At 40.1% G+C, this 72,089-nt stretch overlaps 2 protein-coding genes across 4 annotated transcripts in view; both read left to right on the top strand.

Moving 5' to 3' along the window:
* Positions 1–12,474, top strand: part of ANKUB1 (ankyrin repeat and ubiquitin domain containing 1) — a 30,752-nt gene extending 18,278 nt beyond the window's left edge. For both annotated transcript variants that reach the window (XM_033212342.1, XM_033212343.1), the window contains exons 4-6: positions 3,970–4,084; positions 5,482–6,420; positions 11,968–12,474. In XM_033212342.1, coding sequence (XP_033068233.1) covers positions 3,970–4,084; positions 5,482–6,420; positions 11,968–12,097 — 1,184 coding nt within the window. In that variant the 3' untranslated portion in view covers positions 12,098–12,474. The remainder of the gene's footprint in view (positions 1–3,969; positions 4,085–5,481; positions 6,421–11,967) is intronic.
* An 8,793-nt stretch (positions 12,475–21,267) lies between these two features.
* Positions 21,268–35,682, top strand: COMMD2 (COMM domain containing 2). 2 transcript variants are annotated; one of them, XM_033212345.1, is made up of 5 exons: positions 21,268–21,445; positions 21,536–21,613; positions 22,337–22,419; positions 22,957–23,130; positions 30,044–31,229. In XM_033212345.1, exons 1-5 carry the CDS (start codon positions 21,379–21,381, stop codon positions 30,125–30,127), a joined length of 486 nt encoding a protein of 161 aa, XP_033068236.1. In that variant the 5' UTR covers positions 21,268–21,378; the 3' UTR covers positions 30,128–31,229. The 2 variants fall into 2 exon arrangements, with proteins under 2 accessions (XP_033068236.1, XP_033068235.1); XM_033212344.1 differs by lacking the exon at positions 30,044–31,229 and adding an exon at positions 32,454–35,682 and having other exon boundaries at positions 21,291–21,445.
* Positions 35,683–72,089: the final 36,407 nt, after the last annotated feature.

Below are 72,089 nucleotides of genomic sequence, written 5' to 3' on the forward strand. Positions count from 1 at the left end.
TTGCTACTAGACAGGGAATTAAAATGAAACAAAATACAGGGCCTGATGGAGGTGCCCCATCAATGTTAAGGAGATTCAAATCGTACAGTCTCCTCTGTAGTTTCAGAATCAGGTCTCATTTAGCAGTAGGCAGGAGGGCTAGAGAGAGCTGAGACTCTGAGGGTAGGCAACAATCTGGAGAACAGGTAAGCCAGGAAAATCCCATCTATAGACATCTAGCAGTGGAAGGTTAGCCTCAAATAAGTCCTTCTGGTGGAAGTCCTGGAAAAGGCAAGTCAGTCTGCAGCTGTCAGTTGGTAAGGCCAAGGAAGGCAGAGGGTGACCCTCTCAGGGAGATCCAGCAGGGACCTGGTGAGTGAACCATAGCACCAAGGTAGTGAATGAATGAATGAATGAATGACACAAGAGGCAGGAAACTAGATAAGGTGATGTTGACATCAGAGGCTCTGATAACATGTGATAGAAATCTAACCCCAGAGATTAGGTTTAGAGTAAGAAATTCAGAAATGGAACCTTAGTCTTAAAACCCAAAAGGTGGGGTAGAATATTGGGATTCACGACATAGGGCACAAAGTGGGGACTTGCTCAGGAGGAACAGAAGTGACAAGAATATCTGACCAGGATGAACAGGAACACTGACTTCCTACCAACCCTCTGAGTTACTGGCCTACATCTTTTTATTTTAGTTTTTGTAGAGATGGGGTCTCGCTGTGTTGCTCAGGCTGGTAAACTCCTGGCCTCAAGCAATCCTCCCACCCAAAGTGCTGGGAATACAGGTGTGAGCCACTGCACTGGGCCCCTGGTCGAAATCTTAATAAATTCCCTCCTACAGGAATTGTTCTGTGGACCTGGGGCTGGCTGGTCCTTCAGATGAAGACTGTGTAGCCTCAGCGGTGGAGGACTAAGGAGGCTGGGGTACGGGGCCAGGCTAAAGCTTTCTACTGCTCATTTGGGAGTGATTTTCACAATAAACTAAAAACATAGATCATTTCAGCAGGAGATAAAACAAATGCACTTGGAGCGGTGTTTAAAGTCCTTCGTTTCCAGTCCATGAGAATTAAACATTTTATGAGAAGGTTTAAGTACAGCAAGAAGCTTTAGAGAAAATTAATCTATTGTAGGAACTATGGTCCATATTTTGGAAAATGTTTATCAAGGTATTCCTACAGAATAGCTGTAGGACCACTACTTTATGTCTACAGAATAATTCCAGAATTCTCCAGCAAGGAGAGTAAACTCTCCTAGCTGAGGCCCAAGTGATGAGGATCGAGGCAGGTGAGGGGGATAAGGGTAGTTTAACGCAGGTCAGGCCTATAAGTAAACAAGTATGTAAATAGGAATCAATTCACAAAGAATAGCAAGTCCAAGGTCAAGAAATCCAAACCAGAGTAAGGAGTAACAGAGGAAGAGCCCCATTTCAAGATTGCAGGTTATAACATAGAATGTCCAGTAAGGGAGGGACTGGCAGGGAGATATCCTTTGTTGTGTGTGTGCAGAGAGGAAGCAAGAAGGAAAAGAGAGGGGAAGCAGAAAGGAAATAATCAGAAAGGCAACTGAAAGGGGGAAACTCTCTAGGCATTAGAAAGAATCCTAAAGACAAATTCCAGGGAATTCTGAAAATTCCCTGCTGGCTGAGAAGCCTCAGGCAAGTCACCTATCTCTGAACCTCAGCTTCCAAGTCTATAAAAGGGGGCTGCCGAGTGGGTTGGTCTTTTAAGATCTATCTTCACCACTCTGTGATTCTAAGATTACCGGTGTTCTGAAATCTCAGCCAACAAAGATAAGCACAGTTCAGAAACCACCAAGACCAGAAACAGCCTGGTGTGCACAGGGAAGTGCAGGCCAGCCTGCCCGGTTAGGAGGGCAGAGCATGGCCAGAAGAAGTTTGGGAGTCCAGCAGAACTTCATTCAACAAATACTTACTGAGCGTCCACCACAAGCCAGGCACCACTGTGGAAAGCAGGCACTGTGGAAAGCAGGCACAGTGGCAGTGTCCCTACCCTCCTGAAGCTTGGATCTCAGTGGAGGAGGTAAATACCATCAAGCAAACAGAAAAATTTCTCATTTTAAGCAGAGATTAAGAGCTACGAAGTAAAAGAAGGCAGGAAAATGGAATAAATGATGCAGTAAACTGATGGGAGGCTATTTAGATAGCTGGTCAGGAAAGAAGACAACATTGAGCGGAGGCCTGAATAAAGAAGCGGAGGCTGCGGGGAGCATCTCAAACTAGATTTAGGTGAAAGATTATCTAGGTCTGAAATAGGGCAGCGCTGGTTGAGATGGAGGCAAGGAGTTGAGATGTTCTTCAATATTGATCAGGTAAACTTGTCAGGCCTAAGCAACTGTTCAGATGTAGGACATGAAAAAAATGGGAAGGATGTTAGGTGCGGTGGCTCACACCTGTAATCCCAGCACTGTGGGAGGCCAAGGCAGATGGATCATTTGAGGTTAAGAGTTCAAGACAAGCCTGACCAACATGGTGAAACTCCTTGTCTACTAAACATACAAAAAAAATTAGCTGGGCATGGTGGCCTGTAATCCTAGCTACTTGAGAGGCTGAGGCAGGAGAATCACTTGGGCGACAAAGCAAGACTCCGTCTCAAAAAAAAAGGAAGGATGAAGAAAAACTCTCTAATATATGGCTTAGGTAGCAAAATAGATGTACCACTCACTGAGCAAAAAAAAAAAAAAAAAAATGTAGGAGAAAAAGCAGATTGGGTGAAAGATAATGAGTGGTACTCTGGAATGACGGGGTTGTAGTGCAATCCCTCCATTGGTAATATCGCCAGCAGAGGGAGTCTGGAGCTAGAGCAGAGGCTGGGCTGGAGATTGGGACTTGGGAATGAGTGGCACTTGGGTGGTCAATGAAGCCATCATCGCCACTAAGATTGACAATTAATCAGACATCAAGTATTTAGGGAGCACCTACCAGGTGCCAGGCTATATGGCAAGTCCTGAAGGAATTTTCTTCTTAATGGGAGCATGAAAAAAAAAAAAAAAATCTCCAAGCAAATAAAATGATTCCAAGTACTGATGACAGAGGCAATAAAGAAGTTAAAGTCATGAGATACAAAGTAATGAAGGTGAGGAGGTAGTGATGGCAGATCTTGCTTTAGCTATGGTTGAAGTGAAAGATGAATAAAAAGGACACAGTCCTGTGAAAATCTAGATGAAGATCCTTTCAAGCAAAAAATTGTAAGTCATTAGGTCCTGAGATGGGAGTAGACTTGGTGTGAGGACAGGTGAAAGGTCAAGGTGGCCATAATAAATGAATGAGGCAGAGAGAGCTAGGTTGGACCACACAGGGAGAAGGCTGGGTTTAATCCCCAGGGAAACGTGTGTAAATTGAGAAGAGCAGAAGCCCGAGGAAAGATCCCTGGAAAACACCAGCCTGAAGGATAAAGGGAATGTGGTATCACAGGAAGGGTAGACTTCGGAGGAGCCAGTGATAAGTTCTCCAGCAGCAGTGAATTACTTTTATGTTTGTAACAGAGAATAGCTCAAGTTTCATAAAGGATAGAACAAGCAAATTAGCTGGTGAGCATCATTCAACTCCCTCACAGCCTGGAGCCTTCATAAGCTAAAGGCCCCAGAAGACCATTTGTCCTGCCACAGATTCCTTAGTTTCCTCTTCCAATATAACAACTTTGGTTTACTTGCTAATGTATACAGCAGCATTCAATCAATCTCCACAAGGCTGTTTTAAGATAGCTGCAAAAAAATATTTCAGCGCTATATGCAATCATTGAGCAGATGAGAAAATGGTCATGCACAGATACTAAACAGCTTTTCCAAGTCCCAATAATGGCCTATGCTAAAAATAGCACCCCTGTCTCCTTGTTTCAAGGTCATTTTTCATTTTACATCTAGCTTATGCCTCTGTTTGGGGAAAGCTATCATTAGAAGTTTTATGGATTCCCAAACCACACTGCTAGACTGGAACCATAAACCATCTCTCTTGATCCACAGGCACAACACTTCGCCTGGATGTCTGGGATGGATGGAAGGAATTTCTGATGGGTTGTCTCCTTGGACAAAAACTTAAAGTCCAACGCTACTTATCAAAAGAAGGACCAGTACTCAAGTATGAGAAATTAATGTTAAATTAACTTAGCAAGTGCTGTAATTTTTTACTAAACTTCCATCAGACCTTAAGCCTGCAGTTCACTCACTCTACAGCTGGGGTGCTGCTCTATGCCAGTTCCACTTAGCATATCTCAACCAAATATTACTATTACATATTTGCTGGAACAAAACAGCAGGGATGCCATCAGGACTGACAGTCTTGCGATTTAGATAGACTTTCCTCAGGAAATACTAACTATAGTTAACCTTTGAACAATGCAGGGGTTATGGATGCCAACTCCCCACACAGTTGAAAATTCCCATATAACTTTCGACTTCCCCAAAACTTCGCTACTAATAGCCTACAATTGACCAGAAGTCTTACTGATAACATAGTCAATTAACACATGTTGTGTATATGTATTATATACAATATTCTTACAATAAAGTAAGCTACAGAAAAGAAAATATTAAGAAAATCATAAGGAAAAGAAAATATATTTCCTAGTCATTAAGTGGATGTGGATCATTATAAAGGTCTTCAATCTTCAGGTTGAATAAGGCTGGAGGGGAGAAAGAGGAGAAGGGTTTGTCTTGCTGTCTCAGGTGTGGCAGAGGTGGAAGAAAATCCCCAAACTGAACCTCCACAGTTCAAACTCATATTGTTCAAAGGTCAACTGTGATTAAATCGGTGACTTTGATTTGGTTTAGATATGAGACTTTCAGCAATATTTTTCAAGGCTATCAGAACACATACGGACAGTCCACAACTTACGATGGTTCAACTTAGATTGTTCAACTTACAATGGTGTGAAAGTGGTGTTAATTCAGTAGAAACTAAACTTCCAGTGCCCATACAACCATTCTTTTTCATTTTCAGTACAGCATTAAATAAATTACAGGTAATAGTCAACAGTTTATTATAAAATAGGCTTTGTGTTAGATGATTTTGCCCAACTGTATGCTAATTAAGGTGGGGTAGACTAAGATTTGATGTTCAGTAGATTAGGTGTATTAAATGCATTTTAGACTTATGATACTTTCAACATATGATGGTTTTTATCAGGACATAACCCTATCATAAGTCAAAGGGCATCTATATCTTGTAAGTGGTCAGACTTAAAAGCTCCTTGTATTTCCCTATGCTTGATATTTTTCCTGAGGATTTAATGTTTATAAAAAAAGACGACCACTTCAAGGAAACTATTTACATGTGCATAATAGGATAATGTGCATAAGCAGGATCTGTGCAGTTTAACCTGTATATCACCATATGCCTTTTCCAAAAACATTTTAAGGTAAAAGTTAAGAAGAAATAAACATTCAGCTAGAATATTTCATGAGCATTTAGTGTAACTACACTTGTTTGTTTGCTGATTTTCTAAACACCCCTCCCCACTTGTTTCACTCATTTAGGTATCAGAAAAGGGTAGCCCTGTACATTGCTGCTTTTTGTGGGTACATTGAACTCACTGAATGGGCCCTGAAGCAGGGTGCGCGGCCCCACGAGGCAGTCGGTGTTCACCCCTATCGAGCATGGTGCCAAGAAGCCCTTCATGCAGATGTCTCTAAATGCCCCATTCATGTAGCCGCAGAAGCAGGCCAACTGTTGATTCTGAAGGCCTTTGTCAACTGCAGCGTGCTGTGCCTGGAATGCAAAAATGCAGCAGGACAAACTCCCCTGACCATTGTGTTCAAACACAAGCATAAAGACTGTGTATTATATTTGCTCAGTAAAATGTGGTCCACAGTTTCTTTTCCGAAAATTTCAGTCCCAATGAGGATTTATATTAAAATAAAACAATGGATTCTCAGAGCTCAGAGTCACAGTCTTCATAAAAGCCAGTTTTGTGGAGCAAGGGTCTTTGGGGCAAAAGTTGGAGACACTGTGATGGTGGATGGTTTTACCAAACCAAAAATGACCTCCAAGAGCTGGCATAAGGCTGGGAACAGTGACTCACAAAGCATCTTGCTCAAGCTACCATCTCTCAGCAAACAAACTGCAAGTAGCAAACCTGTGAGTCCTTTGGCAATTTCACAGCTGGACACAAGAGAACAAGCCCTCAAATTTCATCCACTGGTGAATGCAAGTACATTCTCTGAATTACAAAAACATCAACAACAAAATCAGAAAAAAATTACTGCCACAGCTAGGAAAAAAGAAAAGCTCATAAAAAACACATATCTTCCCCAAGTCCCCCTCCCTCCAGTTTCAAGAGTGGGATATTCACATCCATCGTTTTTCTATGCAACACCCAGTGCTGACTTTTTACTGAAGTCCTCCTTCTCATCTTTCTCAGAGCACAGTGGGAAGACTCCAAGGGAGAATGCAATCTACTGCTTAGCTGTGGCAAGGTAACATTCTCCCCTTAAACATACAAAGGGCAAACCTTTTATAAGGCAGGTCCAGGATAAGGAATGGTCCATAATGCCCTACTATGCCACTGAAAGTAATACAAGTTGTTCCAATGCATCAATACCCAGCTTCAAGGACCTCATCTTAGCTTCATGACTAGGACAAAATGAACTAATATTATTGGCCAATCCAATCTGTGCAGTACTTTACTCCTCAAACTTTCAGGAGGGAAAGAAATACAGTAGAAAGCATTGTATCAATTCTCAAGGTCCCTTACTGCTGCTGCTGCTGCTTTTATTTTTCCTTTTTGTTTGAGACAAGGTCTCGCTCTGTTGCCCAGGCTGGAGTGCAGTGGTGCTATCACAGCTCACTGCATGCTTGAATTCCTAGGCTCAAGCAATTCTGCCACCTCAGCCTTCCAAGTAGCTGGGACTACAGGCACATGCCACTATATCTGGTTGATTTTTTTTTTCCTGTGGAGACGGGGACTCACCATGTTGCCCAGGTTGGTCTCAAACTCCTGGGCTCAAGCGATCCTCCCACCTTGGCCTCCCAAAGCGCTGGGATTACAGGCATGAAACATTGTGCCTAGCCTGCTAATGCTTCTTCTTTTTCCTCCTCTTCAACTTCTTTCTCTTCCTCTTCTTCTTCTAAAGCTAATAAAAAATTAATTGTAATTAGAGGGGAACGAGAGAAAACTGAAATATGGGAGGGAGACATCAAAAGTGTCATAGAAAACTAGATGGTAACAAAAATGGGAGGAAAGAAAGGAACACATTAATGACAAATTGAATGATTAAAGACTTGAATTGACTTACTAGGCAAGATGCACAGGTGGGGTGAGATCTGTATTGGATAGGGTGCTAGAACTGACATTAATATTTACAGTGAGTTAAAAGGTAATCCGTAGCACATCTAAAGAGATAAGAAAGTGTATCAGAATTAGACGTTTCAGGTACACAACTCCCTGATTAGAGTTTAGATCCCATCCATTACTTATGAGGTATTATTTGATGCAAATATTACAGTTAGAAATATAGATTTATGAGTGACTTTTCCCCTTACTCAACATAATGAGAAGGAAAGAAAAAACAAGGCTAGAAGGCTAGATTGTTTTACTTGCTTTTCTGTACTGGTCTTTAACTCAGCTCAACTTTATTTCAATTAAGTTGTTGCCACCTTGTGGTGAGAGTAATTTGGGCTGTAAAATGCAAAATTCAATATCCAACACAGTGAGGTTGACAATAGAAGAAGACACTTAATAGCTTAGTAGCCTCAATCTTTGTAATTTGTGAGATATCTCTGACTAGAATGACTAGAATGTATCACCAAAAATTCTAGAAATATACTAGAAAAATTATTAATTGAAAAAACTGCATAGTCCATCTTAAAATAAGGCTATAAACAAGAAAGGAAATATTGATTTGTTTTATCAACAGATACATGCTAAAAATGAGTTTATCAGTACGTGTTTACTATAGCCCAGTGCTGTGCCCAGCAGAATGGAAATGTGCATGAAAAAGCATGTGTTTTTAAGCTCTGTGTGTGGAGGGGGTGCCGTTTCTATGAGAAAAGCTGATGGTGTCTTGTGTAGAGTGCTTTCTTGGGGAGGAATTGAGTTATGAAACATATAGTAAAATCCATAAGGACCACTAATCTCACATATATGGCTTGTTGAATTTTTATGTTTTCATATATCCATTTAAGCACTACTCAGATCAGATGCAAACTACTTCCAGCGCCCCCAAAAATTTCCTTCATGCCCCTTGCCAGTCATGATCCTTCCCAGATGTAACTATTATTCTCATCTCTATCACCAAATATTACTTTAGCCTGTTCTTGAACTTCATATAAGGGGCACATATGGCATATACCTTTTATATTTTGCTTTTTTTGTTCAACACATTGCCTGTAAGATTCATCAATATTTTTGCATGTATTGATTGTTCTTATTTCTATGTAGTATTCCATTTGTATACAGTATTCCATATCCTAATTTATTTATCTATTTTCCTATTATAGGCATTTAAATTGTTTCTAATTTAGGGGCTACTTTGAATAAAAATGCACAATTATTCTTGCATATGAGGTTTGGTGGATATTTGCATTCACTTCTCTTGATTCTATACCAAGGAACAGAATTGCTGGGTCATAGGATAAATTTATGTTTAGCTTTAGTAAACATTTCTAAACACTTTTTAAAAGAGACTACCAGTGTGCCTTTTTTTTTTTTTTTTTTTTTGGTAGCTATATTGCATAAGGATTGGAGTTATTAAGGAGTGGCAATTTCAAGGTCAAGAAAGAAATTGCTAGAGAAAACATTTTGTTAAAGAAAGGGTTATTCTGTGAAGGAAAGAGAGAGAGGAAAGAAGGAAAGAGAGAGAGAAAGAGAAAGAAAGAAAGAAAGAAAGAAAAAGAAAGAAAGAAAGAAAGAAAGAAAGAAAGAAAGAAAGAAAAAGAAAGAAAGAAAGAAGAAAGAAGGAAGGAAGGAAGGAAGGAAGGAAGGAAAGAGAGGGAAGAAGAAAGAAGGAAGGAAGGGAGGGAGGGAGGGAGGAAAGGGGAGGGAAGGAGGGAGGAAAGGAAAGGAAGGAAAGGAGGAAGGGATTAGTGCAGAAGGGAGACGCACAGGGAGAGTGGTGGTCAGTCTGACTGCACGCTTACTCTGGCAATGTTACCCCTAGCAAACCCTCTTTCCATTTCTCATTTCCCAATATTTTTCTCTTTCCTGTATTCACACCTTCCACTTCCCATCCATTTCTGCCCCCTTTCCACTGAATCTCTCCCAGGATCTGTTCCACCTTCCTCTGTTGGTGGGCTGTGGAAAGGAAGGAGAGATCTATAATCTCATGCCACTGCAGTCTTCTTGATCGAGTTCAAGTTCCTCATAGAAGTCACAAAAGCACTTACATCTGCCTGAAGTAGACAGTCAAGGCAGGCAGTCAGGTGGTCTGAGCACTCCTCTAAATGACCAGAGCAGCTCTTGTACCACAAAGACGCAAACATGAGGAATGGACGGACACTATCTTGATGGCTACATGCACCATCACCAAGCTAGTGTCATAGCCAAGAAATGGGGAAGAACCTAACGTTCATGATGCTGACCCAGGGATCAGGTGGGTAAAGTGACCATCAGATGTTCCTGTTTTACAGAAAGGGGAGTCTCCCGAACCAGACAAGTCATCTGGCATCATGTGAAAGTACTTGCTGGACCCCATGTCATTCAGGAATTCCTACCTTTAGATTCATAAAACTAAACTTCTCGGGGTTGACCCCAAGATGGCATTGATGCAGTTAGCACAGATCAAGTGCTAATGTGGGTTTGGGTTGGTGAGTGAATGTGACTGGTGTAGACAGTCACTGAGGCCAGAAGGTCACATAGAGTCTCATTCCTCAGCCTAGAAGTCAGTGTAGGCTTTACACAGGTCAAAGAATACCTGTAAGGTGTATTTAGAAAAATAGCCTTCCTTATTGCTTATTGTCCAATTTCATAGAGGTTTATGTGACCTGGGAGTCCAGTTAAGTAAAGATTCAAATGTAGGGGATTGGTCCAGAAAGCTGAGAGTTTGAGTGGACTGAGAATAGATGATAATCTCAAATGCTATGAGCTTTGATGGGCTCTTGTACTCTGGATACAAGTATAGCTCTTTGTTTTTATTCTTTATTTTAAAAGGCATGTGTTATATGTTTTAATCACCTTTTGTATCTCCAGCACATAGAATAGTGCTTGCCATAGAGTAAGTGCTCAATATGCATCTTTTTCTTAAGTTAAACAGTTTTTGAATCAATGCAGAAAAGTCAGGTTTCAAATGCCAGGGAGAGAATCAGGATAGGCCTGAGCCTAGGAAGAACAAGGATATGCATCAGAACAGGGAGAGGACTTCAGATTAACTCTGGTGGGATATGGGGAAAGGCTGAAAGTGCCTGAGTGATTTCCTTAAGACTTAATACCTATTTTTATGGGCAACATGGATGGGTTAACCCTGTTTAGAGGGCACAGAAAGACACAACCATTGAGGTAAAACAAGAAGTTAATCTAGAACAAAGAAGTTGAATCAGGCAGACATGGACCTGGTTTAAATGTTGGAAACACTATGGTATTTTATACAGGGTTACTCCTAATAGATTGAGTGAAAGACTTTTAAAAATACCAGACTTTGCCAGACAACATGGGCAGAGGTGAGGTAAAGGATCCAGGCAGAGCTAGTAACATGGTCAAAGGCACTGTTTTGTGAAAGAGCAAGCAAGAAATTTAGTTTTCAGGAAAGTAGGATTTGCAAAAGGCATTGTAGGCAATAAGGAAAAACTATCTGGAGATACGACTGGCAAAGTAGACTGCTTCTACACTAAGAAGCATCTGTGTGACCAAGTGAAGAGTTTGCTTCTTCTTTCCCCTTCCATAGAGTAGGAGGTAGGTGGGAAGCTCACGGAAGTTCTTTTTCGTGAAGTAAGTCACATAATCAGTTTTTGTTTGTTTTTGAAGACAAATCTGATAGAGATGTATGGAAGACTCATTGGAAAGATGTGGAAAGACTATAGTAAAGTTAGGAAACTGCAATAAGAGAAATAAGAGAAAATAAAGACCTGGACTAGAACAACAGTAGTTAGGGAAAAGAGAAAAGGCCAAATACAAGACATATTTCTGGGGAATAATCTACAAAATTTGGTCACTGACTGGGTGTGGAAATAGAGAAAGAAGGAATTTAGTTTTGTTTCTAGCTTTGGAGAGAGTGAGGATAGCAAAATCGAAGTGTTAGAACAAGGAAACAGAAGTGGGACAAGTTTAGGAAGAAGATAAAAGATATGTTAAATTAGAAGTGTCTATGGGATAAATATTTTTATTTGGTAATTGGAGATATGCAACTTTCAAGAAAGGTCAAGCTTTAGGAGTCATGGATAAAAGAATTGAAATAGTGAGTAAATGAGGACTCCTAGGAGGAGGGTGTAGAAAGAGAGAACCAAGGATAGAATCTTGGAGGACCCCAACATTTAAGGGGATGTAAAACACCTCTGTATTAAATCACATTTGCATCCTACCAAGTAAGAGTAATCGTATTCAAATTTGCAAGTCTTTATTAGTATATAGCCAGAGAATAACCATCATAAAACATTAAGTTCCTTTGCATTTTAGTTAAAGGCTATCAAAATACCTAATATCTTTTCAATTAAAAAATCCTCATGTGTGTTTGTAGGGGTAGAAAGTGGAGAAAGGAGAAGAGGTCAGGGAATATGTGATATATAGGAATATCTAGAGAGGAGAGAGAAAAAGTTTCAACTCAGAGAATTCTACATGATACTGAGTGGTTTTCTGTTTCTGTTTCTAGTTGTGGATTCTAAGTTTTTAGCATTGCCTTGGGAAAATATAATTTCCACTGCATCACAGGGAACTTGTTTTAGAAAGATTACTGTTTCTATTTCACATCTACCTACGTGACAAGACAAACTAGCCCTAGCTACAAAATCAACCTGAAGATTTCCATCCTTTTTCAGCTATGTATGCAGATAAGATCAGACCTTCTTCTCATAAATGATATCTTGTTTTCTTGCAGTGCCTTTAAAGAGAAACGATGGCTTCAGCAGTTACAAATAGCAAGAGTCCTGGCCAAAAAGAGCATTTCTAACTTGACCACCCGAGGAGGTCTGACAGCATATGAAAACTCTCTAGAAATTGTGCTTTGAAAAATCATGACAACCTCGGTTTGGACAAAGACCTGATCAAACAGAATGTCCAGTTCTAATGTTAACATTTATAATAACAGTTCTAATGTTGCCATCTCTAGTAACAGTTATAATGTCACATAACTTTTAATAGGATATTTAACACCATGTTTTCTTGGACTTCATCATGCTAACTGAAAATTTAGTGCTATTGTTGTATAAAGAATATGAGGAAGAATTCAGAAGAAACTGAGAATAGTAGTTATCCACAAAATAGGGAAGCTGAGACAGTGGAAAACAAGGAAGTGAGAATTTTTACATTTTCTTTTTTTGTTTTTCTTTTTTTTCTTTTTTTAAGTGTTTTGGTTTTTTAAGTCATATTAATGTAGAACATATTTTTAAATAAATAAAATTTTTAAATTCTATATAAGGAAAATTCTTAAGAAAGTTAACAAATACCATCCAGGTCTAATGCTGATCTCAGACATCTTTTGAATTCTGCTAAAACATTGCTTCCAATTAATTTTTTAAAATTGAGTTAAAATTTACATGCAGTGAATTGCATGAATCTTAACTTTAAGATTCAATGGGTTTGAAAAATATCCCAGTCAAAACAGAACATTTTTGCTACCCCAGGAAGTTCCTTCAAGCTCCTAAGTCAATCCCAACTTCTTTAGGTAACTGCTATTTTGATTTCTATCTCCATAGATGAGATTTTCAAATCATCGGTATCATGTAGTTGTTCACTTTTGTGTCTGGGTTATTTTGCTCAACTTAATGTTTTAAGATTCATTTACATTACTGCATGTATAAGTAGCACATTCCTTTTTTTTTTTCTTTTTCTTTTTTTTTTTTTTTTGAGACAGAGTTTTACTCTGTTGTCCAGGCTGGAGTGCAGTGGCACGATCTTGGCTCACTGTAACCTCCGCCTCCCAGATTTAAGCAATTCTCTGGCCTCAGCCTACTGAGTAGCTGGGATTACAAGTGTGTGTCACCATGCCCAGCTAATTTTCATATTTTTAGTACAGACGGAGTTTCACCATGTTGGCCAGGCTGGTCTCGAACTCCTAACCTCAACTGATCCACCTCCCTTGCCTCCCAACATGCTGGCATTACAGGCATGAGCCACCATGCCCAGCCATACATTCCTTTTTATTACTAAATAGTGTTCGATTATATGGATGCACCATAATGCATGGTGTATGGACAGTATAGATGTTTGGGTTGCCTCCAGTTTTGACATATTATGAAAAAAGCACTATGAACATTATTGTAAAAAGTATTTTTCTGGACATATGCTTTCATTTCTTTTGGGTAAGTATCTAGGAGTAGAATTGTTGGATAACAGGGTGAATGTACATTTAACATTATGAGAAACTACCTAAGAGTTCTCCAAAGTGGTTTTATGATTTTTAACACTTTGACTAGCAATGTACGAGAGTTCTGGTGGCTTCACACACTTGGTGTCATCAGTGATTTTTACCTTTAGTCATTCTAGGGGGGTTGAAATGGCCTATCATTGTGGTTTAATTTGCATTTTCCTGATGACTATGATGCTGGATGCCTTTTCATGTGCTTATTGGCCATTTGTGTATTTTTTGTGAAGCAGCAATGCAAATTTCTGTCTATTTAAAAAATTGGGTTAGCTTTTAATTATTGGTTTATTGGAGTATTTGTATTTATGACAGAAGTTCTTCATCATATATATATAGATAGATAGATACAGATATATAGTGCATATTTTTCCCAGTTTGTGGGATCACCTTTTCATTTTATTAATAATGTTTTTTGATAAACAAAAATGTTTTTAACTTTGATGAAGTAGAAGTTATCATTTTTTTCTTTTATGATTCATGCTTTTTATTTCCACTATAAGAACTTGGCCTGATGCAGTGACTTACGCCTGCAATCTCAGCAATTTGGAAGGCTGAGGTGAGTGGATCACTTGAGGTCAGGAGTTTAATACCAGCCTGGCCAACATGATGAAAACCTGTCTCTACTAAAAATACAAAAATTAGCCAGGTTAGCTGGGTACAGTGATGCATGTCTGTAATCCCAGCTTCTCAGGAGGCTGAGGCAGGAGAACCGCTTAAACCTGGGAGGCAGAGGTTGCCGTGACCCAAGATCGTGCCCCTACACTCCAGCATGGGTGACAGAGTGAGACTCCATCTCAAAAAAAAGAACTCTGCCTACTCAAAAGTAATGAAGATTTTCTCTTATATTTTCTTCTAGAAGTTCAATAATTTTTAGGCTTTATGTTAGGTTTATAATCTATCTCAAATTATTTGCGTGAGTGATATGTGGTAAGGGTCAGGATTAATTTTTGAAAAGACTTTCCTTTGCCCCACTGAATTACCTTAGCATCTCTGTTGAAAATCAATTGACAGGCCGGGCGCGGTGGCTCAAGCCTGTAATCCCAGCACTTTGGGAGGCCGAGATGGGCGGATCACGAGGTCAGGAGATCGAGACCATCCTGGCGAACACGGTGAAACCCCATCTCTACTAAAAAATACAAAAACTAGCCGGGCGAGGTGGCGGGCGCCTGTAGTCCCAGCTACTCGGGAGGCTGAGGCAGGAGAATGGCATAAACCCGGGAGGTGGAGCTTGCAGTGAGCTGAGATCCGGCCACTGCACTCCAGCCCCGGCGACAGAGCGAGACTCCGTCTCAAAAAAAAAAAAAAAAAAAAAAGAAAATCAATTGACAATACAGATACAGATCTATTTCCAGACTTTCTATTTTGTTCCATTGATCTATTTACTTGTCATTATACTAATACTACACTGTCTTAATTACTACGTCTTAATTAGTCTTGAAATCAGGTAATATGTATCCTCCAACTTTGTTATTGTTTTTCAAGTTTGTTTTGGCTATTTTTAGTCATTTGCATTTCCATATAAATTTTAAAATAAACTTGCCATTCTCTATTTTAAAAGCCTGTTGAGTTAGCACAAGACTTGAGCTAATTCTCACACGTGGACACTCTTGTCCTTCGGTACATGGATGATTTACTTTTTGCCGCCTGTTCAGAAACTTTGTGCCATCAAGCCACCCAAGTGCTCTTAAATTTCCTCACTACCTGTGGCTACAAGGTTTCCAAACCAAAGGCTCAGTTCTGCTCAGAGCAGATTAAATACTTAGGGCTAAAATTATCCAAAGGCACCAGGGCCCTCAGTGAGGAACGTATCCAGCCTATACTGGCTTATCTTCATCCCAAAACCGTAAAGCAACTAAAAGGGTTCCTTGGCATAACAGGTTTCCGCCAAATACGGATTCCCAGGTACGGTGAAATAGCCAGACCATTATACACACTAATTAAGGTAACTCAGAAAGCCAATACCCATCTAGTAAGATGGACACCTGAAGCAGAAGCAGCTTTCCAGGCCCTAAAGAAGGCCCTAACCCAAGCCCCAGTGTTACGCTTGCCAACGGGACAAGACTTTTCTTTATATGTCACAGAAAAAACAGGAATAGCTCTAGGAGTCCTTACACAGGTCCAAGGGATGAGCTTGCAACCCGTGGCATACCTGAGTAAGGAAATTGATACAGTGGCAAACAGTTGGCCTCATTGTTTACGGATAGTGGCGGCAGTAGCAGTCTTAGTATCTGAAGCAGTTAAAATAATACAGGGAAGAGATCTTACTGTGTGGACATCTCATGATGTGAACAGCATACTCACTGCTAAAGGAGGCTTGTGGCTGTCAGACAACAGTTTGCTTAAATATCGGGCTCTATTACTTGAAGGGCCAGTGCTGCAACTGCACACTTGTGCAACTCTTAACCCAGCCACATTTCTTACAAACAATGAAGAAAAGACAGAACATAGCTGTCAACAAGTAATTGCTCAAACCTATGCCACTAGAGGGGACCTTCTAGAGGTTCCCTTGACTGATCCTGACCTCAACTTGTATACTGATGGAAGTTCCTTTGTAGAAAAAGGACTTCAAAAAGCGGGATATGCAGTGGTCAGTGATGATGGAATACTTGAAAGTAATCCCCTCACGCCAGGAACTAGTGCTCAGCTGGCAGAACTCATAGCCCTCACTTGGGCACTAGAATTAGGAGAAGGAAAAAGGGTAAATATATATACAGATTCCAAGTAAGCTTACCTAGTCCTCCATGCCCATGCAGCAATATGGAGAGAAAGGGAATTCCTAACTTCAGAGGAAACACCTATCAAACATCAGGAAGCCATTAGGAAATTATTATTGGCTGTATGGAAACCTAAAGAGGTGGCAGTCTTACACTGCCAGGGTCATCAGAAAGGAAAGGAAAGGGAAACAGAAGGGAACCACCAAGTGGATATTGAAGCCAAAAGAGCCGCAAGGCAGGATCCTCCATTAAAAATGCTTATAGAAGGACCCCTAGTATGGGATAATCCCCTCCAGGAAACCAAGCCCCAGTACTCAGCAGGAGAAATAGAATGGGGAACCTCATGAGGACATGGTTTCCTCCCCCTCAGGATGGCTAGCCACCAAAGAAGGGAAAATACTTTAGCCTGCAGCTAATCAATGGAAATTACTTAAAACCCTTCACCAAACCTTTCCCTTAGGCATTGATAGCACCCATCAGATGGCCAAATCATTATTTACTGGACCAGGCCTCTTCAAAACTATCAAGCAGATAGCCAGGGCCTGTGAAGTGTGCCAAAGAAATAATCCCCTGCACTGCAGGCCATACATTTCAATCCCTGTATCTTTAACTTCCTTGTTAAGTTTGTCTCTTCCAGAATCAAAGTTGTAAAGCTACAAATGGTTCTTCACATGGAGCCCCAGATGCAGTCCATGGCTCAGATCTACCATGGACCCCTGGACCAGCCTGCTAGCCCATGCTCCGATGTTAATGACATCGAAGGCACCCCTCCTGAGGAAATCTCAACTGCACAACCCCTACTACACCCCAATTCAGCAGGAAGCAGAGCGGTCGTCAGCCAACCTCCCCAACAGCACTTGGGTTTTCCTGTTGAGAATGGAGACTGAAAGAGACAGGACTAGCTGGATTTCCTAGGCTGACTAAGAATCCCTAAGCCTAGCTGGGAAGGTGACAGCTTCCACCTTTAAACATGGGGCTTATAACTTAGCTCACACCCAACCAAACAGATAGTAAAGAGTGCTCACTAAAATACTAATTAGGCAAAAACAGGAGGTAAAGAAATAGCCAATCATCTATTGCTTGAGAGCACAGCGGGATGGACAATGATCTGGATATAAACCCAGGCATTTGAGCCAGCAACGGCTACCCTGTTTGGTTCCCTCCCTTTGTATGGGAGCTCTGTTTCACGCTATTAAATCTTGCAACTGCAAAAAAAAAAAAAAAAAAAAAAAAGCCTGTTGGAATTATTCTGATTGGGTACTACAACTGACATTTTAATAATATTAAATCTTATTACCCATGACATATTTCTGTATCAGTGGTATATATCTCCAATTATTTCTTAATTCCTCTCAGCAAAGTTTTGTAATTTTTAGTATATAGGTCTTGTAAATCTTCTGTTAAAGTTTTTTTCTAAATATTTTATATTTTTGAGGCAATTTACTAAGATGATTATAAGATAGATTTTGGTACAACAGTCGGAGGCACCTAAAATCTAAGGCTCATTCTAAAAAAATGCCTTTGAGTTCCCAGTTAGACATTGCAAGGTTGGGGCACAAAGGTTAATACAAACACACACACACATGCATGTGCACACACTCACAAACACACACACTCACACACATAGATGATTCTACAGGGATGTTGTAAGGCAGCATGTGTATAGGTATTAGTTCACTATAGAGAAAACAAGAGATGATAGTGACTGGCAGGAGGCATAGCAGAAATTCTGGGGTGTTGTAACATTCTATTTCTTGTTCTGGAGTAATAGGTGTGTTTAATTTGAGAAAATTCAATAATGAGTATTTTAAAAATCTGTACCCTTTTCTGTTTGCATTTATAATACAATTTTTTAAATGAATTAAATAATTTTTTAAAATCTCAGGAGCTAATTCATGCATTTGGTGCCAGCTTTAGAGTCATGAGAAGGTGGCTGGTGTAAGTGAGGCTTGTCACCACGTTAATATCCTCTTGACAGTGTAGTGAATTGAGCTGTAATTCCTTGCAGGGGGTGATAATATTTTATGTGTCATTAAAACACAGCTAAGGAAATACCCTGTTCAAGGATTCTGGGCTAGAATACTGAAGAAGGAGAAAAAGATGGGAAAATGTAAGAGAAAAGAAAGACACATGAGCTGGAGGGGGATATAAAGATGCAGAGAGAATGTGAGGGGATGATTGATATGAAACTTTGTTCCCTACCAGCATTAGTTGAAAAAAATACTGAGTATTTATTCTTTGTTCACATTCGCCCTGGAAGTAAGATTGCATGAAGCGACATTAAGACTGTATATATTTATAATGTAAATCTAATTGTAGAGCATTAGTATTAACATACACAGGATACGCTGGGACATTTATTCTCAGCCTGATTCTTTCAAATTAGAGTTAACGTGTATTCTCTGTGCTTCCTTGTCATTTTGTTCATTTTTCAAGTATTGCTATTCATCACACTGTATTGGAATTACTTCATTATCTGTCTCCCTCACTTTTCTGACACCTCCTAGAGGGCAAGGACATTGTTTTATTCATCTACGAATTGCCAAAGCATAGCATATCTTTGAACCTTTAAGGAATTGTTCAGTAAATGTTTGTTGAATTAAATGAATGGCTTTTAAGATGATTGTTTGTGAATTTATAGAAGCATAAAATCTGCTCCTATAAAATGTAAATGCTGCTGTTTGCTTAATTCTAATTTATTGTTTCATTTGATCATCAAAATCAATTTTATTAGTTCAGCTGAGTATCATAACAGTCCTGCATGGCACAGAAGGGCAGTATTAAAACACCAATTTTACAGATGAAGAGGCTATGCTTATAAAAACAACCTACTAGAAGTCATACAGGTAGTGTCAGAGCCAGATCTGGAATCTAGAGTTCTGAGTTTTCACTCTGGTAATTTTTTCTAAAAAACTATATCACCTATGGCAACAGAAGTCACTCTATAAATTATTCTGGGGTGTTTTAACTCCCAGGCTGGTTTTTCTTGGATAAAACTTGGTTTCTTTATTTTTGACAGTGTCTCACTCTGTCACCCAGGCTGGAGTGCAGTGACTCCAATTTTGGCTCACTGCAACCTCTGCCTCCTGGGTTCAAGCAATTCTCATGCCTTGGGCTACCAAGTAGCTGGGACCACAGGTACATGCCACCATGCTTGGCTAATTTTTGTATTTTTAGTAGAGATGGGGTTTCACCATGTTGGTCAGGCTAGACTTGAACTTCTGCCCTCAAGTGATCCTCCTGCCTTGACCTTCCAAAGTGCTGGGTTTACAGGCATGAGCCACCACACCTGGCCTAACTTGGTTCCTTGACCACCTACTTTAGACAGCCCATTGTGCCACTCCCTAGTCTCACCTTCACCTCACCTGTCCTCACTTCATTCCCTGAGACTACAGAGAAGAAAGGCCATTTCATATTGGCCTACTATTGTGTCTATTTGCAAATTCATTTCAGCATTCCTATTCCCTATATATGTACAGTTCTTGAATACCTCTTTTGAATCAGTTGAAACCGGTTTTTACTGTAATCTTACTAATTCTCTCATTAATTAACTAGTTCAATACATTTTGTGACATGTGTTCATTGTACACTTGTAGAAGAGTCACGATTTTACCTGTTCTGAAAATTATTCTTTAATAATGGATGTTTTCTCAATAATGTGTGAATAAAGGCAACTTTAGGATATGATGCGATTTTTGCTGATCTGCAATCCATAGTCTAAGCAAAAATTGTGTTCTCTCTGCAAATGCTACTTCAAGACCTAACTAATAAGTTCAAGGACCTGTCTTTCTGTGCCACAGTGGAAGAAACAATTTCAGTCAGATGCGAAGGACAAAGTAGACACAGAGAAGTTAATTGAAAACTTCTTCTAATTTTTAGTCTGCCTGGGAGACTCAGAATATAGAAAGAGTTGTCTCAAGCCTTAGAAAAGACAGATATGAAGAGTCTCTTCCCCTTCCCCTCTCCTCCTCCACACCCTCCATTTTAAAGGGGTTGAGATTTGAAGAATCATATTCCTATCAATTAGCAACTTTATAGTCTCTTATATTTGAACCACAGCAGGTGAGAAGAGAAAGTTGGAAAAGGAACTAAATTATCACAGGCCCTAAACACTTTTTTAAAAACATTGCTCTGGGCCAGGTGTGGTGGCTCACGCCTATAATCCCTGCATTTTGGGAAGCCAAGTCGGCTGGCTGGATGACTTGAGGTCAGGGGTTCAAGACCAGCCTGGCCAACATGGTGAAATCCCATCTCTACTAAAAATACAAAAATTAGCCAGGCATGGTGGTGGGCACCTGTAAGCCCAGCTACTCAGGAGGCTGAGATAGGAGAATCGATTGAAGCTGGAAGTCGGAGGTTGCAGTGAGCTAACATTCCGCCACTGCACTCCAGCCTGGGCGACAGAGCGAGGCTCTATCAAAAAAAAAAAAAAAAAAAGAGAGAGAGAGAGAAAAAAGACATTGCTCTGAATCCTGTAAGCAGCGGTCATTGTCATCATTATCTTTATCCCAATTTATAATCACTCATAAACCTTGTCACAAGCTTTCAGCCCGGTAGGTAGAAGGATGGGCTTTAGAGCAGGTAAGTGAGGGATCCAACCCTCTCCTTCTAGCTCTGTCACAGGCTTTGTCATATAATCTCTGGAGCTTTGTCTCTTTATCTGTAAAAACAAAGCCATGGCTGTTGAGGATATTAACTGAGATACATTTAAGATAACATATACAGAAGCTCTGTGGAAACTATTAGCTTTATAAAAGTGTCAGTTGCTGGACTTGTCTCTCAGTTTCCTTATCTCTAATGGAAATTATAATGGAACCTACCTCATAGGGTTCTCGTGAACTCCAAAGGTATTTAATAAATGTAAGAACACTTCCTGACACAGTTAGTGCTTAACAAATGTGAGCTATTGATATTAATGTATGCTCCACGAGGGGGCGTGTCGGATTTGAAACACCTTTTCATCTCCCACAGAGCCTAGCACCTCGCACCCAGCCGGCGCTCACTACATCTTTGCGGGATGATTTACAAAAGGAAGAACGTTCTGACCTTAGCCTGCTCCGCAGGGGGCGTCCGAGTGTAGCGCGTTAGTTCGTAGGCCGGAACCCAAAGCTCCGGACGCTGCGACGCCGGAGCCTCTAGGCGCCCGGACACCGGCGCCGGAAGAGGGGAAGGCGGGGTCCGCGCAGCCGGGTAAAATCGTAGGACCGTGAAGATGCTGCTGGAGTTGTCCGAGGAGCATAAGGAGCACCTGGCCTTCCTGCCTCAAGTGGACAGCGCGGGTCAGCGGGCGTGGGGGCGGTGTTCTGTGGGCTGGGGAGGAGGTCAAAGGCAGCGCCCGGCACTCAACAGCCTTCTGACTTTCATTGCAGTGGTAGCCGAGTTTGGGCGGATTGCTGTGGAATTCCTGAGGCGCGGCACAAACCCAAAAATCTACGAAGGCGCTGCCAGTAAGAAGGGGAAGGGGACGGCTCCGCAGGCTGCCAGGGCGGTTGCGATCCATTCCCTGTCTCCCGGGAGAGAAAGGGATTATTGCGACTCCTAGGATCTTGTTCCGATTGTAGTAGAAAAAACCAGCAGAGCTCCTCAGTCAGGATGCAAATCCTGCCCGTCTGTGAAGTAGCTGTGAGATTGTTAAAGCTTCTATTAAATCAGTTTTCTCATGGTAAAATGTACATACGTAATACCACCTTACTTTCAGAAATACTGAAAAGTATTTTGTATAAATATACCAAAGTCTGTGGAATAGCTGGGTCAACTGTAAATATGCAAGTATTTGGTTATCATTATTAGTTGTTCAGATATCCGCTTCTGCTAAAAAAAAAGTGTTGTTTTCCCCTGGGTAAAAGGCAGTCTCTGGGATTAAGTCAATCCCTGTCGAGTTCCTCTTCCGCCAAACTTGAAGGAGCTACGCTTTCAAGAGAAGGGCTACGCACCTTGTACTAGTCTCCACAGTACTGCGTTTTGTTAAGAAGGTTACATGGTGGGAAATACCAAAGGCACTTGGCTGGGAGTGGAATGAGAAGGAACATGAACCTCTGGCCAACTTACTATTTTTCATGCACTGTTTGAAAACATGTAGTAATAAGTAGTGTTTATTTTTAAAGACAAATATGAACAAGATAAATACCACAGTAGTAATTTATTTGCTTGTTTTCACTGTTCTTTCTCAGGAAAACTGAATGTGAGTAGTGACACTGTCCAGCATGGTGTGGAAGGATTAACGTATCTCCTCACTGAGAGCTCAAAGCTCATGGTAAGGGTTTCTCTGGACTGTTTTGTATTGCCTGGATTCTTAAGAAAAGTCTGTTGTACTCTACATCATAGTCCTGGCAGGTACCTGTGTATTTTAATAATGTTGTTAATGGTTTATAATCGATTTTTTGAAGACATACCTAAAAAAAATCATATAATATCTACTGATACGAATACCTCTTGCTGGTATAAATAGCTAGTATAGAAGTACCTCTAATTCTGCATGTTGTTAAACCATTTGTGTATCCTAAGAGGAGGGAGACTGTATTAATATTTTGTTTGCATATCAGCAGTATCTGGCTTGATGAAGAATAGGAAGGGAAACTGGGCATCATAACAATTCTTTCCATTTTATACTAAAGTACTTTTATGTATCAGTAACTTGGATTTTGGAATGGTGAGCAGTGGTTATCTTTAAGGAATGCTGTTTCTTTTACTAGACAGAATAAATTAGAGGATATCATATTCTTTTGTGTATTTCAAGTATTTTAGCTAGACAGAGATAAATTTTGATGTTCTTTAAACTCAATTCACTTAGATTTCTGAACTGGATTTCCAAGACTCTGTTTTTGTTCTGGGATTCTCTGAAGAATTAAACAAATTGTTGCTTCAGCTTTATCTGGACAACAGAAAAGAGATCAGAACTATTCTAAGTGAATTGGCACCAAGTCTTCCCAGTTATCATAACCTTGAATGGCGACTAGATGTACAGGTATAGTATTTTTAAAATTAACTTGATGTAGAATATAAGAATTATTTTAGGTTTGTGTCCTGTTTATTGGATTGTTTGCCACTTTAACTAAGATCCGGTTTGAAACTTTGTTTTTTAATGTTCATTTTTAGGCCATTTCACAAATAGTTCATTTCTTTTATTTTCAATGTGTTCAAATCAGTTTAATTTGCAAAATTTGTAAGAAATCGGTTATTTTGGAAAAGGAGATGGTTACGTAGATTTTTTAAATTGGAGCCTAGATGTTTAAAAACTTTTCTGTTTAAATTTAACAGATGTAGAGAAGTGCACAGGTCAATGTACCGCTTAATGAATTATCACGTGGTGCATTTAACTGTGACTTATACCCCAGAAGCATCCTCCTTGCCTCCTAACTAATTACTGCCCCTTCCCTCCTTTCCAAAGGTAACCAGCATCCTGACTTCTAACACAAATTACATTTACCTGCCTTTTAACTTTGTATATATGGAATGACTCAGTAAATATTCTTCTGTACCTGGCTTCTCTCACAATATTATTTTTGTGAGATTCATCTTTCAGTTGATTTTAAGTCACATAAACAAAAGGGTGTATTCAGACCATTGCTTATAGTCCTTTATTAAGCAGAGAGCGATAAGTTAGTAGATGTGTATTGAATGCCATCTATTTGCTGATTAGAGCTGTGCCAAATGCTTTGAGACACAAAAGAAGTGTAAAATACTTTCAACTGGAAAAGATGGTATCACCTTGGTTAGGGATATTAGGTGTTCTCAAAGTAACTAGTAATTAAGGGGGCTTATAAAATAAGGTTCTTGATGGGGAAAAAAGAATATAATTATATAAATGAAGATGACAACTGTTTAAAAAAAAAACGACAACAACAACACGTGTAATTGTGTGTATGTGCTGGTATGATCCAAGAAAGCTTCCAGCAAACGGAAGTGCAATTTCAGAAGGATGAATGAATAGAGAAAATTAGGGTAAATATTCTTAGTAGAGAAGGCAGAATATGTTGTAAAGACCCACATGGATATGGAAATGACATATAAATATGTATTACAGTGCACTTGTTTTCAAATTTGACTTCATATTGGAATAACCTGGGGAGCTTTACAGAAATTCTGATGTTTGTGTGTAATACCCAGAGATTCTGATTTATTGGTATAGAGTTCGGCCTGAGCATCAGGATTTTTTAAAGCTTATTTTCATCCAGGTAATTCTAATGTGCAGTAGTTTGGAAACCACTGTTGTAGTGGCTTCTTCTGATTCAAATAGAGGTAATGTCCAAATAGGTTATAGAAAGTTGGTTAGAGGGGTTTAGATCTGACATAGCAGATGATAGGAAGCCCTTGTAGATATTTGGATAAGAGAGTAACATTAAGGCCATGCGCAGTGGCTCACGCCTGTAATCCCAGGACTTTGAGAGGCCAGGGCAGGCAGATCGCCTGAGGTCAGGAGTTCGAGACCAGCCTGGCCAACATGGTGAAACCCTATCTCTACTAAAAATACAAAAATTAACCCGGTGGGGTGCAACATGCCTGTAGTCCCAGCTACTTGGGAGGCTGAGGCAGGAGAATTGCTTAAACCCAGGAGGTGGAGGTTGCAATGAGCTGAGATTGTGCTGTTGCCCTCTAGCCTGGGCAACAAAAGGAGACTTCATCTCAAAAAACAAAAAGAGAGACAGTAACCTTAAAAAACAATCATGTAGGGAAGTTAATCTAGCACCCTTGGGCAGAGAATGAAGGTGGGAATTCAAAATATGAGGAGCATCAGGCCTTTACACATTATGTTTACTCTATATGAAATGCTTTTTCTGCTTTGCTACTATTTCTTGACTTGACTCTTTCTTATCCTTGTAAGTCTCAGTTTAAATCAGGGCTCAACAAACTATGGCCTGTGGGCCAAATCTGGCTTGCTACCTATTTCTGTAAATAAAGTTTTTTTGGGATACAGTCATGCTCCTTTGTTATGTATTATTTATGGCTGCTTTCAAAGTACAAGGGCAGAGTTGAGTAGATGTGCCAGAAACTGTATGGTCTGCAAAGCCTAAAATATCTGGTTCTTTATAGAAAGGGTTTATAGAAAGGATGGCTGCTGTCAAAGTACAAGGGCAGAGTTCAGTAGTTGTGCCAGAAACTGTATGGTCTGCAAAGCCTAAAATATTATCTGGTTCTTCATAGAAAGGGTTTGTGCTCTAAATGATGTCTCCCTTTGGGAGAAATGCCCCCTGCCACTAGACGCAGTTAAATTTTGGTGGCATTTGTGTTTTCTTTTCATGACACCTGTGCTTCCTCTTTTGGCAAGTCATCTCACTTATATGTACCTGGTTTTTTGTTTTTTTGTTTTTTGTTTGACTAAACTGTAAACACTGGGATAGCAGGGACCATGCATGTCCTATATCTCTTTCTTCAAAGCCTCAACATCTCCTCCATGCTCCACATGCTTAGCTGTTGACCTTGCTTCCAACTTGACTAATAAAAGAGAAGCAAACAGAAAGAACTCCCACATGCACCTGTCACCACATCTTTCAGCCTGTATCAGGACCCATTTGCTCCACTTGTCTTCTCTCCTGTTCCTCTTGATGAAGTGCCCATGCTCTTATCTAGAGGCAGCCTTTTCCTTTGTATACCTCAGTCCATCCGCATTTCCCCCTATGAGGACATAGTTCTAGCAATTATTCCCTCTCTTATCTGCATCATACTTGGTTTGCCTCTCCCTTCTGCACACAGTCAGAAACCCAGTCTTGACTCCATATACTCCTCCTACTGCTGCTCCATTATTTTGCTCCTCTTTATACTAAGACTTTTTTTTTTTTTTTCAGACAGTCTCACTCTGTTGCTCAGGCTGGAGTACAGTGGTGCGATCTTCGCTCACTGCAACCTCTGCCTCCTGGGTTCAAGTGATTCTCCTGCCTCAGTCTCCCAAGTAGTTGGGATTACAGTGGGATTCCAGGTGTGTGCCACCACGCCTGGCTAATTTTTGTATTTTTAGAAGAGACGGGGTTTCACCATGTTGGCCAGGCTGGTCTCAAACTCCTGACCTGAAGTGATCCACCTGCGTCGGCCTCCCCAAGTGCTGGGATTACAGACGTGAGCCACCACGCCCGGCCTACACTAAGACTTCTTGAAAGAGTTGTCTCTGTTTGTATACTCTCTTTTCCTGTCATCTCTTAAACTTTTCCTAATCAGACTTCATAATCTTCACTCTACTCTCATAACTTACTCAAGGTCATTGCTTTTTAGTTTTTATGCCATTCTGTTTATTAACGCATTTGTCACAGTTAGTCACACCTTCCTACTTGAAATACTTTCTTTTTTTTTTTTTTTTTTAGTGAGACAGAGTCTCGCTCTGTCGCCCAGGCTGGAGCGCAGTGGCCAGATCTCAGCTCACTGCAAGCTCCGCCTCCTGGGTTTACGCCGTTCTCCTGCCTCAGCCTCCCGAGTAGCTGGGACTACAGGCGCCCACCACCTCGCCCGGATAGTTTTTTGTATTTTTTTTTTTTTTTTAGTAGAGACGGGGTTTCACCGTGTTAGCCAGGATGGTCTCGATCTCCTGACCTCGTGATCCGCCCGTCTCGACCTCCCAAAGTGCTGGGATTACAGGCTTGAGCCACCGCGCCCGGCCCCTACTTGAAATACTTTCTTTAGTTGCCTTCTGGGAAATAACTTCCTCTGATTCTCATCCAACTTCACAGGCTCCTCTTTCTCAATCTCCTTTGCTGATTCTATCTCATTGCCCTTTAAACATTGGGATGCCCCAAAGGTCAGTTCTGAGTCTTCATACCTTTTCCACTTACATTCTCAAGCTGGCTTCATCCAATTTGAAGTCTTAAATAATCCCCATATTCTTGGGATTCCCAAATGTATATCTTTAGTCTAGAACTGTCCCTAAACTTGAGAGTCATACAGTTGAAGCCTATTTTCATCTCCACTTTGGTAATTTGATAAGCATTCAAATGCAGTGTGTTCCAAACTGAATCCCACCTTCCTTACCCACTGATATGGTTTGGTTCTGTGTCCCCACCCAAATCTCATCTTGAATTGTAATAATCCCTATATGTCAAGGGTGTGACTAGGTGGAGATAATTGAGTCATGGGAGCAGTTTTCCCCATGCTGTTCTTGTGATAGATAGTGAGTTATCACAAGATCTGCTAGTTTTATAAGGGGCTTTCTCCTTCATCTGGCATTCATTCTCTCTCCTGCCGCCCTGTGAAAAGGTGCCTTCTGTCATGATTGAAAGTTTCCTGAGGCCTCCCTAGCCATGTGGAACTGTGAGTCAGTTAAACTTCTTTTCTTTCTTTTTTTTTATGTTTTGAGATGGAGTCTCACTCTGTCGCCCAGGCTGGAGTGCATTGGTGCTATCTCGGCTCACTGCAAGCTCCACCTCCCGGGTTCACACCATTCTCCTGCCTCAGCCGCCCGAGTAGCTGGGATCACAGCCACGTGCCACCACACCCGGCTAATTTTTTTTGTATTTTTAGTAGAGACAGGGTTTCACCCTGTTAGCCGGGATGGTCTCAATCACCTGACCTTGTGATCTGCCCGCCTTGGCCTCCCAAAGTGCTGGGAGTACAGGTATGAGCCACCGCGCCCGGCATTCTTTTTTTCATAAATTACCCAGTCTCGGTTATTTCTTCATAGCAGTGTAAGAAAGGACTAATACACCCCCTCCCTGCTGAAACTGCTCATTCCATAGCCTCTCCCATCTCAGATGGTACATCCATTCTTTGAATCACACAGGCCAAAAATACTTGGGCTTTTCCTTGACTCTTCTCCTTGCCCTTCATCTAGTCCATCTGCAAGTTAGTTTCTTAAAAAGGTATCCACAGTCTGACCACTTCCCTTCTATGGTCTGAAAAAAAAATTAGGAAATTTCACACCAGAATTATAATTTTTAGCAACTTTTGAAAAATTAGAAGTTCAGGCAGCACTAGAACCACACTCCCACTTGGCCTTAATCAGTTCAAGGTAGAGTGAATTTAAGGTGGTGACAGCTTGTTTAAGTTGCAGTCTCTACAGTAGGTGAGGATGTGGGCCTAAATCTTGGATGCCGGATTAGTTGAAATCACATATGAGAATGATTTCTCTGACATCTGAACTGAATCTCATTGGGTGCACATGGCTAATAGAAATAAAAGCCAGCAATTAAGCGTGATTTTAGGAAAACCACTAGCACAACACAATGTCACTGAAAGTAAGAGCAACATTTAAGAATAGCAGAATCATCAGGGGAGTAAGAGTTAAGACAAAAGCCTTAGGATTTGGACAGAAGAAAGATGTACCTGTCTTACTGTATCTTCAAATTTTACACTTGGGATAGAGTGGCTGTCATAGAGAGAGAATATCCCATTGTCATGAGCATCTTAAGGTATGTGCAGATAAACAATTAAAAAGATAATCTGTTATGTCCTATTAATCCATTCTTGCTTCTACACATCTATTCAGTTATCAAACCATTTATTGAATGTCTAGTGCATGTTAGGCCTTGTGGACATAGCAGTTCTTGCCTTTAAGTCCTCACAGTCTTACAGTAAGAGAGAGACCAAAAAATAAAATTTCATTAGAAATGAGCAATTATAATCAAGTGTGATGAGTGCTTGAATAGGCATGAACACAGGATGTGGTATAAGCCAGACTGTAGGCTCCAGGAGGGCAAGTATTGTGTCTTGTTCATTACTGTGTGCCCAGCACAATACCTGGCATATAATAGGCATTTGGTGCTGAATAGAAAGAATGGGTGGCAAGGGCAGTTAAGTGGCTTCTTAAATTATTTATCAGATATTTCTTGTACCCCTAACATGTGCCAGGTGTTGTGGATACAGCAAAGAACAAAACACAGTTCATCCTCTGGGGGACTTCATAAGCAGCAAGTCTTGTGGGGTTCATGGGGGAAATGACTGGATAAGCCTTTATATTTAGGTCCTTTCACAGTAACCCGGTGGAGATATGGGGATGGTCATGTATGTGGCTCAGCGGTAATTTATCTTGTAGATCTTTACCTGTCTCTTGTGTGCGACTGTCCCCTGACTTTTGGGGTACAATAGGCTTTAATAGTTCTTTTTTTGGCTTTATTAATTTGCTTTGAGTGTGTCCATTATGAAGACATTTTTGCAAGTTAAAATTAAGAAATTGAATTTTCTAAAATTAAACTCGAGAGCTCATTTACCCAGTGAAATGAGTTTGAATCATTGTACTATTGGTAGGACTAGTACAGTTTAAGTTTGAGAGTGTACTGAATGAATGTTGCTTCTTATGGAGAAATGCATTTAAGGGCTAAAAAAGCTACTACTCAGAGCTCATTGAGTTCCTCAGCTTATTTGTTGAAACCATTGCATAGAATTTTAACTGGAGTGGATTATTCTGCTCATAGAGAAAGGCAGATCAGATAAGACTAGCTAAATGTCTAGGAAACTAGTAACTGACTTGTCTCATGGAGACTGGTAGTGATGGACAATTACCACCTAATTATTGTGCAGTTACTTATGGGACTCAAATTAATCATCATAGCTTAGTGTCTAGTAGGAACATTTCCCCAGACTTAATAAATTGCCAACACAATTGATGTCCTTGTTAATAGCATTAGTAACTGAATGTACCACCATCTGAGACTGATGCCGGAGGATGTTCCTTTTAGGGCCGGTCCATTTACAACTACTTCAAAGCATTCTTTTCCTGTCCTGCCCACATATTGTTTGCTCTGAGGCTAAACAGAGAACTGAATTCTTTTAGGAACTGTAGCTATATGAAACATAATTTATGTATCCTGTTTCCTACTTGATGTTTTTTGCCAGAATACCCTTTTCAGTGCCTTTGAGATATGGCCCTTCAAAGTAAAGGTTTTTTGATATTTTTTCTAATTTGCATTGAAATAAGACATTTCATTTTAAACTTGCTTTTATTGTTGTTATGTTTACAGGGAGGAGGACAGAATCTCATCCCCAGTAAAAAAAAAAAAAGTCTGTATCAAGTACTTTGTGGGCTACTATTCTTTGTCCTGTAGTACTGTCATTCAACTTCTTTCTGAGAAAAATGTCTTACTAGATGTTTGTTAGAGATGTTATGTAATCTCTTTTCTAGAACTGTTAAAAGAATAGTATAGATATTTGTATAGGTATTTAATTTAGGTATATTGTCTAAAAATTGGAGGATAGTGGCTTTAAGTCTTTCAACAAAAAGTCATGGCTTAATTACACACCAAATACACTCAGTCCCTGTCAGTGCAGTCCCTGTCTGTCAGTGTAAAGGAAAAACAAATATAAACAGAGCATAATTGAATAAGTACTGTTTTCAATTATCATATGTATAATATGCATATGTGTCATAATCTATAATTATCTGTACTACAGAGGTGATCTTAAACTGGTACTTTAGCCTGCAAATACCTATTTTATGTTTGGGGACCAGCTCACCCAAAGGGATTGAGGTATTGTTTGCAAATTACTTGGGGACATTAAATTTCAGCCTTGGATCAGTATCTTGGGTTCTTTTGAAAGCCCAGGTTACCTAGAATTATTTGGAAGAAGTTACTAGTCAAAATATTCTATGTTATGTTACGGAATTAAATTAATCCTGAAATCTCAGGTTTAGATTTGTTATTCACTCGAAAATCTCTTCAAGTTGGAATCTAGTCTTCTTGACATGACTCCCATATTTTTGATAACTTTTTTGCTTTCTCCTATAACAAGATGTTACAGGCTCATCTTGTACAGTTTCTTACCTAGACTTCAAATCAGCTATTGCTTTGGATAATCCTGGTACCTTTTAATGAGAATCTAAAGATTGAAAGGACCTTCAAGTTGGTCATTGTTTGTAGTTTTGGGTTTTCTTCTTTTAAAATATGTCAGTAGTACTTATTTTTTAAATTTGGAATGTGTTATACAAATGAAAGGTTATAGATATCCAGTTTAAAGAATAATGATAAAACAAATACTAGTATACCCACCAACAAGCTTAACAAATAAAACCAGTACTTTTGAAGAACCTGTACCTTCCCCTAATTGTAACCATTTCCCAGCCACCTGGAGGAAATCATTATCCTGAATTTTCTGTCAATCTTTTCTCTTTTTTTTTTTTTTTTTTGAGACGGAGTCTCGCTCTGTTACCCAGGCTAGAGTGCAGTGGCGCGGTCTCGGCTCACCGCAGTCTCTGACTCCTGGGTTCAAGCGATTCTCCGGCCTTAGCCTCCCAAGTAGCTGAGGCTACAGGCGTACGCCACCATACCTGGCTAATTTTTGTATTTTTAGTAGAGACAGGGTTGCACTCTGTTGGCTGGGCTAGTCTCAAACTCCTGACCTTGTGATCCACCCACCTCAGCCTGCCAAAGTGCTGAGATTACAGGTGTGAGCCACCATGCCCTGCCCTGAATCTTTTCTTTATAGTTTTTTTAAAAACATAAATTTTGTCACGAAACTGTGTGTTTTTTAAACTTGCATGTATTCTGTGACTTGCTTTTTCAACATTTTTGTTTCTTCTATGATAACCCATGTTGCTATAGTTCATTTCTTTCCTCGCCATTTAGTAAGCAATTCATTCTGTGATTGTTCTTGGTTTATCCATTCTGTTGTTAATTAATATTTGAGGTATTTCTAATTTTTGGTTCTTGGAAACATAATATCATGAATAAATATATATGTGTAAGAGGTTAAGGTATATGCCTAGGGGTAGAGTTGCTGGTAGTGCACATTGTTTTCCAAAGTAATTTTCTCATCCCTTACCAGCAGTGGATGAGAGTTCCCATAACTGTCCCTTGCAGTGCCTGGTATGGACAGGTTTTTAATTTTTGCTAGTCTGATATTTGTAAAATGGTATTTCGTGTGGTTTTACTGGCTATTATCCTGATGTTTAATAAAGTTGAACACATTTTTCTATGTTTATTCGTTTGTCTTCTGTAAAATGCTTATTTAGATCTTCTGTTTATTTTTATCTTGGGTTTTGAGCTTTTTTTCTTATTGAATGAGAGGAGTTTATCACACATTCTGGATACTATCTTTTTTTGGTTATATGTGTGTTGCAAAATATCTTCTCTTGGTTTATGACTTGTTTTTTTACCATCTTTAGGTATCCTTTGAAGAAAATTATAGTTAAATTTACCAGTTTTGTCTTTATGGTTTGAGCCTTTTATATCATGCTTAAGAAATCTTCTATACCATAAAATTGTGTATATATTCTCATTATTTTCTTTTCAAAGGTTTTAAAGTTTACTTTTCATTTTGAAGTCTGTAATTCATCTGAAACTTAATTTTTGTGTATGGTTTAAGATAATTATAAATATGTAACCAGCACGGTTATTAAATAGTTACTGTGCTCTTATTTCATTTAAAATCAAGCTTGCAAGTAGAAGTCTCAGGCAACAGATTAAACCAGCAGTGACTATAAAGCTACACCTTAATCAAAATGGAGATCACAACACCAGAGTTCTACAGACAGACCCAGCCACCCTGCTCCATTTGGTTCAACAACTGGAACAAGCACTGGAAGAGATGAAGACAAACCACTGTAGGAGAGTTGTTCGCAACATCAAGTAGTTACCAGTTTTAAGGTTTTAATTCATTTGAATCACTTTTGAATTGATGATATACAGCAATTACTTTTCAAAATTAATTTTTTATTAATTCATGATGATAAATACATAGTATTCCTCAGTATCTATTCCAAGATACTGAGGTCATAATCAGAAGCTAAGCTGGGTGCAGTGGCTCATGCCATTAATCCCAGCACTTTGGGAGGCTGAGGTGGGCGAATCATGAGGTCAGGAGATGGAGACCTTCCTGGCTAACATGGTGAAACCCTGTCTCTACTAAAAATACAAAAAATTAGCCAGGTGTGGTGGCATGTGCCTGTCAGAGTCCCAGCTACTCGGGAGGCTGAGGCAGGAGAATCGCTTGAACCTGGGAGGTGGAGGTTGCAGTGAGCCAAGATTGTGCCACTGCACTCCAGCCTGGGTGACAGAGCGAGACTCCATCTCAAAAATAATAATAATAAAGTAAAAATAAAAGTAAAAAATAATCAGAAGCTAAAGTAAAGTTCCTTTCCTGGTGCTAACTGTGGTTATCTTGACACATTAAGATGTATTTTGTATTTTAAGAGTCTCATGCTCTACCAGTGGAACTAGCCAGACGGCCATTATTTTGTATTTTAAATATGTAAATAGGATTGAATCAACTAGAAATGAATCTATATGTTCTGTATATATGCATGACTATCTTGTTTTTGCTACTTCTTTTGACTGCTTAACTTTATTGTTTTCCTCTTTATTGATCAAATTTGAAAATAAAATTCACAATGTAATACTATTACTATGCAGAATTTTCTAAACAGTTCAGTATTTTTGACTTTTAAAAACAGCCCACAATGTTAGTAGCCACAGAATATTGAACATCAGTATGATTTTTAATGCCATATTGTTATAGGCAGTTTATTCATTTTTCTTTGTATGTGAAGATAAGTATTTATCATATTGCCTAAGTTTGAGTGATCGTGGTTAATTAATTGGCTTAAATAGTACTCAAATTTGTGTGGTCATCTATTGTGTTTTATCAAGAACTAATTTTTCCACCATACCCAAAGCATCTAGGAGACACTCTGTCATTTACATTTACAAATCGTGGAAGCAGAGAAATATAATGAATTCTTGATTGTCCTGGAAACAAATTATAGTCACTTTTAATAATTTGAATAAACTATGATGAGGAAAGGAAGACTATGTTTATTACATTATAGGCAACTATCCTTTCTCCCTTACAAACTTGATTTATGTTTTGTTTTATTTTTTAGTAGGGAACCAAAAGCTTTTGGCCTGAAAAACTCAGATGCTGATTTGTCAGGTCAGCCTGAGAGAGTGCAGAGACACAGAGGCCGACTTAGGGAGAAGAATTGTATGGAAGGGTGGAAACGAGGGTTCAGTCTTAACTATGTATCCAAGACCTTATCCTGAGAGTCTTCATGGAATAATCTAGAAAGGGCTGCAGAAGCAATCATACTCTAAACTGCACTCTAGACTTTTTACTTTGCCTCCTAAGAATTAGGGATTTTCATGTCAGAGTGATACCATGTTGCAATCTCTTTAGAGAAGAGAGAGCCTAGCGGGGAATAGGCCAGTGGAAGAAAAGCATACTTGAAATGGCTACCCATTGGTCCCTGCAGGCATCCGGGCCACCCTTTTCCTGTAGGTATATGTTCTGCTATTGTAAAACTATATTATTAGATGTCAGCAAACTATAATCAGAAATAGTTTTTAATTATATTGGCAACTTGATTAATGAAACTCTCATATATACAACCTCACAAACAAAAGGAAACTTTATCTATTACGTGAAATAGTAGCATATGTCATTGGGTTTAAAAGCAACATGCCTGCAAAGCTTGTATGATAAAAAATACTTCTGTGAGGCTTTTTATTTGTCCACATTTGATGGAAGATAAACATGGCTGACCCCAGCCAAGACTGAAACAGCCCTTTGTCTTCTCAGAACAACCTATCTCCAACTCTTTGTCCACTGTTCTTACCCCAATTAAAATAAGAAAACGTGCTGATCCTTAATTTTTATCAACCTCCCTTGGCCTCCTTTCACTGTACTCCATTATTCCTTCTGCGACGTTCTACCTTCACCTTTTGAGACCAGGGTGAGTTGGGAGCAGTTTGCCTACCTTCTTTTAGAATCGGGGGCTTATCTTTTAGTACAAGCCATTGAATGAGCCTCTTCCTTTTTTTTTGCTCAAGCATTCCACATCCTTGTGGGCTCCCCTGTGTTGTTTGTTTTATATACCATTTGATATTTGTTGTAGCTTGTATATGAACATAATTTTCTGTAGAGGTAGTCACTGTTCTACTCTCCAATATGACCCAGGTTTCTTGACTCTGAGTAGTGCGCCTTCTATTACTATCTAAATTTCTATTGAAGCTTTTTGGATTATGAGTATGCTGACTTTTCACGTTTGGCTGGTGCACGTTTAGATTTAAATGTCATATCCTTCATGTCTCAAAGCCAAAATAATAACATCTCATCTCAGAACAGAGCTGTGAGCACATGCCAATATATGTGTCACAAAGTCTACATATGTTACATTCCTTGGAAGTCTCCTTAAATGTTTCACAAAATGTCAAAAAGCTTGTTTTGTTAGAGATTGGTCACATTTAAGACAGTCAACGGGAAAGGTGGTGAAGATGCTATAAGAAGATGCTGTATCTTGAGAACTGAAAAATGAGAATCTGACATGGTTTGAAAAACCATGAAGGGTGTGTATAAAGGATGCATGTGTAGGAGCCCTTAAAATTCATAACAGTATGTGTCCTTTTAGCGTTTTAATCTTATGAAGAGGTTAAGAGATAAGTCTTCGGAGTTGGACAAAAGGATTTGAATGTAGTTTCTGTGGCTTATTATGGGTCCTTGATAAATTCTCAAAGCCTTTTGTTTTTGTTGTTCATCTCTAAAATAGGAATATAGGATTACCTACCACATTGGCTCGTAAGGACTATATGAGACCATGTATATAGAATGTTTAACATAGTACCAGGCTTTACAAAGAACTCAATAAATGTTTACCATTATTGAAATAGTTTTGTAGACTGAGGATCTCATTATTTTATAGTCTTGAGTTATGTCCTGTATACTCTGTTAAAGAAACTGGGAAAAAATGCTAACTGGTTGTTTCTGGGTGGCGGAATTATGGCTGTTTCTTTTCTTTTTTAATTTCTATAGTAAGTTTGAATGACTTTCATAATATTTAGGAAGAAAGTATTAAAGGAAAGAAAAATCAGGGAATTTAAATATATTTTTAGTAGATATTTTTACCCAAACTTAATTCTTACAATGATAAACACATAGTTTACCAGAAAACTCAGCTGTTCAAAACTACTCAGTCCCTGAAGGACTCAGGTAAACAGGCTGAGGGTTTTATATATAGAGTGCTCTAGAGTTTCCTTTTTCTGTCTTTTTTTTTCTCCATGTTAGTGAAAGAAACATGGGAATCTTAAGACGGTAAGCCATTTCTCCTTTTCTAGGTAATATTACTTCTAAATGGAGAATTGTTTGTGTTGTTTTTCATCTCAAATGAAAACAGTATTTCTTTGTAGATTTTCACATCCCTTATGGTCAGGAAGTTCTGTCAGCTGCTATATTAAAGTCCTCCTGCTATAATTTACTCAGTCTTCTCTGTACTTATATGAATTTGATTAAGTCTCTTCCAGAGTTTCCATAATCATAGATTACTCTCACATCTTTCTTCCACCAACGGTAGAAAATATTTTGGTGGAAATGTTATGATACTACATTGCCTCTAACTTAAATGTGTTCACTTTTAAAACCATCATGACTGTTATATTCAAACTTAAATACTTTTCTTAGAACAAAACAAATGAACTTAACTCCACCATTAATGTGGTTAGTTCAGTAAGCTTTATAAATTTTGAAAGTAATGTTTGAATTATAAAGGCAGAATAAGCCCATTATTTTCCATCTTTCAAAAAATTCTATAAGAGAAAAAATACTGTATGGCACTAAAATATGTATTTAATGATTTGATCACTGAGTAGTAATGGCTCTTTGTTCTAGATTTTTTTTTTTTTTTTTGAGACGGAGTCTCGCTGTGTCGCCCAGGCTGGAGTGCAGTGGCGCGATCTCGGCTCACTGCAAGCTCCGCCTCCCGGGTTCCCGCCATTCTCCGCCTCAGCCTCCGAGTAGCTGGGACTACAGGCGCCCGCCACCGCGCCCGGCTAGTTTTTTGTATTTTTAGTAGAGACGGGGTTTCACCGTGTTAGCCAGGAGGGTCTCGATCTCCTGACCTCGTGATCCGCCCGCCTCGGCCTCCCAAAGTGCTGGGATTACAGGCTTGAGCCACCGCGCCCGGCCTGTTCTAGATTTTTACAGCTCCTCTCTACCCAGGAACTCCAACTATACCTTAAGTATGCACAACAGCCATGAGTCCATAAGTTTTGACATACCATAATGGGGAAATATAGAAAAAGTAATTTGATATCCTTAATAGGTTAAAAGGCAGTATCAATAATACAAATATCTATGTTAATGTACTCTAAAACTTGGCTTTTACTTGAGTTGTTGTCATTCTAAACCCAAGCAACTTTTTAATAAGATGAACTCCTTTTTATAATTATAGTTAAATTATGTTTATTATTAGAAATATTACTGATTATATGACCACCAGAGTGAGAGACTGCTTTTTTATTGTGCTTGAGCCTAAATTGACATTTTTTAGTTGCAAAGACTACACTTTTCATTTTATTCTCTTGCAGTTATCATATCCTCTGTTGCAGAAGAGTCTGCCCAGCAGCCAAAAAGGGAAATAACACAAAAAAGATTTATGCCTTATCTCACCATCCATATGAGGCCCTTTGACTTTTGAAATTTTTTTTACTGTGTTACACTGAGCTATAAACTACCCACTTATGCATGGTATTATATTGATAACAAAGCACATTTTGAAACCTTTTCTGGCTTTTTTACATGGTACAGATTCAGTTTTTGCTAAATACTGAGTGCTTAGAGTGACCCATATTGTGTGTTGAACAAAGGATAAAGTTGTAGTCTCAGAATTTAGAATGCTGTTAGGCCATTCCATCCTCTAAAATAGTTTAATCCATAAGCTCATTAGGCTGCAGAAAGGAATCTCCTAAGGGAGTTATTCTGAAGAAGGGAAGTTCCTCTGGTCTGGTGTCTGCTAGAATTGCTTTTCCTTGAAACTCTACCTTCTTCTGGAAGGCAGAAATCTAACATGATTCAATGGCTACAGCTGTGGAAGTATGCAGAGGAAAGGTTAAATCATTATAGAATGCTCAGGAATATTTTGACAGAAATTATCCTTACTCTTTTTCCATTGAAGTGAGGTCCCCTGAGGTAACCAGAGGTGTGCTGAGAAAAGCAAATCAAGTTCTTTTGTACCTGCGTGCCAATGTTGTGATTGTCATAAGTCCAATGAGAAGTGGATTCCTGTGGTTTTGAAGGAATGTGCTTAGTTCACAGAATGAAAAGGCTTCTCAGTTAACTCAAAGACTAAACACACAGAGTAAAATTCAGAGAATGAGGAAAAGAAAATCCAGGGAAGTCTGAGTTTCATTGGAGCAAGTATAGATGGTTAGGATATGATTTCCTGACATGGTCTGAAAACCGTATTCTTTCATTCCAAATAAAAAATTGTTACAAAGCTCGAGTTAGTTTAAGTGCTGCACCATAATAAAATGGCTTGATTTGCAGCTGAGACTTGGCACAATTCATAGACTAAAATAAGAGCTTAAGAAAAGCTGCAGGCATTTTTTTTTTTTTTTTAGTATCTAGGGGGAAAAAATGAGAAGTCCCCATGTAGTTTTCAAAAAGACCAAAATTATTTATCTCTTGGTATGAGCAATGTAATTAAAACCTTTTTTTTTTTTATGTTTAGGTTTTCAAGAATATAATTATTGGGTATTCTTTTCTATGCTTGTTTCATCTACTCTTTGTTTTTGCCAAGGGATAAATACTAAATTCCATGCCTTTCTTAGGTCCTTAAAACAATTTATTTTCATGCCAAACCTCTCATTAAGCCTCCTCCCCTTCTTTTTAAAAATTATTTTTTATTGAGATAAAATTCACATAAAGTTTACCCTTGCAAAATGTACAATTCAGTGGCTTTAGGATGTTCACAAAATTGTGCAACCATTACCACTATCTGATTACAGAACATTTTCATCATACCCAAAAGAAACCTGTAATTATTAGCAGTCACTCTTCATTTTCCCCTCTTCTAACAACCACTAACCTACTTTCTGTGGATTTGCCTATTCTGGATATTTCATATAAGTGGATTTATATAATATATGGCCTTTTGTGTCTGGCATCTTTCACTTAGCATAATGTTTTCAAGGTTCATCCGTGTTCTAACATGTATCAGTATTTCATGATACTGAAATACTGAGCCCTTTATGACTGAATAATATTCCATTCTATGGATACTCCTTTTCACAGTATTTTAACAAGCCTTATTCTTGATCTTACTGTGGATTATAATCTGTTGCAGTTTATTTTATGTTCATAAAAGAACTTCTGATTTAGTAATATATTTTCTATAATTATGGTTTTTTAGAATTATCTTTTCCAGCCTGGTGGCTCACACTTCTAATCCCAGCACTTTGGAAGGCCAAGGCAGGTGGATCACTTGAGGCCAGGAGTTCGAGACCAGCCTGGCCAAATAGTGAAACCCTGTCCCTACTAAATATACAAAAAATTAGCCGGGCATGGTGGCAGGCACCTGTAATCCCAGCTACTAAACACATTTTGAAATAACCACATTGGGAGATCTTCGGGACACTGCTCCCCAGATTTTGAAGCTGCTTCAGACACTATCTTCCAAAGCTCACAAGCTGCTGGAGGAAATGGAAAGGTACATAAACATCATCAGTTCAGTTAGAGTGTGTTAGGCAGATAAAGAGCTACAACAAATAAGGAGCTCTGCATTTATAAGAGAGGAGACATTAGTTTTCACTAGGGACATCAAGAAGGTGCTTTTTTTACTGATCATTTTGCTGTTTTGATTACACCCCAATTTGTATGTGTGGAATATGCTCTTCCCAATTGGCTGTAGTTTGATGGGACTGTCAGACAGGGTACCATGCTCTCTGCTATCCACACTGAGGCTATAAGTCTCTCCTGGAACTCTGAAACTCTCACACTGAAAGGAATGGTTGACACAAATTTATTTTAGTGGCCTGGCCAGATGTTTGATGGCCTGATACATAGCCTCATGAATCTACTCCTGCTCCTATTCTTTATGGACCAGGTCTTAGGTCTGTCCCTTGATTCTGCAGAGTACCTAATGCATTTCCAAAAAATTCATTCTCTGCTTAGGTTACAGTCTTAGGGTCTAACCCTAAATGCTATAGAGTGTAACAATACAATTACATTAATTTTGCAAAATTGCATACTTTATTACACAAAATGGAATTTTTGTAAAACAGCTCCACAAATTGTCATGTATCTAAAAGTTAGGCTTTTTTTTAGGATAAACATATACATTGGCTGCAACAAACTCATAGTTAAGATCTCACAGTGTGATTAGGGAGATTCAAAATATACAACCTTAATGAGCATTTTTCCTTTAATGCCCTATCATTTGCTTTCTGTACTTTCTCTATCATACCTATAAATTCTTATCTCTTTAAAACTCAATGATCTGGTAGTTTCACTGTAATTCTTTCAGTATTAATATATTATGGTCTGCTCGTAGAAATATGATTTTTAAAAAAAGCTGGGCATGAGGGCTCATGCCTGTAATCCCAGTGTTTTGGGAGGCCAAGGCAGGAGGATTGCTTGAGGCCAGGAGTTGGAGACCAGCCTGGGCAACAGTGAGACCCCATCTCTACAAAAAATCAAAAATTAGCCAGGCATCGTGGCATGTGCCGGTAGTACCAGCTGCTTGGGAGGCTGAGGTTGGAGGATCTCCTGAGCCTGGGAGGTTGAGACTGCAGTGAGCAGTGATTGTGCCACTGCATTCCAGCCTGGATGACAGAATGAGACCCTGTATCAAAGAAAAAGAAGATAAAACATTAAATAATCATCTAATGAAACAGTGCCTAGAATAGTACCTGGCACAAAGTAGTTAAATTAATGAACAAGTGATTGAGTAAATAAGAGTGATGAGTGGATAGTACATACAATATACTCTGTGCATGGGCTACTGAGCTCCACAGGTTAAGCAAAACCACACAGATGATAAACTTGATAAAGTTTATACATTCATTGTCATCAATCTCAATTAAACCCTTAACACTGACTGACTGTCTTACTATTTTCCTAGTCAGCTGTCTCCCATTTTCAACAGCTATTCCAAAACTTTTCCACTCCCCTTAAACCTCCAATCCATCCAGCACCACCCCCCCTTATTCTTGGTAGATGACTCCTCCCTTTTTTACAGAACAAAGAGAGGTGACCAGACAGGAATTGTCTCCCTTCTTCTGACCACCAAATACACAATTCTCCCTGTTCCCTGCACTGATAGTCCTCTTCCTCTTCCCATTCCAGTAGAAGAGGCATTCCTCACATTTCTAGATCCCGTTCTTTTCTGACACTTTTGTGACTTTTACTTATTCATCTTCCTGATTTCTTATGTTAAAAAGTAAGCATTTTCAAGTCTATTTCAGCTCAATCTCTTGACCCACATCCCTGTTCAATTACCATACACCCTCTCTCTTCTCCATTGAAAAAAATTCACCTGCCTTCCCAAACCAATCTTGATAACATTTCCAGGACTTTCCTTGTTGCTAAATCCAATGCATACTTTTCCATCCTAATTTTAATATACCCATCTCCATCCTTTGTTTTCTTATTTTCTTTTTTGTCACTCTTCTGTTTTGCATCCTACATCTCTAGCACTGCATTATTACTCTTTTTGCAGGACTCTTTACTGCTCCTCTTAGTTACAAGTGTTCCCCAGAGCTTTATCCGAAGCCATTTTTCTCCACAGATTTATACTAGTTAATTTGGCTTATTCCCTAGGCTTTAATTAACATCAGTTTGCTGATAACTATCAACTATAGATGTTTAGCCCATATTGCTCTCCTGAGTTTGAGACACACGTACCTACCATATGTCTACACTTAAATGTCTAACAGGTACTTCATACTCAAAATAAACAAAATTCATCCCTCTTAAAACTTGCTCTTCTTCCAGTGTTTTTTATTCATGAAATGGCATCACCATTCAAACACCCACTCAAACCAGAGACGTGTCACTCTTGGCTTCTCTCTGGCTTCTTAACCACAGCTGGTCAGTTACCAACTCCTATCAATTCTACCTTCCTACATATGTCTTGAATTAGTTCACTTCTCTCCATTGCCCCCATGCTCATTGGTCCACCATTATCTCTTGCCAGAGCTAGTATATCTGCCTGCAGTTAACTGGTCTCCCTAATTTTCTCTTGTCAAACCACCCATACCCCACAATACATTCCCATTCTTTGCCCCGAGTCAGAATTGTCTTCCAAACATAGAAATCACATTTTTTGAATGCTGAAAACTCTTCAGTTGATTTACATTGCCTTTTTGATAAGATCCAAACTGCTAATATGACTTATACAGTCTTTCATTCTTTCATAATCTGACTTCTGCCTTTATCTCCAGCCTCATTTCTTCTTCCTCTTCTTCTTCTTCTTCTTTTTTTTTTTTTTTTTTTGAGATGGAGTCTTGCTTTGTCCCCCAGGCTGGAGTGCAATGGCACAATCATGATCTCGGCTCACTGCAACCTCTGCCTCTTGGGCTCAAGCGATTCTCCTGTGTCAGTCTCCAGAGTAGCTGGGATTACAGGCACCCGTCACCTCGCCCAGCTAATTTTTATATTTTTAGTAGAGATGGGGTTTTACCATGTTGGCGAGGTCCAGCCTCATTTCTCTAGTATCCTCCCCTCCCCTACTATGTTCTTTTAGTTCCCTCACTTCTGTGACATTGAACTCAAAGCTTCTGCCATCTGGACCTTCCTCCATCATCTACGAAGTTAACTCATGCATTCTTCTGGTTTCAGCTTAAACTTCCTTTGCTCTAGGATGTTAGGAGTCCATGCTCTGTGCACATAGTGCTCCATGCTGCCTTATCATAGGTGCATTAGATTTTGCTGTAATTCCTAGGTTAATTTTATATTTTTTGTGGACTATAACAACTGTGTTTTTCTTGTTTTCCTCTGTATTCCAGATCTGTCACTGTGTCTGGTACATGGTAAGTTCCTATTAAATGTTGAAGGATGAAAGGGAACGAGAGAGAAAGGATTATAATATGGAGTAGAGTACAAAATTTGCATACATTTTGCTCTTCTGTCACACCAGTATGGTTTGCATTAACCTCACAAGTTACATGTCAGCTTTTTTTTTTTTTTCTTTAATGAAAAGACATACTTAGGACATGTTGTCTGCAGATCCCACTGAATGGACAAAACAAGATACTTAGACCAGTGGTTCTCAGCCGAGGCTGCTCACTGGAATTACATGAGAATTTTTTTAAATTCTGATTCCTGAGTCCCAACTTCATAGATTCTGGTTTAATTGGCCTAGTATCTGTTAAAGGTCTCCGTGTGATTCTGATGTACAGCAAAAGTTAAGAACATGACAGTTTTACTACGCCATTTCTATATGACTTGCTTCACTGACTGGTATTCAAGTCGGTCGAAGAACAAAAAAATCAAACAGTCCAGATTCAGCAGAACCCTGATCTACCCACGTGCTTTCAATTACAACTAAAAATGGCTGAAACAATTAAAAAAGAGTTTGTTGGTACAAATAACTGTCAAGTCCAGAGGTAGTATTGGTTCAGGCAAACATGATCCAGTGGCCTAGAGATGGCCCCAATGCCCCAATATCTCTCTGCTTCTCTTTCCTGTCTTTGTTGGCTTTCTCCTAATTTAGACTCTTCCTATGGCCATAGATGGCTACTAAAGGCACCAGGAAAATAAGCCCATCATTGTCATTAACATCATAAGAAAAGTCTTTCAGATTCACTTTGATTGGACTGGTTTAGGTTACCAACCAATTGCTGCGTTTGAGGGGTTGGCATATAGTAGAATAGTAGAGTCCTCTTCCCAGGAAACACAGCAATCCCCAAATGAAAATGGGATATCTTAGAAAGGAAGAAGGGAGATAAATCAATGCTGAGACCATCAATGTCTGCTTTACCCATACGGTGGTTTTGGCTGGCTACAGAATTTGGTCACAAAACTGTAGTACTACTTTATAGTACTGTACTATGTACTATAAAGTACATACTTTATAAGTAACCCAGATTTCTACATCAATTCCCACACTTAATGACTACTAAAAAACTAAATGTGATTGTATTAATCATAACACTGTTTACTGAGAAAGAACTTGAGAACAGAAAATTTATTTGGATCCCGAAAACTTAAGTTGCCCCATGTATGGCGTTTTTTTAGTGCTCAGTAAACAATGTTTTCTTGCTTCATTTTGAAAAATGAAAAATCCTAGATTCTCCAGAGAGAGTTTGATTTGTAGATTCCCACCCTGCCCTGCTGCCCCCAGCAGAGTCACCAGCCAGGAACATTTTGTTGAGGTTTATTTTTTACAATTTTTGTTATGAATGCAAGAGTTTTAAATTCCCGCCCCACTCCAAATATTGTTGAATTATAATATTGGATATGCCTTTCCTAATTATATATGCTAAAAGAAAAATACCACACACACACACACTCCCCTAAAAGCCCCTTCCAGGCCGGGCACAGTGGCTCACACCTGTAATCCCAGCATTTTGGGAGGCCGAGGTGGGCAGATCATGAGGTCAGGGGTTCGAGACCAGCCTGACCAACATGGTGAAACCCCATCTCTACTAAAAATACAAAAATTAGCCGGGCGTAGTGGCGTGGCATGTACCTTTATTCCCAGCTACTCAGGAGGCTAAGGCAGGAGAATCGCTTAAACCCGGAAGCAGAGGTTGCAGTGAGCCAAGATCGTGCCACTACACTCCAGCCTGGGTGACAGAGCGAGACTCCTTTTCAAAAAAAAAAAAAAGGCCCCTTCCTTCTGCCTATCCCCCAGAGAATGGCAACCCTCCCTAGTTGAAAACTCACTGTTCTAGAACTTGCTGTCACTAACCACCCTTCTGTTTATAATTTGGCTTCTTAAGTTTCCCATAGGCAGAAAATGTGCTAACCAGCAAACTTGGATTTCGGGCTTGCTTATGTTATGTTACCCATTGCAAGTTAATTATTTGACATTCGTCAGCCCTTAGAGTCCCATTGTGTCTATGTGTGCTAACATTTAAGTTTCTGCATTAATAAAAATGAGTACCACATTCCTGAACAAAGTCCCCTCCATAAATCTCACTAGAACCAGAGGTGCTATCCCATCGCAGTGACCAGCCAGTCATTCTCCAAACCACCCTCACCAGACTCCTTTTCCTCCAATTGTACTAGTAAAATAATTTTAAAAAAAGAAAAAAGAGACATGAAATACCATAGGTAGAATTTATTTTACCATCTAGGAATGTAAGATGGCACACATCTGTAGAAACATTGAAAGGAGAACAAGACCTTTAGGTTGCTATAATCCTAGGGCTGATTATGAGACGTTCCCTTGAAGCGAGTGCTTGTGAGGAAGAAATCAGTAGCTAGAATGTGAACTTTGAGTAAATATTGGCCCTAAAAATCTCTGTTATCACATGTGAAGGAAGGAAAGAGGCTTATTACAAGAGTAGAGACTAAATTCACCCACAGGGCTGCAAGTTCCTTTATTCCAGAAAACCACAAAGAGGAATCTTTTAGTGATGCAAACATCAAGGATAAAGCCTTTTTATTTTCTTAGACAGGGTCATACTGTGTTGTCCAGGCTAGAGTACAGTGGTGTGATCATGTCTCACTATAGCCTCAAACTCATGGCTCAAGTGATCCTCCCACCATAGCCTCCCGAGAAGCTAGTACTACAGGCATGTGCCACCATGCCTGGCTAATTTTTAAATTTTTTGTAGAGATGAGGGCTTGCTATGCTTCCCAGGCTGGTCTCGAACTCCTGGTCTCAAGTGATCCCCCTGCCTGGGCCTTCCAAATCACTGAGATTACAGGCATGAACTACTGTGCACAGCCAAAGAGTAAAGCCTTTGTAGAGCTGTTGTTGTTTTGTTTTTAACTATAGAATATCTCAAACTTACACAAAAATAAATAGAATAATATAATGAACTCTCATGTGCACATCACTTAGTTTCAATGATAATCAACTAGTATCAAATATTGTTGCCTCACAATCCCCACCCACTTTGCTCTGTGCCCCCCTTCTATGTAATTATGAGTCAAATCTCAGGCATCATTTCCGAGATGGAGACTGTTTAGTTGAAGAGCAATCTTATTCTGACTGGTAATATGAAAATGGTCACTGTGGTAGAAGACTTGCATTTCTTCAGATTACAGTTCCCTTGTGGTTAGGCTGCGCTATCCCAATACAGTTTCACTTGTTCTTGGGTGCATGTGATATTTGCTGTTAATTAAGGGATTGTTCATAGGAGAATAAGAGCAAGTCTGAAGACCCCAGGAAAGGTGTGCAGGCCAGATAATCACCTTAAACTTTAGAGAGCTGGCCTGGATTTGGCTGAATATGACCCATACTCGGAAACGGAAGGCCCTTACTATCACAGAATAAGGAGACCCTTATTCTAAAACGGAAGAACCCAGAGGTACATGCCAATTCTGTTACATCAGAGTAATCCTTTTGCTACTCAGGAGGCTGGGGCAGAAGCATTACTTGAACCCAAGAGTTCAAGATTGTTGTGATCTATGATCAGGCCTGAGAAGAACCACTGCACTCTAACCCAGGCAACATAGCGAGACCCCTGTCTCTAAAAAAAATTATTTTAGCCAGGCGCGGTGGCTCATGCCTGTAATCCCAGCACTTTGGCGGGCGGATCACGCGGTCAGGAGATCGAGACTATCCTGGCCAACACGGTGAAACCCCCGTTTCTACTAAAAATACAAAAAATTAGCCGGGCATGGTGGCAGACGCCTGTAGTCCCAGCTACTTGGGAGGCTGAGGCAGGAGAATGGCGTGAACCCGGGAGGCGGAGCTTGCAGTGAGCTGAGATCCGGCCACTGCACTCCAGCCTGGGCGACAGAGCCAGACTCCGTCTCAAAAAAAAAAAAAAAAAAAATTATTTTAATACAAAAAACCTGAAGAACCCAGGCTGGGTGCATTTGCTCACTCCTGTAATCCCAGCACTTTGGGAGGCTGAGGCGGGAGGATCACCTGAGGTCAGGAGTTTGAGACCAGCCTGACCAATGTGGAAAAACCCCATCTCTACTAAAAATACAAAATTAGCTGGGCTTGGTGGCACATGCTTGTAATTACAGCTACTTGGGAGGCTGAGACAGGAGAATCGCTTGAACCCGGGAGGCAGAGGTTGCAGTGAGCTAAGATCATGCCATCGCACTCTAGCCTGGGCAACCAGAGAGAAACTCTGTCTCAAAAAAAAACAAAAGAAAAGAAAAACAGGCTCAAGTGCCACCTGTAAGAGGAAGAAGAACTGGACCCTGCCATGGGAGTTAGGCAGAGAGGGTCCAGGATCGGGACCGAACCTTCTGATACGCTAAGAAGCCAGTCCTAAGGTTGCAGGAGGTTATTTGCTCGGAGGCTTGCCCCTGGGAGCTAACCATCATGATCCTGTGGGAAAGTTAAATGTTCCCAATGAGTCCTAAAGTTATTTGTGAGGGAAACCTAGTAAAAGTCTAGACTTCCTGTTGCACCACAGGTTGGATGAAAGTAAAAGAAATATATCGTCATTATAATTTCCAAGCCCCTTTGAGTCCTGAGCTAATAAATAAATGTAATAAATAAATATTAACATTATGTATATATGTTGTGGGTAGGCAGTTTCTAGAAGGATACATAAGAAATTCTTAATAGGGTTTCCTCGGAGATGGGGCCAGGGAGGGTGGTCAAGATTTTTACATTTTACTTTGTAGTCTTCTATACATTAAAAAAGTGTATTTATTATTTATATAATACAAATACGTAAGATACAAATGTGTTTATATATAATGTGTCAGCATATCCCAACTGAGCCAAGAAGTTTATGCCACATTAGGAATTAAATGGTAGAGAAAAACAGTATTTTAAAAATATTACCCCACAGTGGTTTACATGTCAAGTTCCTTCAAAATTTTTCTTCTGAAATTTTCCTGTTTTTTTTAAAGACTATATCTTTCTTGCTGAGCTATAAGCTATAAAACAATTTTAGTATTCTCCCAGACCTCCACCATTACTAACAATATTAATTCCTTGCACATAGCATTCGAGCAGGGTTCTCGTCCCTGGTTGCATACCCAGAGCCTGGCCCCAAAGTAAGTAAACCTGAATTGGGCTCACCTGAGCCCATCTTTTTTCTCAATTTTAAAAGCTTCGCAGGTGATTGTGATGTACAGCCAGAGCTGAGGCTCAGCATTAGAGGAACTGGGGATAATGATGCAGGGAACAGTGCTAGAGTACTCAACCAACGTTCTATGCTAGTTGATGGGTCCATCCCAGAAATTTTCCATGAATGAGCACATAGCAGAGCAAAATATAAATTGAACCCTTTCAACGAACCATGAACACCTTTGTAGTTTAAAATATACTTGCTAAAGGGTGTTTTAAATTAACTGCCCACTTCATTCCAATTTGTCTTTTGATTCTCTTAGTACTTTTCCTCCTTGTATTTTATGTAAATGCAATGCTATGTGAGTAAAGAGAAGGGAGGAGAAAGAAGAAAATGTGCTGAAGCAGGTGTTTTTAGAGTGGGTTTTCAGAATATTTTGGAGTTAGCATTAATTCATTTCAAAGGGGCAGAAAAATATGCAGAGGTAGCATGAGATTAGTATGAAAAATGTTGGCAGGACCTCTAATTCTGTTGCTCACTCTCCAGGATTTGGAACAGGCATGTTCCTTTCATGTGGAATTGGAATTAATTGGACAATTAATTCAAAATGCCTTCATGAAAAGAACAAAAACAAACAAAATTGCCCTTCATGTCTGATTGCCTCAACAGAACAACAAAAAAGTGATGGAAATGGATGCTCTCCCAGTCTTCCGTTTCTATGTAAATGTGAAAGAGAAACATGACCACAAGAACCAGGTATGGCCTAGGAAAAGGGAGAATCTACCTTTTAGAGTAGGGGTTTTTAACCTAGGTTCCTTAGAAGGTTTCAAGGTGTCCATGAACCTCCTGAAATCACATACAAAATGGTGTGTGCACATTTTTTTCTAGGGTTATGGTCTGTGGCTTTCATCAGATTCTCAAACCATTGGAAAACATTAGAAACTGCCTTTTTTTTTTTTTTTTTTTTAATGAGTCTGGGGGGTAGGGTGGAGGGTATAAAAATTATTCAAGTTAGGAATATTAAAAAGAGAGCCTGTTAATTTAGTCAAATATTAGGGGGAATCACACTGATTCTTGGAACTGGAGAGAAGGCAGAAAATCACATCATTTGAAGCCAGGCATTGGCAGGAAAAACAGGAAAGAGGTGGGCAAGAAATTACAGGCTGAAATTCAGGTGAAGGAGCAGGTAGTTGGTAATCGTTGAAGTTGTGTGATGAGTGCATGGGGATTCATTATATCATTCTCTTTACTTTTGTTTAGGTTTGAAATTTTTCACAATAAAAAGTTTTTGAAAATAAGGAGTCCCAGAGAGAATTCCTAGAAGATGGCAGAGCAGGAAAAAGAGGAACCTATCTTCCCCCCTAGATAATAATTTTACCAGTAGAATCTGTCTAATGTATTTTGGAATTGTGGAGTCTGTTGACTTCCAGGGCTTGGGCAATAATTGTGGTTAATTTTCATCAATTTCAGCTGTAATCACAGTAGCAGCTAACCACCCTTCAGCCACATGTCAGGCAGCTGTGCACATGCTCCTGGAGCAACCTGTACACAGCCTGTGGGAGCCAGGGTGGCTGAAAAGGACCCTGTCCTCCAAATATCTAGGATCTGTGCTCTCATTGCTGATTGCTGCTTCTGATCACAGAGGTGCAAAGAAGCAGCAGGTTTTGTTGTTGCACCTTACCCAATTGTTGCAAGTCCCTCCATCTCTGGATGAAGTGACTCTCAGGGAATATAAAGGGCAAACACCTTTTTCCCTTCCTACATTTTTTCCCCTTTTGGGAACTAGATATTGAAGACTAGAACATTAAAAATGAACCACATATATGTGATTGGAGTTAGAAAATCATCATGTATACCCAGGGAAAGGTGAAGGCTTGAAAAAATATATGAGAGGATCTTAACTTTATACTTCTGGCTGATCCACACCACAGAGACAGCCTACAACAACAACAACAAAAATAGAAAACCAGCAAACCAGCTGGGTGAGGTGGCTCATACCTGTAATCCCAGCATTTTGGGAGGCTGAGGCAGGCAGATCACCTGAGGTCAGGAGTTTAAGACCAGTCTAACCAACATGGAGAAATCCCATCTCTGCTAAAAATACAAAATCAGCCAGGTGTGGTGGCACATGCCTGTAATCCCAGCTACTTGGGAGGCTGAGGCAGGAGAATCACTTGAACCTGGGAGGCGGAGATTGTGGTGAGCCGAGATCGTGCCATTGAACTCCAGCCTGGGCAACAAGAGTGAAACTCTGTCTCAAAAAAAAAAAGAAAAAAAGAAAAAAAAGATAAAAAGAAAGGACACTGATTTTCAGAGTTACCACATTATTAGATTCAAATATCCAATTTCCAACAAAAAATTCACAAGGCATGCAAAGAAACAGAATGTATGGCTTGGTTAAAGGGGAGGGGGGGAACTAACAAGAAATTGTCCCTGAAAGAGACCTAAAAATGGATGTAATAGACAAGGACTTTCCAACAACTGTCTTAAAGATGCTAAAAGAACTAAAGGAGGATGTGGTGAAAGTCAAGAAAGCAATATGTGAAGAAAATGGAAATATCAATAAAGAAATAGAGAACCTAAAAAGAAAGAAAAAATAAATTCTAGAGCTGAACATTACAGTAGTCGAAGTGAAAATTTTAAGAAATTCAAAGGCAAATTTGAGCAAGCAGAAGAAAGAATCAGCAAACTTGATAGGACAATGAAAATTATCAAGACTGAGGAACAGAAAAAAGATTGGAGGAAAGTGAACAGAGCCTAAGGGACCTATAGGGTACCATCAAGCAGATCAACATGCATTGTGGGAGTTCCAGAAGGTGAACATAGAGAGAAAGGGGAAGAGAGAATATTTGAAGAAATGATGGTCAAAAACTCCTTAAATATTTGGAAAATTCACAAATTTGTGGAAATTAACCAGCACACTCTTAAATAACCAATGAATAAAAGAAGAAATCACAACGGAAATTACAATGTACCTAGAGACAAATGAAAATGAACACACATAACGCCCAAACTTATGGAACACAGAGACAGTAATGCTAAGGGGAATATTTATAATAAATTCAAAATTTACATTAAATAGCTTACATTAAAAAACAATAAATGTCTTAAATCAAAACCTAACCTTAAAGCTTAAGGAACTAGAAAAAGAAAAAGAAACTAAACCCAAAGCTGGTAGGAGGAAGAAAATAATAAAGATTAGAGCAGAGATAAATGTTGTTTTTTTTTTTTTTTTTTTTTTTTTTGAGACGGAGTCTCGCTCTAGCCCGGGCTGGAGTGCAGTGGCCAGATCTCAGCTCACTGCAAGCTCCGCCTCCCGGGTTCACGCCATTCTCCTGCCTCAGCCTCTGGAGTAGCTGGGACTACAGGCGCCCGCCACCTCACCCGGCTAGTTTTTTGTATTTTTTAGTAGAGACGGGGTTTCACCGTGTTAGCCAGGATGGTCTCGATCTCCTGACCTCGTGATCCGCCCGTCTCGGCCTCCCAAAGTGCTGGGATTACAGGCTTGAGCCACCACGCCCGGCCAGCAGAGATAAATGAAATAGAGAATAGAAGAATAATGGAGAAAAATAATAGAAGAATAATAGAGGAATCAAAAGATGGTTCTTTAAAAAGATCAACAAAATTGACACGCCTTTAGCTAAATGGACTACAGAAAGAAGACTCAAATTATTAAAATTAGAAATAAAGTGGGGACATTATTACTAAATCTACAGAAATAAAAAGGATTTTAAGAGAGCAATTGTACTTCAACAAATTGGATAACCTCGATGAAATGGACAAATTTCTAAAAACACATAACCTATCAAGACTAAGCCACAAAGAAATAAAAAATCTGAATAAACCTGTAGCTAACAAAAAAGTTGAATCTCTTATAAAAGACAGTAATTTAAAATATCCCATGAAAGAAAAGCCCTGCACAGTGGCATGCAACTGTAGTCTCATCTACTCAGGAAGCTGCAGTGACAGGATCACTTGAGCCCAGAAGTTCAAGACCAGCCTAGGCAATGTAAGAAGACCCCATCTCTTAAAAGAAAAGAAAAGCCCTGGATCTGATGGTTTTACCAGTGAATTATACCAAACATTTAAATAACTAACACCAATCCTTCTCAAACTTTTCCCAAAAAATTGAAGAGGAGAGATTACACCCTAACCCAGTCTATTAGGCCAGCATTACCCTGATACCAAAGCCAGACAAAGACTCTACAAGAAAAGAAAACTAATATACCAATATCCCTTATGAACATTGATGCAAAAATATTCTGAACAAAATATGAGTAAACTGAGTGCAACAGCATATTAAACAGATTATACACTATGGCTAAGTGAAGTTTATTCCTGGAATGCAAGGATGATTCAATCTATGAAAACTGATCAATGTAACACACTACATTAACAGAATGAAGGGGGAAAGCCACATGATCATCTCAAGTGGTGCAGAAAAAGCATTTGACAAAATTCAACATCCTTTCGTGGTAAAAATTCTCAGTATACTCTGAATAGAAGGAAACTAACTCAACATAACAAAAGCTGTCTGTGAATAACCCACAGCAAACATCATACTTAATGGTGAAAGACTGAAAGCTTTTTCTCTAAGATCAGAAACAAGACAAAAATTTCCACTGTCACCATATAGCACTGGAAATGCTAGACACAGCAATGAGACAAGAAAAATAAATGAAAGGTATCTAAATATCCCTGTTTGCAGATGACATGATCTTATATGTAGAAACCCTGAAGATTTCACACACAAAAAAGTTAGAATTAATAAACAAATTCAGCAAAATAGCAGGATACAAAGTCAACACACAAAAATCAGCTGCATTTATATACACAAACAATAAACAATCTGCAAAGAAAATTAAGAAAACAATTCCATTTATAGTAGCATCAAAAATAATAAGTACTTAGGAATTAACTTTACCAAGGAGGTAAAAAATCTATGTACTGTAAAGTACAAAATATATCTGAGAGAAATTAAAGAAGACATAAATAAATGGAGAGCTATTTCATGTTCATGGATTGGAAGACTTAATATTGTTCAGATTTCAACACTACCCAAAGTGATCTACAGATTTAGTGCAATTCATATCAAACGAGGTTTTTTTGCAAAAATAGGAAAACAGATCTTAATATTCATATGAAATTTCAAGGAACTCTAAATAGTCAAAATAATTCTGAAAGAGAAGAACAAAGCTGGAGGACTCACACTTACTGATTTAAAAATTTATTGTAGGTAACAGTAATTAAGACAGTATGGTAGTGGCATAAAGACTACACATAAAGACCAATGAATACAATAGAGAATCCAGAAATAAATCTCCAAATATATATGGTCAAATGATTGTTGGCAAGGGAACCATGATTATTCAATAAGGAAAAGACAGTCTTTTCAACAAATGGTGCTGAGAAAACTAGGTATTCACATGCAAAAGAATGAACTTGGACCCTTACCTAATACCATATGCACAATTTAGCTCAAAGTAGATCCATGGCCTAAATGTAAGCCCTAAAACTATAAAACTCTTAGAAGAAAACGTAAGGCAAAAACTTCATGACATTGGATTAGGCAGTGATTTTGTGTAATGACACAAAAGGCACAGGCAACAAAAGAAAAAAATAGACAAATTGGACTTCATGAAAATTTAAAAATTTTGTATTGAAAGACACTATCAACAGAATAGAAAGGCAAGCTACAGAATTTGAGAATATATTTACACATCATATATCTGATAAGGGATTAGTATCCAGAATATATGGAGAACTCCTAAAACTCAAAATACAAACAGCTCAATTCAAAAATCGGTGAAGGACTTGAATAGATATTTGATACTTCTCCAAGAAGATATACAAATGGCCAATCAGCACATGCAAAAATGCTCAACATTACTACTCATTGTGGAAATGCAAGTCAAAACTATAGTGAAAGCCACCTGGACACCCTTAGGATGGCTACTATCAAAGCAATAGAAAATAAAATGTGTGCCAGGCGCGGTGGCTCAAGCCTGTAATCCCAGCACTTTGGGAGGCCGAGAAGGGCGGATCACAAGGTCAGGAGATCGAGACCATCCTGGCTAACACGGTGAAACCCCGTCTCTACTAAAAAAAAAAGTACAAAAAACTAGCCGGGCGAGGTGGCAGGCGCCTGTAGTCCCAGCTACTCGGGAGGCTGAGGCAGGAGAATGGCGTAAACCCGGGAGGCGGAGCTTGCAGTGAGCTGAGATCCGGCCACTGCACTCCAGCTTGGGCGACAGAGCGAGACTCCGTCTCAAAAAAAAAAAAAAGAAAAGAAAAGAAAATGTGTTTGCAGGGATGTGGAGAAAATAGAATCTTTGCACCTGTTTGGGGGATATAGAATGGTATAACCACTGTGGAAAGCAGTATGGTGGTTTCTTAAAAAATTAAAAATAGATTTACTGTATGATCCAGCAATGCCATACCCAGAAGAATTAAAAGCAAGGTATCAAAGATACTTGTATGCACATGTTCATACAGCATTATTACAAGAGCTAAAACATTGAAGTAACCCAAGAGGTCATTGACAGATGAATGAAAAAGCAAAATGTGATATATACTTACAATAGGATATTATTCAGCCTTAAGGCTGGGCACAGTGGCTCATGCCTGTAATCCCAGCACTTTGGGAAGCCGAGGCAGGTGGATCGCCTGAGGTCAAGAGTTCAACATCAGCCTGGCCAACAAGGTGAAACCCTGTTTCTACTAAAAACAAAAAAATTAGCTGGGCGTGGTGGCTGATGCCTGTAGTCCCAGCTACTTGGGAGGCTGAGGCCCAAGAATCACTTGAACTCAGGAGGCAGAGGTTGCAGTGAGCCCCGAGATCATGCCACTGCACTCCAGCCTGGGCAACAGAGTGAGACTCATTCTCAAAAAAAAAAAAAAAGAATATTATTCAGCCTTTAAAAGGAAGAAAATTCAGGCCAGGCATGGTGGCTCACACCTCTAATCCCAGCCCTATGGGAGGCCAAGGCAGGTAGATCACTTGAGGTCAGGAGTTCAAGACCAGCCTGGTCAACATGATGAAACCCCATCTCTACCAAAAATACAAAAATTAGCCAGGCGTGGTGACAGGCACCTGTAATCCCATCTGCTTAGGAGGCTGAGGCAGGAGAACCGCTTGAATCCGGGAGGCAGATGTTGCACTGAACTGAGGTCGTACCACTGCACTCTAGACTGGGCAACAGAAGCAGACCCTGCCATAAGGGAAAAAAAAAAAAAAACGAATAATAAGAAGAAAATTCTGACGCATGCTGCAACATGGATGAACCTTGAGGACATTAGGCTAAGTGAAATAAGCCAGTCACAAAACAACAAATACTGTATAATCCCACTTTTATGAAGTACTTAAAGTAGTCAAAATCATAGAGACAGAAAGTAAATTGATGGTTGCCAGGGGTAGCAGGAAAGGAGCAATGAGTAATTGTTTAATGGGCATAGAGTTTCAATTTTGCAAGATGAAAAGAGATCTGGAGATGGATGCTGGTGATGGTTGCACAACCATATGAATATACCGAATGCCACTCAGCTGTGCACTTAAATGATTAAGATAGCAAATTTGGTTACATGTATTTTACCATAATAAACTTGGGGGGAAAAATTAAAATGAAAAGAACCCAAGTGAGATAGCAGAGGATGCTGTGAGCTGTTGAGCCTATGTGAACAGAGACTAGTGACCCTCATGGCATCATGTCTGAGTGGTTGGTAACGATCTGTTTTCTACTATCTGTTTCCTTTTCTTCCTCAATTTTTTTCTTAATTTGCTTCCTTGAGAGAACAATCTTGCTTCTTTGAGATACAAAATTCCAAGTTTGATGTGGTGATTATGGGAAAAAAAGAATGTGAGGTCACAATGAGAAGATGGGACACTATGGAAGGCCCTTTAATTTTCTAATAGTCACATAGACTTTAAAAAATAATCTCTGGGGTCTGGTAACTTAGTAATGTCATTGAGTTATTATAAAAGAGTAAGCAATTTTATAATATATTTGTTTAGGGATATAATTTTGTATAATTTCCCTTGTTCAGTTATTTTTCAGTATAAATCAGCCTCAATGATATGATCATTTCTGTTTTTTTCTAAAATTAGGATAATAATACCTGTTTTATTAATGGTGATATAAACTCTAGGAGAAAAACATGAATGAATACTCACAAGTATTTACTACTTTTGAGTAGCAGAAAACATGTGAATACTAACAAGTTACCATAGTCTTGTTCCTAAATTTCCACGAGAGACCTTCCAAATGTATGAATTTTTATGTCTATATCTTGAGCCAAGAATATCCTTCTTCACTATCCCCACCCTACACCTAATCAGGAAATTTTCAAAGTCTTTCAACATATTTCATATTCACAAATTGCTTATGTTGGATCATCACCCTTGTCCTTCACTTATTGGGCACCAGAGGGCACACATCTTAAATCTCACTTTCTCAGAGACACAAATCCTTTTTCCCTCCACTGCAGGATTTTCTCCTCTGAATTTGCTCTGGCACCTTGGCTTAGGGGAACAGTTCAGCTTTGCTCTTCCTGATTAGTGGCTTTCCTGATGGTGTGGTTCAACACACCCACCAGAGACAGAAGGTAATGATTACTCAGGAGGCCTGCTCCCGGTATCAATCTGCACAATCAAAAGAATTGTCCTTGAAAATAGTCTTTGTAAACCATTGGTTCATATTTTTTTTCCTTTGGTTCTTGCTAACTTTTCATTGTTTTTAGGCTGAAGATAGCCTAAAATTCTATTCATAACTTTTGCCTTCAAAGCTTATAAAGTGAGATAATAGAAGTGAAACTGCTTTCAAAGGGGAAAGAAGCACCATATAATTGCAAAGTAGAATTACCTCTAGGAGAAATGTTAACCAGACAAGGCCAGTCTGTCACCCACTGGGAAGTCGCACAATCTCAGCTCGCTACAGACTCAACCTCCCAAACTCAAGCAATCCTCCCACATCATCGCCCCAGGTAGCGGGACTACAGGCGTGTGCCACCTAAGTTTTTTATTTTTTGTAGACACAGGGTTCACCCTATGTTGCCCAGGCTGGTCTCAAACTCTGGGCTTAAGTAACCTGCCCACCTCAGCCTCCCAAAGTGCAGGGATTAGAGGTATGAGCCACTATGCTTGGCCCATAATTTTTGATTCTTGTGACTGTATGCTCTCATTTTTTTCTTAATGATTTCTCTGTTGATCTTTCTTTATAAAAATTTGTATTTTCTAAACCTATTTAATTCTTCTGGACATATCCTAAACTATACATTCAGAGCCACCCAAGTAGCCATCCATCCATTTATGAAATAATATGACTATTAAGAAATCTAGAAATTAAATTTAAAAAATAAAATATGATTTTTTGTTTACTATAAAAAAGCAGGTCTCAACAATCAATAAGTAAATGATTCTAAGAGAAAATATCAAAATATAAGTATATAGTTTTTTTTTCCCTAATACCAAATAAGAATATTTTTATTTTCCCTTGGGCCATCCCTCAATCACAGTATATTCAGAATAGTTTTCAAATTTTTTAGGATTGTTTTTATCTTTCTGTGCCTTTGACAAGTATGAGTAGATTTAGCTGAGGAGGTAAGTAGGCCACAGAGCATTAGAACAATTTATTTTTATTTTTATTTTTATTTTTTGAGACGGAGTCTCCCTTTGTCACCCAGGCTGGAGTGCAGTGGTGTGATCTTGGCTCACTGCAACCTCTGCCTCCTGGGTTCCAGCGATTCTCCTGCCTCAGCCTCCAGAGTAGCTGGGACTACAGCTGTGTGTCACCATGCCTGGCTAATTTTTGTGTTTTTAGTAGAGATGGGGTTTTACCATGTTGGCCAGGCTGGTCACAAACTCCCGACCTCAAGTGATCCACCTGTCTCGGTCTCCCAGAGTGCTAGGATTACAGGCATGAGCCACCATGCCAGGCCCAGAACAATTTCTGAATTCAAAACAAATAGCCCTGAATAGTATATTCTCTATTCACTGAATAGAAAATTCGTGTTCAATGTTTTGTCAGTGTTTTCGTCATAGGCAAACCTGAGACCAATTTTCTTAGGAAGACAGTGCCATAAATGTTGATGAGGCTCCCTAGTTAACCCCCACCTCCCAAACCAAACGAAACATTTTATCCAGTTAAATATGTGGTAGTCCCTTCTGAAATCCCCACCACTCTTTGTTATTCATGTATTTACTATTTTTGTGATTAACATAAGTAACAGGAAGAGAAATTCACATCTGTAGAGCACTTTATCCACATGTACTAAGTTGTACTTGTCTCCCAACTCCTATGTGGGATATATGTATGAAGTACTATTGTTCTGGGATCTTTGGGATTGGGATGTCGCTTTTCTAGCCAAAAACCTCCTTGGTGCCTTTGCCCAAGTTTTGCTCAGGCCCTCTGGGTTTGTTCCACCCACTCAGCCAGGCAGGCAGTGCCCCGCTCATGCTACTGGCCCTTGATCACACGCCTCTAAGGGAGACTGAGTCAGGTGTGGAGCGGCAAGGGATGTGTAAGCGATCATGGGATCCGGCCACTGCGCACAAACACGCCGGCTGCTTCCAGGGGGCAGGCAGTTCCGAGTGCTGGCACGGGTGCCGGCGCTCTGTGAGGCCGCGCTGGACCAGGCACACTTCAAGCAACTTCCCCAGCTGGCACCGGAAAATGCAGTGACGCCCAGAAGCTTGGAGATGCCTGCAACTGCAGGCCCCCAAAGACGGAGTCACAGCCCTGGCTTGGGGAGCTCCCAGGTCTGGGCTCCCTGAAGGACCGCAGCTGTTCTCTCCTCTTCACCCACAGCATGGCGAGCAAGGGGCGGGTTTCAGCCCTGTTTGTGTTACAGCTCTTTTAGCCTTGCCATTTGGTGGGTCCCGAGTTCTTGTTCTGCCTTCAAGAAGAATGGGGTACACAGACAAGTGGAGGGTAAGCAAGGCGAAGAGGAGCTTTACTGAGCAATAAAACAGCTCAGAGGAGACCTGCAGTGGGCAGCTCCTTTCGATAGCCAGGGTGTCCCGACGAGTTTTCAGCTCTCAGCAGAGAGGGTAGCTCCTCTCTGCAGCTAGTCCTCCCATCATCTCTTCAGCTCCTCTCTGCAGCTGGTCATCCCCTTGTCTCCCTGTCCTCTCTCCATCCTCTCTTCAGAGTTTGACTCTGGGGGTTTTTTATTGGCCTCTGAGGGTAGGAAGTGTGTGCTGATTGGTCCATGGGTGGCCATGGATGGGCCCAGGGAAAAGCACCACACGTTCCCACTCTGGTCCGTGGGACTGGCAGCCCGGCCCCCAGGCTTCAGGACCCCTTGGCTTGAAGGTAGGAGTTTCCTGGGGACCCACCCCATTCTGCCCAGGAGTCTATCTGCTTCCTGCTGCTGTTCATGGTGCCCAGATTGTTCGTGCCTAGGAGCACCTGCAGGCCAGCGCCTGGCTGTCCTCAGCACCCCCGGTCTCCCTGCCATGCTCATTAGTTCCCAAAGTCCAGAGAGGGCAGAGTTGGCAGGGGCCGAGTGTGTCAGTGCTGCCCTGAGCCTGCGCACACCCAGCCAGGCTGCAACAGTGCCCGGGCTTGGCCCCATCCTTGCTCTGAGATCCGAGGGGGGCGCTGGGAGCGGGGAGAAGCTAGATACTGGGGGCAGACACCTCTGAGCCTACGGGGACAAGGGTGGCCTTCCTGGGCCCCTGAGAGTGCATAGATGCCTGGTTCTGCAGTCGCAGCTGGGCGCTGCAGCTGCGGGGCTCCTGCCTGCTCCCAGCCCCTAAGAGCACAGGGAGACCAGGGTCCATGTCCACAGTGGTGTCTTGGGTGGCTGCAACCGCATCCGAAAGGTCCAGGCTGCTGCCTGCTCCCTGCTCCCGCTGGGCTTATGAAGGTGACACCGCCCCAGGCCCAGCTCCGCCTTGGGTCCCCTCTCTGCCCACCCCTTCATGTGCGACCGCACTGCTTTTCTGTCAGTAGGCAACTCGGCCTGGCCCCATCACGGCAGCCGCCAGAGCGGTGGGATCTGGAGGGCTCCCAGGGCAGGCTCCAGAGACTGTCACCTCCTCCCCGCAGTGGTGGACAGCAAGAGCAGCGACGTGGGGCTAGGGGCCAGAGCGGCAGAGGCTCTGGGCCTGGGATCAAGTCCCACCCAACTGCACGAGGGTTGGGCGAGGGTTGGGCAGGAATGTCGAAGTCCGCTGCCTCAGGGATGCAGGTCACAGGGGTCACACCGCTGCCACTGTCGCTCCCACAGCCGCTCCCTCAACCACTGTCCATGCCCCTCTGCTGCTGCTATCACTGTGATCCTTATTTTATAACTGCCTCAGAGAAGTTAAATAAACAGATTTAAAAATTCAAGATGTAGGCCGGGCGCGGTAGCTCAAGCCTGTAATCCCAGCACTTTGGGAGGCCGAGACGGGCGGATCACTAGGTCAGGAGATCGAGACCATCCTGGCTAACACAGTGAAACCCCGTCTCTACTAAAAAATGCAAAAAAAACTAGCCAGGCGAGGTGGCGGGCGCCTGTAGTCCCAGCTACTCGGGAGGCTGAGGCAGGAGAATGGCGTAAACCCAGGAGGTGGAGCTTGCAGTGAGCTGAGATCCGGCCACTGCACTCCAGCCTGGGCGACAGAGCGAGACTCCGTCTCAAAAAAAAAAAAAAAAAAAAAAAAATTCAAGATGTAGGACAGGCACGGTGGCTCATGCCTGTAATTCCAGCACTTTGGGAGGCAGAGGCTAGTGGATCACCTGAGGTCAGGAGTTCGAGACCAGCCTGGCCAACATGGCAAAACCCTGTCTCTACTAAAAATACAAAAATTAGTCGGGCATGGTGGTGGGTACCTGTAATCCCAGCTACTCGGGAGGCTGAGGCAGGAGAATCGCTTGAACCCAGGAGGCAGAGGTTGTGGTGAGCCGAGATTGTGCCACTGCACTCCAGCACGGGCAACAAAGCGAGACTCCATCTCAAAAAAAATAAAAAATAAAAATAAATAAATTAATAAAATAAAATAAAAATTCAAGATGTATGTACATTATTATGGAAGAGAATTCATGGTTTTATCTTTTTCAGAACTGGCATAGACAGTCCTGAATTTCTAATGGTTTATGTGTGAAAATTTTTTTTAATGTCAACTAGTTTAACTTTTTAAGTTATATTTTTTTACATTTTTTATATTTTTAAATGAATACTGAGTGCACGGAAAAATATATTCTGGACTTTAGTTCCTCAAACTCCACCTTCACCTGCAAATCATATGTTTTAGACCCTTTTCTTTTCTGAGTATTACCTTTTCTCTCCACCTACATTCTCTGCTAACCAGGATAGTCACTCTTATATGCAGCATATGTGAAACCAAATGTTTGGGAGACAGTGTGGGTGGAGAGAAAAAGTGTAGCCTTGAGCATCAGACACCTCCTTACCTTACTTAATTTACAACATGCCCTTGAGCAAATGTTGTAACTGATGGAGTCTCAGTTTCCACTTTTGCAAATGTCATAATAATAATATCTATATCTTGCAGTTATTTAGAGGATTAAATGAGATATCATTTATATTGTCCTGAAGTATAATTGGTTCCAAAATACTTTCCACCCTTGTTAGTAGTAAAATGAGTAATATTTATCAATAAATTACTTTGCACTTTAGTTGTAGTTCAGAGTAGTGTGAAAGCCTGGATTGTTACTATTCCATAGGAATTAGCTCCTGGTTTTGGCCTGAGACTAACTAATGTCTAATCCTCAAAATTCCTATTCATAAGGTTCAATAATAAGCAGATGGGTTACACAGCCCTAATTTTGCAGGTCACACTTACTTTTCCTCTTGATATAAGGTTTTGTCAGCAACTAAAAACATCCAGGATACTCAAAAAGTGTGATCAATGTATAACAACACAGGAATTGTCTAAGAAGAATTCAGGAACAAGAGAATGCTGGGTAAATCACAGACTGATCATGAGACAACCACAGCTATAGAAAAAAATCTGATTTAGAGAAACGATAATTTTTTGTGTTTTCTCTTACCCCTTCCCTCCCTTTAGTTCCCAATAATTTTATTTTATAGCAAAGATACTTAAAATAAAATTTTATTTGGTAGCAAGACAGGGTCTTGCTTTGTTGCCCAGGCTGGAGTACAGTGGCTATTCGCAGGTATGGTCTTCCTTATGCTTCAATTTCTTCCCTCCCCTCCCCTCCCTTCCCCTCCCCTCCCTTCCCTTCGACAGAGTTTCGCTTTTTTTTTTTTTTTTTTTTTTTTTTGAGACGGAGTCTGGCTCTGTCGCCCAGGCTGGAGTGCAGTGGCCGGATCTCAGCTCACTGCAAGCTCCGCCCCCCGGGTTTACGCCATTCTCCTGCCTCAGCCTCCCGAGTAGCTGGGACTACAGGCGCCCGCCACCTTGCCCGGCTAGTTTTTTTGTATTTTTTAGTAGAGACGGGGTTTCACCGTGTTAGCCAGGATGGTCTTGATCTCCTGACCTCGTGATCCGCCCGTCTCGGCCTCCCAAAGTGCTGGGATTACAGGCTTGAGCCACCGCGCCCGGCCCAGAGTTTCGCTTTTATTGCCCGGGCTGGAGTGCAGTGATCTCAGCTCACTGCAACCTCCGCCTTATTGCCCGGGCTGGAGTGCAGTGATCTCAGCTCACTGCAACCTCCGCCTGCTAGGTTCCAGCAGTTGTCCCACCTCAGCCTCTCCAGTAGCTGGGATTACAGGCATGCGCCACCACACCCGGCTAATTTCGTATTTTTAGTAGAGACAGGGTTTCACCAAGTTGATCAGGCTGGTCTCAAACTCCTAACCTCAGGTGATCCACCCAGCTCAGCCTCCCAAAGTGCTGGGATTACGGGCATGAGCCACCAGGCCTGGCCGAGTCGTTAGTTCTTTGAGTGAGCCCTCTGTGTATCCTTCCAAAAAAACAACAAACAAAAGACGCAGCTGTTATAATCATAGCAAAGAAAAATCCTTTACTTAACGTAGCATCAATGGTTCTCTGTTCCTTGTAAAATAACAACAGCAACTACAAAACAACCTTACTTAAAAATGGGCGAATAATTTGAACATACATTTCTCCAAAGAAGACGTACAAATCGCCAACAAAGTATATAAAAAGATACTCAAAATCACTAATCAACAGGGAGCTATTAATACAAATCAAAACCACAATAAGTTAACACGTCACATCAATTAGGATGGTTATTATTTTTAAAAAAAGAAAAAAAAAGGCCAGACATGATGGCTCACACCTGTAATCCCAGCACTTTGGGAAGTCGAGGCAGGCAGACTACTTGAGCCCAGGAATTTGAGGCCAGCCTGGGCAACATGGCAAATCCCCCTCTCTACAAAAAATACAAAAATTATCCGGGCACGGTGGCATGTGCCCGTAGTCTCAGTACTCAGGAGGCTGGGGTGAGAGGATTGCTTGCGCCCGGGAGGCATAGGTTGCAGTGAGCGGCAGAGCGAGACCCTGTTTCAAGAAAAATAAAATAAAGTATAAATCTAAATAAAACCAAATAAAAAGGTAAGTACTGGTGAGGTTGTGAAGAAACTGGAACACTAGTATGATGTTGGTGAGAATAAAATGGTACAACAGCTACGGAAAACAGTATGGAGATTCCTCAACAAATTACAAATAGAACTACAGTATAATACAGAAATCCCACTTCTGGGTATATTTCCAAAAGAATTGAAATCAGGATCTCATAAAGATATCTGCACCCTTATGTTCCCTGAAGCACCATTCACAATAGTCAAGATAAGAAATCAACGTAAGTGTCCATCAACAGACAAATGGATAAACAAAATATAGCATATGCTTAAAATAGAATATTATTCTGCCTTAAAAAGGAAAAAAGTTCTGACACACACTATAATATGGATGAACCCTGAGGACATATTAAGTGAAGTCAGTCAGTCAGTCACAAAAAGACAAATACTGTATATTCCCACATATATGAGATACCTAGAGTGGTCAAATTCATAGAAAGAGAAAATAGAATGGTGGCTGCCAGAAGCAGGGCCGCGGTGGGGGTTGAGGGGAGATGGGAAGTTGTTTAATGGGCATAGAGTTTCAGTTTTGCAAAATGAAAAGAGATCTGAAGATTGGTTGTACAACAATGTGAATGTACTTAGTGCTACTGAACTGTACACTTCAAAATGGTTAAGATAATAAATGTTATATTAAGTATATTTTACCACGATTAAAAAACCAACAAGCAAACAAAACCAACCAACCAACAAAACAAACAGAAACCAACAAGAAAAAAACGTTGTCAGTCATATTGAGTCCATAGTGAGTCTGCGTTATTGAGAGAAATAGAGAGTTGGGGGAAAACTGCCTGTTGGGTAAGGAAAACATGAACTCAGTCACTTACATGTCCAGGTACGGTGTTCTGTAGTGCACCAAGTAGAAATGTTCAGTCATGAGCTGGGGTACAGGTCCGAGGCTAGGAAGACAAAACAGTAGCCCTTTACTGCAGGATTGATTAGATGAGAGAGGGCATTGGTTAGGACAAAGGAATCAGGCAGAGGACCATGACCATAATTCTAGTTTAGGAGAACAGTATTGGTATGGCCATACCACACTGTTGGCCATACCAATTGGTATGGCCATTTCCCCAGAAAGGGGAAGCTGGAGCCTGAGCAGGCGGTAGAGACTATTGCGAGTTCAGTAAGAGACACATAAGTTTGGGGACATGCAAACATATTCAATTGGCAGTTAGTTTGCCGCCTGAAAGGGTGATTGGAGTTGAGAGCCTACATTGCCCCTAGCGCAGCATTTCCTTAGGTAGGCTCTGAGTCCTCTGAGAAATGATTCCCTCCGATATTCACTGTGCACATGAATATATCAGAGGCCCTCAGAGTGCTCTGGGAAAGAGAATTGCTTAATTTTGTTAAACCTGGGTTTTCCAAAACTCATCTGACTGCCCTGCCTTTTTTTTTCATAAAACATCTATTAATTTAATGAGGACTACACTTTGGGGAATTGTTCTCCGGTTTATGAAGATTATTTCTTAATTGACAAAGGGAAGCAAAGGAGAAACTGGTTAGATAGTTGACAAATCTGTGAATATTCAGTGTGTCCCTATTAAGTCACCAAAACAGACTGAGAAAGCTTCCAAAAACCCAGGCCTGGCCTGGAAACTGAGGATACTAACCCCTTTGCATGGGGAGTGGTGGTGAAGGTTGCTGGGGGCTTTGATCAAAGACAGCTTGCTGTCTTGGCTTTCTCCCTACACTACATGTGCTAGTGAAGCCTGGCCAATCCCTCCCCTAGTTCTTTTTTATCCTCTACATTGGCTCCTTGTCCTTGCTTTTCCATTTGCATAACTAATGCATACAACACAGAGTTCCTGCAATTTTAAAGACAGCTGGCCAGCACATCTTGGATGCTGATGTCAGGAAACATCTGGAAGAGGGCTAAAGTTACTGTAGGCCCAGCTGAGAACAATGGAAGCACATTAATATGGAAAATTCAGTATTGGGGTTGGCGGGTGGCTTGTGTAAATAAAAATGGCTGTCAGGCCAACTTATAAAAGTCTTGTGCAAAACCTTATTGTAGTTTTGGCGTTAATACCACCGAGCAATTGAGTGGTAGACCAGCTAAAACTGAAATATTGCTGCTTTGTTTTGGATATGTGTTATTGAGACTTTCCTTTTCTTAAAAGGTTTCCTAGAAGTCCTGCCAGCTCAGCAAGATATTCTATTCTAAAAAGTTCATAAAATAGTGTTAATAATAAACATTATTTATTATATTAATATTAATTAATTAATATATAAATATATTATATAATAATATATAATTAATAAATAATATTAAGATGATCGCTCTTCTTTCTCCTTGATCCCTCTTGCTCAAAATATAAAGATATAAAATAGAGTTCTGATACACCATTTTCTGCTATCTCTAAGAAGTCAGTGTTGGCCGGGTATGGTGGCTCACGCCTGTAATCTCAGCACTTTGGGAGGCTGAGGCGGGTGGGTCACCTGAGGTCAGGAGTTTGGGACCAGCCTGGTCAACATGGAGAAACCCTGTCTCTAGTAAAAATACAAAATTAGCCAGGCGTGGTGGTGCATGCCTATAATCCCAGCTACTCGGGAGGCTGAGGCAGGAGAATCGCTTGAACCCAGGAGGCAGAGGTTGTGGTGAGCCAAGATCACACCATTGCACTCCAGCCTGGGCAATAAGAGTGAAACTCTGTCTCAAAAAAATAAAAAAGAAATCAGTGTTAGTAGAAATATTAAGGTATACAAATATTTAAATGTGAACATTATAGGATGTGCCTGAAAATTTTAAATGTGAACATTCTTTTTCTTTTTTTTTTTTCTTTCTTTTGAGACAGAGTCTCTCTCTGTCACCCAGGTTTGAGTGCAGTAGTATGTAGTGTGATATAAGCTCACTGCAGCCTCCACCTCCCAGGCACAAGCAATTCTTCTGCCTCAACCCCCTATCCTAAGTAGCTGGGACTACGGGCACATGCCACCACACCTGGCTAATTTTTGTATTTTTTGTAGAGACGGAGTTTCTTTTTTTTTTTTTTTTTTTTTTGAGACAGAGTCTTGCTCTGTCGCCCAGGCTGGAGTGCAGTGGCCGGATCTCAGCTCACTGCAAGCTCCGCCTCCCGGGTTCACGCCATTCTCCTGCCTCAACCTCCCGAGTAGGTGGGACTACAGGCGCCCGCCACCACGCCCGGCTAGTTTTTTTTTTTGTATTTTTAGTAGAGATGGGGTTTCACCGTGTTCGCCAGGATGGTCTCGATCTCCTGACCTTGTGATCCGCCCATCTCAGCCTCCCAAAGTGCTGGTATTACAGGCTTGAGCCACCGCGCCCGGCCTGAGACGGAGTTTCAAATATTGCCCAGGCTGGTCTCAAACTTCTGGACTCAAGCAATCCACCCGCCTTGGCCTTCCACAGTGCTAGGATTACAGAAATGAGCCACCTCGCTGCAACATTATTTTTCTAGGCTGTGTGGCATAGTAGTTAAATAAAACAGATTTTGGAGTTTGAATTCTAGCTCCTCCTCTTACCCAACTATATGAAACCTTGAGAAAATTACTTAATTAGCATAACTTTGTTTTGAAAATTATGTTAATTATTTTTGCCAGTTGGAATTGTCATGAGGAGTGCACAAGCTAATATATGTTGGCAGAGCTTAATGATTAGTTGCCCAGGTCAACTATTCTTACTGTAGTTTTGTTGATATACAATGATTAAGAAGAAATCCTTGCTATAGTCTATTTTGCAATCCAACTCCAAAACACTGAGCATTTGCTTTCAATTTCCTGTCCAACAGATAAATGTTTTAGAATTAAGGTTTCTCCCCTTAATCGTTATTTTAAACTTCTACCTACTGTTTCACTTTATTTTATAGAAACTGAAAATGGCATCTTGTCTCTTGTACAAGTTCATGATTACTATGTCATATTGTCTTCTGACATTTGAATTCCCGGTCTTGATACCTGCTTTTTCCCTGTGAAAACTTATTGGATTTTCTCCTATTTATAAGGGCCTGACATTTCACAATGGTCTATTTCCATCCATTGTCTAGGTACTTTTTGGGCGCTATCAGTCTGGCAGCTCATATCCTTTGGTTTTCGAAATCTTGAATTATTGATTTATTATGAGCTACTCCCCATCAATTTTTCTGTTCTCTTTCTCTCTTTCTGGAACTCCTGTTTGTTGAAATCTTGTACCTTGTAGACTGATCTTCTGATTGTCTTTTCTTTCCTGTTGTCCTTTTCTTTGTCTCTTAGATTTTCCTAGAGAGTTTCTCAACTTTGTCATCTAAACCATCTAAGTTTTAAGATTCCATTATTCTTTCAAATTTCTAACAGTTATTTTTTGTTATTTTTATTTCATCCTATCCTTGTAACATCTGTTTACTTCTCTGAAGATATTATTAGCTTTTTTAAAAGCTTTATTTCCCTGCATATTCTTAAGACTTTGTTTCCTCTCTAGCTTTTTTTTTTTTTTTTTTTCTCTTTTGTGTATTCTGTCTCTGTCTTCCCTGGTGGAGGCTTTTTTCAGATGTATGATAACTCTGGCCCTTCACTTATATTTTAGAGCTAATGGACACCTCTGTGCCATGGATGAAGCTTGTTGCCTTTTGTCTTTACAATGATCAATCTGGGCCATTTCTATGGGAGGGGGATATCCTTGTCTTTAGGTCTTTTTCTTGGTCTGAGAAAGTTTTCTAAAAGGTAAACTTCTACTCTCCTTCTTGGAATGGTTCCTTATGCTGACTGCCTCTGTTCTGGAGGTTGAATTTGGACTGAGAATAGTGTTTCATAATATAAACCTGTTTTCAAATCTGTCTGCTTTCAGCATGGTATTCCCACTCTTTATCATGCCTAGTGTCCCTAGTTCTGGCTTAGAGACCTTCTATTACATCTTCTGCAACAGCCACTAAACTCCATTTAGGAGGGAGGCTTTTGGGGTAGCCTATCCTGGGAACTGGCTTGCTTCTTGGTTTCCCCTGTGTTGATTTAGAATTTAGCCTTCTCAGTTTGTTACGTGACGTACTAAGTATCCTATTTTTTAGCCCTTAAAATTTTGTTGCCGTCATTATTTTCTCCCCCTTTTAATTAGTTAAAATCCTTTTATTTTTATTTTAATAGAGGTTTGGGGGTAAACACATTTGTTCAATCAGCCATCTTTAATCAGTATCTTTTAAAAAGATATTCTTGGCTTGGCACAGTGGCTCATGCCTGTGATCTCAGCACTTTGGGAGGCTGATGCAAGAGCACTGCTTGAGCTCAGAAGTCCAAGGCTACAATGAGCCATGATCATGCCACTGCACTCTAGCCTGGGTGACAAAGGGAAAGCCCATCTCAGAGGTATTAGTCCATTCTTGTGTTGCTATAAAGGAATGCTCAAAGCGTGGTAATTTATAAGGTAAAGAGGTTTATTTTGGTTCCTGGTTCTATTGGCTTAATAAGAAGCATGGGCCAGCATCTGCTTCTGATGGGGCCTCAGGAAGCTTCCAATCATGGCAGAAGGTGAAGGGGAGCTGGTGTGTCACACGGCGAGAGAAGGAGCAAGAGAGACAGTAAGGAATTGCTAGGCTCATTTTAAACAACTAGATCTTGTGTGAACTCATAGAGTGAGGGCTCACTCATTATGTCGAGGACAGCACCAACCCTTTTATGAAGGATCCACCCCCATGACCCAAACACCTCCCAAGAGGCCCTCCTTCTACACTGGAGGTCACATTTCAACATGAGATTTGGAGGGTACAAACATCTAAACCAAAATGAGGGCGGGGAGATGATATTCTTAATGTAATAACTTTTTTTCCGAAAAATTAGATTTTCTGTGCCAGAATCCCAAATCCAAGAACTCTAAGATAAAGTAATGTGCCTGAGAATAGCTTTGTAAACATGTTCATTTAATTTCTAACTGGGTTTTAATATTTTAGCCATCATAACTGTTGTGTGGTAGATGTTTCTGTTTGTTGGCAAAACCCTCTTGGGTTGTTCATCACCTTTATGTCGTTATAGATGTAAACAACATGTGCGCTCCAGATGGACTCTGAAATTCAGGCTCCCACTTTATGACACACTCCTCTACAACACCAGAGACTCACAAACACAAGTCATTATATCGACTCATTTCAGCTCACATCTTGGCGACTCTCAAGAGAGAAACCTCAGAGTGACTAAAATCTCCATAATGAGAAGACACATACATTCAATATCTATTTTGGTAGGAGACTTTATATTCAGCCTTCTTTCTGTAAAGTGAGATGTGGTAGATTTGGACTTAGGGTGAGCTGTGTGTGGAGTGGAGAGTAACAAGATAAGCAAGGACTTAACTCCATAGTAAATGTTAACACTTTCTACGTCTTTAACCCCAATTTTATGTGCCAAAGCAAGAATCCCCACAACTGATACCCTCCTGGCAGATCTGACTTCAGGAAAGGCATTTCAGGCAGCTATTTGAAAGGGCCTGGACTGTGTGGGCCTGTGGCCAGTCTCACAACCAAACAGAATCAACAGCCTTGCAATCTTAGAAATGCAGTGGTCATTCTGGTAAGCAATAGTCAAAACTAAAATTTCTTAAACTGATTTTTGGCCTCTATAGTCAAAGGAAAACTAATCCTACTTGTTATTTCATAGATGGAAAAAATCTATTTGCCAATCAGGATGTGTCTGATACTACTTTTTTTTGGTTTCAAGAGTAAAATCAAGAAAAACTGCTTTTTAAAAGTCAAAGAATCACTTTGCCATATTATTACAACCATGTTGAATCTGAAAAAAATTAATAATAATAAGGCTTAGAGAGGTTGAATAACTTACCTAAGGTTACGAAATTAGTAAAGACTGAACTGGGATTTAAAAGCAAGGTTTTTAGAATTTTTCTCCAAAATCCAGAATCTTTGCATTGAGCCAGCCTGCCATTCTGAGACAGACAATGTTCATAACATTTGCATATTGTTTGTACGGTGTTCATTTTTTAATGTAGGGCACATTTCATACATGCCAAGAGGAATCATATGCTTATTCTTGCTAGTATATGGCAAACTTGTCCATTGTATAATACAAATATGACTCATGACTGTTGTCATCAGCCCAGCAAATCACCTTTCATCACAGGTACACAGATGACAAATACAGAGTGTGGACGGGGTCAGCTGAAGGTGCTACTTTCCTGGGCTGTCATTTTTTTTTTTTTTTTTTACCTCTGCCACTTCATTTATTTTATTTGCAGGAGGAGATGAAACAAATTTTAAGGGAGATTTTCATTTTCCCCCTAAACATGAATCATTCAAGTAAAACCAACTTAACTATAGAAATGTAGCAAAGTAAGGGGAAAGCAGCACAACCACCCAAGAGGCAAAGGCTGGGGGGAAGGGGTGGGTGCAGTCTGTGTGTAAAATATGCATAAATGCCTTATGATTCACCTGGTCAGGACCACCTCCCCAGAAGGCAAGCACAAGGGCCCATTTTAAGAGGATGTTTCCCCCCAAACATCTGAGAATGCTTCAACTTAAACAGCCTAAGATTAAAAAGACAAAAAACAAAACAAAACTAACCAAAGAAACCCCAAAAATCCCCATGAACCACCCAGCCATAACCACCTTCCTGAATCGATCATAGGAGTTTCATTTCATTTTATAAAAAGATAAATAAAAAATATGGAAAAAGATATTTTATCATCTTGTATTTGTAAAGATAATAGAATTCATAAATTTCTTAGAAAACAGACCAGACACTGCCCTCCAGTTCTACCCTGTCGCTGGGAGGATCAGCAGGACTAGAAAGTTTGGGATACTGGAGCTGCTGGTGGAGAATGGGAAGTCCAGCCCAGAAGAAATTAGGAAATATGGCTCGGGGGCACGTGAGGTGTGGTTAGGAGCAACTCCACGTGATACATGGCTGCGCAGAAAAGGGGAACACAAGGTGGTCGGAAAGGCCTTAAACTCCTCCTTGACACACAAAACCGATTTTTACAAAGATCCAGGCAGTTTGGTCCCAAACTAAGGTGAACACTTCAAAGTTTATTCACATGCTTTACTTTCTCTTTTAAGAATCATAGTTTCCTAAATTAAATTAGAATTAAATTCTAATATTACCACATACGCCTAAAAAGAAAAAAGAAAAAAAAAAGAAAGGCTTTTAAAATCAGGACAGGGGAGAAGAGATTGAAAATCATCAAATTAGACCTCTTAGCTCCAAATGAAATGAAATTAAGAACAAAAACTTCTGGACCTACCGCAGTGATTGCAGCTGCAGCTCGCAACTGCGTTTTGGGCTATCATTTTATCTAAAACAATCACTGCTCCATAGAAAGACTGCAAAGACTTGGAGTACTGTGTTTCAGTCCTGATATTGCTGCTAACCAGTTGTATTCGGCTTGTTATCTATGAAGAAAACTCACCTTTGTTAAATGCCCAGTGTGTGTTGGGCACAGCTTTCTTTTTTAATTTATGTGGTTTTTTTTTTTTTTTAGAAGCGCATATGTGTCCAAGGGTTATGAAGGATACTAAAGTTAGACTCTTCCACCCATGGTTCCCAGCCTGTGATCCCCTTCCCAGTGTTATCTATTGTTATCAATTTTGCATAATACTTCTAGAGTACCAGGAACTTTAAATATATTATGTCAGCTAAGTTTCCTGGTTATTGCTCCAATTTAATTTAATTTAATTTAATTTCTTTGTCTTTTTCAGGATTTAGGACAGGA

This window comes from Trachypithecus francoisi, unplaced genomic scaffold (assembly GCF_009764315.1).
Source record: "Trachypithecus francoisi isolate TF-2019V2 unplaced genomic scaffold, Tfra_2.0 Lachesis_group0, whole genome shotgun sequence".
NCBI lineage: Eukaryota > Metazoa > Chordata > Mammalia > Primates > Cercopithecidae > Trachypithecus > Trachypithecus francoisi.

Excerpts from the sequence above, each read along its gene's own strand:
- COMMD2 (XM_033212344.1), top strand. The coding sequence starts at position 21,379 with ATGCTGCTGGAGTTGTCCGAGGAGCATAAGGAGCACCTGGCCTTCCTG. Across the intron at positions 21,614-22,336 it reads AATCTACGAAGGCGCTGCCA|GAAAACTGAATGTGAGTAGT; the intron begins GTAAGAAGGGGA and ends GTTCTTTCTCAG. Across the intron at positions 22,420-22,956 it reads CTGAGAGCTCAAAGCTCATG|ATTTCTGAACTGGATTTCCA; the intron begins GTAAGGGTTTCT and ends CAATTCACTTAG.